The sequence below is a fragment of the Triticum aestivum genome, chromosome 2D (genome assembly GCF_018294505.1).
Source record: "Triticum aestivum cultivar Chinese Spring chromosome 2D, IWGSC CS RefSeq v2.1, whole genome shotgun sequence".
Lineage (NCBI taxonomy): Eukaryota > Viridiplantae > Streptophyta > Magnoliopsida > Poales > Poaceae > Triticum > Triticum aestivum.
The window spans coordinates 12,162,290-12,234,378 of NC_057799.1; the positions used below are offsets into that span (position 1 = coordinate 12,162,290).

General features: G+C 44.2%; 1 protein-coding gene and 1 long non-coding RNA gene across 2 annotated transcripts; both read right to left on the reverse strand.

Moving 5' to 3' along the window:
* Nucleotides 1–30,499: 30,499 nt before the first annotated feature.
* Nucleotides 30,500–32,623, reverse strand: LOC123048252 (zealexin A1 synthase). Its single transcript, XM_044471389.1, has 2 exons — nucleotides 31,720–32,623; nucleotides 30,500–31,275 (listed from the first exon to the last, which is right to left on the reverse strand). The coding sequence occupies exons 1-2, from the start codon at nucleotides 32,608–32,610 to the stop codon at nucleotides 30,646–30,648; spliced, it is 1,521 nt and encodes a 506-aa protein (XP_044327324.1). The 5' UTR covers nucleotides 32,611–32,623; the 3' UTR covers nucleotides 30,500–30,645.
* Nucleotides 32,624–47,283: 14,660 nt separating this feature from the next.
* On the reverse strand, nucleotides 47,284–48,517 carry LOC123048253 (uncharacterized). Its single transcript, XR_006423259.1, has 3 exons — nucleotides 48,372–48,517; nucleotides 47,966–48,116; nucleotides 47,284–47,711 (listed from the first exon to the last, which is right to left on the reverse strand). It is a non-coding gene; the product is annotated as an uncharacterized lncRNA (long non-coding RNA).
* Between the last annotated feature and the right edge of the window lie 23,572 nt (nucleotides 48,518–72,089).

Below are 72,089 nucleotides of genomic sequence, written 5' to 3' on the forward strand. Positions count from 1 at the left end.
AGTTCCATTTTTCTAAAAGTGTGCTCTACATGGACCATGTATGTGCCTGTTGAAACTGTCAATTCATAGTACAGTTTGCTTTATACTAATCACTTTTTTGTATTTGTGCAAACAGGGGTGCTCAGCTTGATTTCAATGGGAACTGCACAAAATGTTCATGAATACATCGAATCATTCATTTCCACCACAAGAAAGGAGGTGCCGATAAGTTCAAGGCGTTGCAACATATAAGGGCGAAATCATACAAGCTACGCGCGAATTTGGTTGATTTTGGTGGAACTGCACAAAAAGAACAGCTGGTTTATTTAGCACGAGGTGCCATGTCAATGTCCGAACTGATGGCAAACCCTGCCCATTCCACAATCGTAGGCATTTGATATTTTGGAATGGGACAACCTTGTCAAATTTTGCTCATTGATTTTAGCAAGACATGCGTTTGATATTTTCGAATGGGACGCCCTTTGCTGTCAGCAGCGTCGATCAATTTTTTCTTTATTCTTTAGTTGTGAAGTAAATATTGCCTCTGACATGTGAGTCGCTGAGATGCATAATCATCGATTGTTTTGAATGTTCTCTATGAATTGCCAGGCCTGTGTGTTTGATTGCAATGTACAGAAACGCTAAAAAGCTGCTCAAACTCTTTGTACTCCTTCTGTTCCTTTTTACTTCGCACATTGTGAAAGTGCATACTTTTTTGTATAAGATTGGTCAAAGTAGAGATACTTTGACTGCAGACAAAACTTGTATGCACGACTAGAAAGGACCGGAGGGAGTACATGTGAAACTGCTGCAAACGAGGTGATCACCCTGGGAATAATGCTAGTACGTATTGTTTTGCATGTTCATCCAATGCCAGTGATACAGGAATTCGAACTAATCGAAATAAATTCATTCATACACGGTCGGATTTCATATAAACATGCCGGATTTCATTACATTTCATACATTCTTCAACTAAAAAGGGGTGCGCTGGAGGTATAATTAATTAACCGAAGCTACCCACCTGTGTCCCGCTGAGCCGAACAGAAGCTTCAGTGACTTAACTGCAGGTGCAGTTGCGTAACTGACATGTGGCCTGTTGGGCCCACGTGTCAGTCAGCCAACTGCACCAGCAGTTAAGTAGAAGCAGCGTTCTTCTCCAGCGCAGCTCTCCGACTCCACGTCGCCGCCAAGAAGCTAACCGGCCGTCAATGGTCAACCCGCCTAGCTTGGCTTCAACCGGAGGGTAGCAGCGGTGGCCTTACTTGGACCCGAGCGGCGGCGACCTACCGTGTTCTACTCTTCCTCGTTTTCTGTGTGGCGCGGCCTCGTTGGCAGCGGGGCGGGGCCTCGGCGGAGCCGGCGATGTCCTCTGTCTCGTTGCCGGCGGGCGGCGCCTCAGCGGAGCGGTGGAAATCCTCCCCCACGTTGCCGGCAGGGTGGGGCCTCGGCTGAGCCGGCGATGTCCTCTGCCTCGTTGTTGGCGGGGCGGGGCCTCGGCGGAGCCGGCGGTGTCCTCTGCCTCGTTGTTGGCGCCGCGGGGCCTCGGCGGAGCAGGGCCTCGTCGACGCCAGCGGAGCGGGGACTCGTCGGAGCCGGCATTGTCCTCTGCCTCGTCCTCGGTCTCGCCAAACAGCGCCTCGCCCGCTTCATCGCCCTCTTTGCTAGCCTCTTTGTAGGCGGCCGCAGCCTCCGCCACCCGCATGCGGTACCGCCAGCGCTCGAGGCGGCCCTTGCGGGCGGAGCGGTACGAGTCGAGCAGCGCCTCCTGCTCCGCCCGCTCCGCGGCGATCTGCTCCTCCGCCTGCAGGTGCTCCTGGAGGAGATGGTGGTTGTAGGCGGCGTCGGCCTGCGCCTCCCGGAACTGCTCCTCACGCATCTGCCTCACCCTGTCCATATATTGGGCACGGGCCTCGCCGATGGTCATGGTGCAATGCACCGGCGAGGATGGCGCGGAGGAGGGGGTTGGCGCCGGATCGTCGACTACCATGTTCTCCATTGGGACGTCGTCGTCCTCCGGCTGCCTGCCGGCCAGCCGGTCGGCAGCAATGGCTGCCATCTCCTTGTGGTCCGTCGTCCGCCCGTCCCGAAGAGCGCTGGAGCGCGAGGAAGCCATGGTGGGCAGTAGTGGTGTGGACAGGAGAAAGGGAACGGATGCGGATGACTGCGGCTATGGCCGGCGCAGCAGTTTATATAGCAATGGTGGGCGGGCGGAGGGACGGACGTGTGGCGCCGGAGTAGCCGCCTCGGCAACCGCGTATCATTAATGTGGGCGGCAGATGGACGGACGGACGGCACTTGTGTCGTTTGAAGGCGGAGCAATCGCCTGCACCGGGAAGCGGGGCGGGCGGCGCTGACTGTTTCGGGCGGAAAGCGCGCGCGGGCGAGGAGATGACTTTACTTGGAGAGGATGACAATGGGGACCCACCAGGTCCATAGCCTCACGTACGCAAGTGCCTCCTTATTATATATATATAACTATAATTTATTTTGCTTCCTCCTGGTTTCCTGACATCACGGTCCCACACCATTGTCAACCTATGTAGTAGTCAATAAACGAGAGAATTGCACAAGAAGCGGCCGACAGCTGGGACCAAGCAGCTCGAGCAGTATTTGTGTTTTTGAGGTGTGAGCACTGCAGAGTTTTTCGATGTTTAGCCCAGATATTAATTTTTCTCCTCTGAACAACAACGAAAACATCGCTGCAGGTATTAACTGGGCGGGCTGTGGCCCGTCTAGCCCAGGCCAGATATCCAGCCCAGATATTAATTTTTTTCAAGCTGAAAATGGCTAGCCCAGCTATACTTTTTTTAGGAATACCCAGGCAAGGTCAAGTTGTTATTCTCCGCCCCGCTGGGCTGCAAATCTTTCCTAGGAGGGATGCATTAGGCTTAACAAGAAAATGGGCTTTAAGAAATAATAAATGGGATGTAATTATAAAAACTGGGCAGTAACTATAAAAAATGCACCAAACACGTGATTACTTTATAAAATATTATTTTTGGATATTGAAAATTTTAATTTCATTAATTGTTGCGAGCGCAATGTTTCGTTGGATTTTTACGTAATATAAATTTATATTGAAATTGTATTTAATCTGACTAGAAATTTCGGGATAAAAATATTTCGGATCCCATCAAAATGTGGGAAATTTTATTGAATTCTGTTTTGAACGGTTGGTTGAAATGGGCTGTACTTTTAACAAACTGTAAATGGGCTGTAGTAAATTCCATTAGAATTCAAAAATGGGCTACACATTCTTACAAATCTCAAATGGGCTATAAGTTCTCTGCCACACACTTCTGGCCTTACTAAGTTGACGCGTCCCCTAAAAAAACAGAGTTGACGCGTATGCAAGGCTTTGTCAACTTATAGTCAACACACGGTTCTAGCAGCAGTGGCCGTTGGATGTCCATCCAACGGATGCCGTGCTTCTTCTTCAATCTCGGATATTCTAGCTTCACCCGCCCAAAAAATGATTCCTCCCCCTGACATCTGGGGCGCACCGTTTCGGAAGCTGACCTGTGGGCCTACTAAGTTGACGTACCAAGGGCTTTGTCAACTTAGTCAATATAAACGATTCTAGCTGCAGTGACCGTACGATGTCCATCCAACGGCCGTCGTGCTTCTTCAACCTCTGGTCTTCTTGCTCCAGCCGCCCAAAGCAGCGCCGGTCGTGCCGCCTGCTCCTGCCTCCCGTGGCCGGCTGTGCTGCCGCGGAGGCCTCACCGCCCCCTACTACTCCCACCGCTGGCCAGGCCATCCCTCCACTCACCCACACCCCCTGTTATTCTGCGGCGACGGCAGCGCAGCCGAACCAGTGAACCCTCGTACTCCTCTCCGCGTGTGCATCCACTGCCGCGTCTTCCCCGGCTCCGCGTCGTCCCCTTCCTAGGCCTCGCCGTCGTCCACCGCCCTGGTGCTCTCGGCGCGGCGTGGTCAACGTGGTCAAGGAACGACTTCCATCGGACGTGGACTGTACGTGGAGAGGCTGACAGCTGGGTCCACGGCAGCCGCAAGGAAGTGCCTCCTTATTACGCGCAAAATAATTATTCCTCCACCTGACAGCGGGGACCCACCGGACGGGCCACCGTATTTTGCGAAAAAAATGATTCGCCCCCTGACTGCTGGGACCCACGAGCTACATCTTCGCACGCAAGGAAGTGCGTCCGGAAAAAAACGATTAGCCCCCCTGACTACTGGGACCCACCAGCTACATCTTCGCACGCAAGGAAGTGCGTCCGAAAAAAACGATTCGCCCCCCGACTGCTGGGACCCACCAGCTACACCTTCGCACGCAAGGAAGTGCGTCCGGGCAAAAAAAAACGATTCGCCCCCCTGACTGCTGGGACCCAGCAGCTACACCTTCGCACGCAAGGAAGTGCGTCCGGGCAAAAAAAACAAAACGATTCGCCCCCCTGGCTGCTGGGACCCACCAGGTACATCTTCGCAGGCAAGGAAGTGCCTGACAGTTGGGACCCACCTGGTCGAAGCGTACGTAGCGTTGTCATTCTGGTCGCGAACGTGTACGTACATACTGGTCGATGTAGAGGCGCGCACGTGTCGTAGTAGAGGCGCGCACGTACAGCGGCCAGGGTGCAAGAAAGAAAATACGGCCACGTATGTGTAAATACGGGCAGGGTCTCGAACGCCTACTTGCGCATACGTACGGCCAGGGCTCGTGTACATGGCTGGGTCGGAACGGAGAAACAGCGTCGTCGTCGTGTTCATGGGGAGGCAACGAAATGCGTCGTGTTCATGGGGAGGCAACGGAATGCGTCGTGTTCATCGGGAGGCAACTGAATGCGTCGTGTTCATCGGGAGGCAACGGAACGCGTGGGAGCCAACCGGCTGGGTCGGAACGGAATGCGTGGTCGTGTTCATCAGGAGGGCTTGGACGGAACAGGCGATGGAAACGAGGCCTGGCGTACCGCAGTACGGAGGAAACAGACCTCCTATGTTCGGAACGGGGTCCTGTTGATCGGGAGGGGTGTCGCGTACCGCAAAACGGAGGAAACGGACCTCCTACGGTCGAAACGGGGTCCTGTTGATCGGGAGGGTGTGGCGTACCGCAAAACGGACGAAACGGACCTCCTACGGTCGAAACGGGGGTCCTGTTGATCGGGAGGGGTGTGGCGTACCGCAAAACGGACGAAACGGACCTCCTACGGTCGAAACGGGGGTCCTGTTCATCGGGAGGGGTGTGGCGTACCGCAAAACGGGACTCCACGGGATACTGTTCATCTCCACCGTCGACCTCCTCCAGCCTCCACGGGCTACCGTCGACCTCCTCCAGCCTCCACGGGCTCCTGTTCATCCAGCCTCCACCGCGCGCTACTCCACCGGCTACTGTTCAACCACCCCTCCACGGGCACCCCTCCACCGTCTACTGTTCATCCAGCCCTCCCACACCACGGGGTCCTGTTCAACCACCCCTCCACGGGCACCCCTCCACCGTCTACTGTTCATCCAGCCCTCCACCACACCACGGGGTCCTGTTCATCCAGAGGCAATGCCACCGCTCACTGTTCATCCAACCCCCCCTCCCACAACGCTCACTGTTCATCCAATCGATCGGCTTCAGTTAGCAGTAGTAGCGAAGGAATCGCTCGATCGGGTTCAGTTAACAGCCATCGATCGATCGCTCGGGTTCAGTAACGCGTAGCCTGCAGTGCAATCGCTCGGGTTCAGTTAGAGCCCAACGCCTCGCTCGGGTTCAGTTAGAGCCAACGCCTCGCACACACGCGCGTACGTGTACGAGAGAAACGCGCATCGCTCGGCCCCCGACCTCCCACCGTAACCGGGAACTCCCCGAAATTTTCCTCCCCCTCGCTTCTACCACGGTTTTTTCCATCATGGCCGGCCCAAAGAATGTCATGCAGCTGCGTCTCCGGCCCGCCCAGGACGAAAAGCCCATTTTCTGTCATGATTTTTTGTCATAGAAGTAGGAGCCCACCACATCTATGATGATACCGAGTTTTGTCACAATTATCGTCATAGAAGTGTCATATGTATGACATAAATTTTTTTCGTTCGGCCCAAAATGTCACGGATGTGTCTTTTTTTTTGTAGTGGAGTTAATCTTCCGGATGATAGTGTTATTGACAGAGTTCTTCAATCACTGCCACCAAGCTATAAAGGCTTCGTGATGAACTATAATATGCAAGGGATGGAAAAGACAATTCCCGAGCTCTTCGCAATGCTTAAGGCTGCGGAGGTAGAAATCAAGAAGGAGCATCAAGTGTTGATGGTTAACAAGACCACTAGTTTCAAGAAAAAGGGCAAAGGGAAGAAGGGGAACTTCAAGAAGAATGGCAAGCAAGTTGCTACTCCCGGGAAGAAGCCCAAGTCTGGACCTAAGTCTGAAACTGAGTGCTTCTACTGCAAAGGGACTGGTCACTGGAAGCGGAACTGCCCCAAGTATTTGGCGGATAAGAAGGGTGGTAAAGTGAAAGGTATATTGATATACATGTTATTGATGTGTACCGTACTAATGCTCGTAGTAGCTTGTGAGTATTTGATACTGGTTCTGTTGCTCATATTTGCAACTCGAAACAGGGGCTACGGATTAAGCGAAGATTGGCTAAGGACGAGGTGACGATGCGCGTCGGAAATGGTTCCAAGGTCGATGTGATCGCCGTCGGCACGCTACCTCTACATCGACCTTCGAGATTAGTTTTAGACCTGAATAATTGTTATTTGGTGCCAGCGTTAAGCATGAACATTATATCTGGATCTTGTTTGATGTGAGACAGTTATTCATTTAAATCAGAGAATAATGGTTGTTCTATTTATATGAGTAATACCTTTTATGGTCATGCACCCTTGATGAGTGGTCTATTTTTATTGAATCTCGATCGTAGTGATACACATATTCATAATATTGAAGCCAAAAGATGCAAAGTTAATAATGATGGTGCAACTTATTTGTGGCACTGCCATTTAGGTCATATTGGTGTAAAGCACATGAAGAAACTCCATGCAGATGGGCTTTTGGAATCACTTGATTATGAATCACTTGATGGTTGCGAACCATGCCTCATGGGCAAGATGACTAAGACTCAATTCTCCGGAACAATGGAGCGAGTCACTGACTTATTGGAAATAGTACATACTGTTGTATGCAGTCCGATGAGTGTTGAGGCTCGCGAGGGGTATCGTTATTTGCTGACCTTCACAGATGTTTGAGCAGATATGGGTATATCTACTTAATGAAACATAAGTCTGAGACATTTTAAAATTTCAAAGAATTTTAGAGTGATGTAGAAATCATCGTAACAAGAAAATAAAGTTTCTACGATCTGATCGCGGAGGCGAATATTTGAGTTACGAGTTTGGTCTTCATTTGAAATAATGTGGAATAGTTTCACAACTCACGCCACCTGGAACACCACAGCGTAATGGTGTGTCCGAACATCGTAATCGTACTTTATCAGATATGGTGCGATCTATGATGTCTCTTACCGATTTACCACTATCGTTTGGGGGTCATGCTTTAGAGACGGCTTGATACGTCTCCAACGTATCTATAATTTTTGATTGTTCCATGCTATTATATATTCTGTTTTGGATCTTTAACGGGCTTTACTATACACTTTTATATTATTTTTGGGACTAACCTATTAACCCAAGGCCCAGTGCAAATTGCATTTTTTTTCACTACGGGAAACAGGTAATTTGCCGTCAGGAGGCGTCTTTGCCGTCAGCTTTTCGTCGGGAAGACGGCAACGAGTGGGTTTGCCGTCATCAGTAGACGACAAAGAAAAACTGACGGTAAAAAAAACTTTGCTGTCTGTGAAAATAAATACAGACGGCAAAAAGCTCGCTTTGCCGTCTGCAGCAAAAATCACAGGCGGCAAAGAAACTTTGCCGTCTTTATTTGTTTTGGTAGATGGCAAAGATTTTTTACCGTCTGTGTTTTTTGGCAGATGGCAAAGTGATCTTTTTGCCGTCTTCTCTCTAGCCTCCACCTCCCCGATCGAGCAGTAGCACCCCACCGGCCAGCGCCCTCATCTCTCCTGCTCCCTGCTCCTCCCCCGAGCTGCCACTGGCCGCAGGGCAACGCCCGCCCGCCCGTAAGGCGCCCCGAGCAGCCGAACGCTGATCCCAGTGCTCGCCCGTCCCCAAACAGGTGCACGCCGCGGCCAGTGCCCTCCCGCTCGTCCATCCGCCGCCGCGCCCAGCATCCTCCGGCCGCTGCCCTCCCGCCCGCCCTCCCGCCCGTCCGCCGCCGCGCCCAGCATCCTCCTGCCGCCGCCTCGCACCACATCTCCTCCGGTCGCGCACCCGAGCCCGTCCACACTCCGAGCTCCTCCTCACCCGCTGGTCGTGCTCTTCGCCTCGCGAGCTCCGCCGCCAGAGCAGCCGGGCGCTCCACCTCGTGAGCTCCGTCGGTCAAGCACCGCCATCCCCGACCTCCCTCGCTGCCTCGTCGTGGCGTCGGAGCGAGTCAGCTCCCGAGCGCGGCTAGGCCGGAGCGACATGGCTGAGCAGGTCTTGGAGACGGCGCAGCGAGCAGAGCACGGCAGAGCAGTGCGGCCAGCGTTGAGGCCGGGCAGCGGGGCGAACAGAGCACTACAGGGGAGAAGAAGGACCCGATTGATTTTTAGATTTAATTTTTAGGGTCCTTTGTGTTAATTTCCAGGACTATTCTGTAGCTTTAGTTTTTTGGGTCATGTTTACATTATGTACTGACAGCACTGTCATGCAATGAAAGCAATAAACATGGCCGAGCCTTTGCCTGTTAAAAGAAGAAGAAACATGGGCAGTGCACTGCGTGCGTTGACCGCATTCCTTGGGAACAACACTGATGTGTTTTTTTATTTGATCCTTTTCTTTGCCGTCTGTGTATATGAGGCTGACGGCAAAGACAAAAATAGCTGACGGTAAAGATATAGTCTGGCTGACGGCAAAAGTACTTTTCTTTGCCATCTGTGATTTATAAGGATGACGGTAAAGTAGATTTGGCTGACGGCAAAGTCTTTGCCGTCTGTTTGATGAAAAGCAGACGACAAAGTATTCTTTGCCGTCTGACTTTGCCGTCTGCTTCCTGACGGCAAACTCTTTGCCGTCTGGATTTAGGCCTATCCACAGACGGCAAATTACCTGTTTCCTGTAGTGTTTTCCTATTTCAGTGTTTCACAGAAATGGAATATCAAACGGAATGAAACCTTCGGGAGCGTGATTTTTGGAACAAACGTGATCCAAAGGACTTGGAGTGGACGTCAAAAAACAACCGAGGAGGCCACGAGGCAGGGAGGCGCGCATGCCCCCTGGGCACGACCCCACCCTCGTGGGCCCCTCGTGGCTCTCCTGACCGACTTCCTTCGCCTATATATACTCTTATAACCCAAAAACATCCAGGAGCACCACGAAACCCTATTTCCACCGCCGCAACCTTCTGTACCCGTGAGATCCCATCTTGGGGCCTTTTCCGGCGCTCCGCCGAAGGGGGCATTGATCACAGAGGGCTTCTACATCAAGACCATAGCCTCTCCGATGATGTGTGAGTAGTTTACCTCAGACCTTCGGGTCCATAGTTATTAGCTACATGGCTTCTTCTCTCTCTTTGGATCTCAATACAGAGTTCTCCTCGATCTTCTTGGAGATCTATTCGATGTAATTCTTTTTGCGGTGTGTTTATCGAGATCCGATGAATTGTGGGTTTATGATCAAGATTATCTATGAACAATATTTGAATCTCCTCTGAATTCTTTTATGTATGATTTGATATCTTTGCAAGTCTCTTCGAATTATCAGTTTGGTTTGGCCTACTAACTTGATCTTTCTTGCAATAGGAGAAGTGCTTAGCTTTGGGTTCAATCATGCGGTGCTCGATCCCAGTGACAGAAGGGGAAACGACACATATTGTATTGTTGCCATCGAGGATAAAAAGATGGGGTTTATATCATATTGCTTGAGTTTATCCCTCTACATCATGTCATCTTGCCTAATGCGTTACTCTGTTCTTATGAACTTAATACTCTAGATGCATGCTAGATAGCAGTCGATGTGTGGAATAATAGTAGTAGATGCAGAATCGTTTCGGTCTACTTGTCGCGGACATGATGCATATATACATGATCATGCCTAGATATTCTCATAACTATGCTCAATTATATCAATTGCTCGATAGTATTTGTTCACCCACCGTAATACTTATGCTATCTTGAGAGAAGCCACTAGTGAAACCTATGGCCCCCGGGTCTATTCTTTATCATATAAGTTTCCGATCTACTTTTATTTTGCGTTCTTTACTTTCAATCTTTATCATAAAAATACCAGAAATATTATCTTATCATCTCTATCAGATCTCACTTTTGCAAGTGGCCGTGAAGGGATTGACAACCCCTTTATCGCGTTGGTTGCAAGGTTCTTATTTGTTTGTGTAGGTACGAGGGACTCGCGCGTGGTCTCCTACTGGAGTGATACCTTGGTTCTCAAAAACTGAGGGAAATACTTACGGTACTTTGCTGCATCACCCTTTCCTCTTCAAGGGAAAACCAACGCAGTGCTCAAGAGGTAGCAAAAAGGATTTCTGGCGCCGTTGCCGGGGAGTCTACGCACAACCCATCACAAACTCTTATCCCTCGCATTACATTATTTGCCATTTGCCTCTTTACCGTTCGCCTCTTTTTCGCTTCCTTCTTGTTTGCTTGTGTGTTCGATTGTTTGCTTCTCATGATGGCTCAAGATAATACTAAATTGTGTGACTTTTCCAATACCAACAACAATGATTTTCTTAGCACTCCGATTGCTCCTCTTACCGATGCTGAATCTTGTGAAATCAATGCTGCCTTGTTGAATCTTGTTATGAAAGATCAATTCGCCGGCCTTCCTAGTGAAGATGCCGCTACTCATCTAAACAACTTTGTTGATTTGTGTGATATGCAAAATAAGAAAGATGTGGATAATGATATTGTTAAATTGAAGCTATTTCCTTTTTTGCTTAGAGATCGTGCTAAAACTTGGTTTTCGTCTTTGCCTAAAAATAGTATTGATTCATGGAATAAGTGCAAAGATGCTTTTATCTCTAAGTATTTTCCTCCCGCTAAGATCATCTCTCTTAGAAATGATATTATGAATTTTAAGCAACTTGATCATGAACATGTTGCACAAGCTTGGGAGAGGATGAAATCAATGATACATAATTGCCCTACACATGGTTTGAATTTATGGATGATTATACAAAAATTTTATGCCGGATTGAATTTTGCTTCTAGAAATCTTTTAGATTCGGCCGCGGGAGGCACTTTTATGGAAATCACTTTAGGAGACGCTACCAAACTCTTAGATAATATTATGGTTAATTATTCTCAATGGCACACCGAAAGATCTACTAGTAAAAAGTTCATGCAATTGAAGAAATTAATGTTTTGAGTGGAAAGATGGATGAACTCATGAAATTGTTTGCTAATAAGAGTGTTTCTTCCGATCCTAATGATATGCCTTTGTCCACTTTGATTGAGAATAATAATGAATCTATGGATGTGAATTTTGTTGGTAGGAACAATTTTGGTAACAACGCTTATAGAGGAAACTTTAATCCTAGGCCGTTCCCTAGTAATTCCTCTAATAATTATGGTAATTCCTACAACAATTCTTATGGAAATTTTAATAAGTTGCCCTCTGATTTTGAGACTAGTGTTAAGGAGTTTATGAATTCACAAAAGAATTTCAATGCTTTGCTTGAAGAAAAATTACTTAAGGTTGATGAGTTGGCTAGGAACGTGGATAGAATTTCTCTTGATGTTGATTCTTTGAAACTTAGATCTATTCCACCTAAGCATGATATCCATGAGTCTCTCAAAGCCATGAGAATTTCCATTGATGAGTGCAACGAAAGAACCGCTAGGATGCGTGCTAAAAAGGATTGCTTTGTGAAAGCGTGTTCATCTAGTTTTCATGATAATAAAGATGAAGATCTAAAAGTGATAGATGTGTCTCCTATCAAATATTTGTTTTGCAATATGAATCTTGATAATGATGGGACTGGAGATGAGTCAACTTTAGTTAAAAGGCGTCCCAATGATTCGGAGTTTTTAGATCTTGATGCAAAAATTGGTAAAAGTGGGATTGAAGAGGTCAAAACTTAGATAGCAATGAACCCACTATTTTGGATTTCAAGGAATTTAATTATGATAATTTTTTAATAGATTGTATTTCCTTGTTGCAATCCGTGCTAAATTCTCCTCATGCTTATAGTCAAAATAAAGCTTTTACCGAACATATCGTTGATGCTTTAATGCAATCTTATGAAGAAAAGCTTGAATTAGAAGTTTCCATCCCTAGAAAACTTTATGATGAGTGGTAACCTACTATTAGAATTAAAATTAAAGATCATGAATGCTATGCTTTTTATTCACCACATGATATGTGTTTTGCTTGGAGCGTCTTGTATGATTTGAGTCTTTGCTTTTTAGTTTACCACAATCATCCTTGCTGAACACACCTTTTGGGAGAGACTCACATGATTCGGAATTTATTAGAATACTCTATGTGCTTCACTTATATCTTTTGAGCTAGATAGTTTTGCTCTATTACTTCACTTATATCTTTTAGAGCAAGGTGGTGGTTTTATTTTTTAGAAATTATTTATCTCTCATGCTTCACTTATATTATTTTGAGAGTTCCTTAGAACAACATGGTAATTTGCTTTGGTTATAAAATTAGTCCTAATATGATAGGTATCCAAGATTAGTATAATAAAAGCTTTCACATAAAGTGCATTGAATACTAAGAGAAGTTTGATACTTGATGATTGTTTTGAGATATGGAGGTAGTGATATTAAAGTTGTGCTAGTTGAGTAGTTGTGAATTTGAGAAATACTTGTGTTGAAGTTTGCTAGTCCCGTAGCATGCACGTATGGTAACCGTTGTGTAACAAATTTGAAACATGAGGCGTTCTTTGATTGTCATCCTTATGAGTGGCGGTCGGGGACGAGCGATGGTCTTTTCCTACCAATCTATCCCCCTAGGAGCATGCGTGTAGTGCTTGGTTTTTGATGACTTGTAGATTTTTGCAATAACTATGTGAGTTCTTTATGACTAATGCTGATTCCATGGATTGTACGCACTCTCACCCTTCCATCATTGCTAGCCTCTTCGGTACCGTGCATTGCTCTTTCTCACCTTGAGAGTTGGTGCAAACTTCGCCGGTGCATCCAAACCCCGTGATATTATACACTCTATCACACATAAACCTCCATATATCTTCCTCAAAACAGCCACCATACCTACCTATTATGGCATTTCCATAGCCATTCAGAGATATATTGCCATGCAACTTTCCACCGTTCCGTTTATTATGACATGCTTCATCATTGTCATATTGCCTTGCATGATCATGTAGTTGACATCGTATTTGTGGCAAAGCCACCATGCATAATTTATCATACATGTCACTCTTGATTCATTGCCCATCCCGGTACACCGCAGGAGGCATTCATATAGAGTCATACATTGTTCTAGTATCGAGTTGTAATCATTGAGTTGTAAATAAATATAAGTGTGATGATCATCATTAATAGAGCATTGTCCCAAATAAAAAAAAGAGAAGAAAGGCCAAAAAAAGAGAGGCCCCAAAAAAAGAGAAAAAAAAGAAAATAAAAAGGGACAATGCTACTATCCTTTTCCACACTTGTGCTTCAAAGTAGCACCATGATCTTTATGATAGAGAGTCTCTTGTTTTTTCACTTTCATATACTAGTGGGAATTTTTCATTATAGAACTTGGCTTGTATATTCCAACAATGGGCTTCCTCAAATGCCCTAGGTCTTCACGAGCAAGCAAGTTGGATGCACACCCACTTAGTTTCTTTTGTTGAGCTTTGATACGTCTCCAACGTATCTATAATTTATGAAGTATTCATGCTATTATATTATCTGTTTTGGATGTTTATGGGCTTTACTAAACACTTTTATATTATTTTTGGGACTAACCTATTAACCGGAGGCCCAACCCAAATTGCTGTTTTCTTGCCTATTTCAGTGTTTCGAAGAAAAGGAATATCAAACGGAGTCCAAACGGAATGAAACCTTCGGGAGAGTTATTTTTGGAACGGAAGCAATCCAGGAGACCTGGAGTAGACGTCAGGGAAGCTTCGAGGAAGCCACGAGGTAGGGAGGCGTGCCCCCACCCTCGTGGGCCCCTCGTGGCTCCCCTGACCGACTTCTTTCCCCTATATATGTCCATATACCCTAAAAACATCAAGGAGCAGAATAGATTGGGAGTTCCGCCGCCGCAACCCTTTGTAGCCACCAAAAACCAATCGGGACCCTGTTCCGGCACCCTGCCGGAGGGGGGGATACCTCACCGGTGGCCATCTTCATCATCCCGACGATCTCCATGACGAGGAGGGAGTAGTTCACCCTCGGGGCTGAGAGTATGTACCAGTAGCTATGTGTTTGATCTCTCTCTCTCTCTCTCTCTCTCTCTCTCTCTCTCTCTCTCTCTCGTGTTCTTGACTCGGCATGATCTTGATGTATCGCGAGCTTTGCTATTATAGTTGGATCTTATGATGTTTCTCCCCCTCTACTCTCTTGTAATGGATTGAGTTTTCCCTTCGAAGTTATCTTATCAGATTGAGTCTTTAACGATTTGAGAACACTTAATGTATGTCTTGCATGTGCTTATCTGTGGTGACAATGTGATATTCACGTGATCTACTTGATGTATGTTTTGGTGATCAACTTGCGGGTTCAGTGACCTTGTGAACTTATGCATAGGGGTTGGCACACGTTTTCATCTTGACTCTCCGGTAGAAACTTTGGGGCACTCTTTGAAGTTCTTTGTGTTGATTGAATAGATGAATCTGAGATTGTGTGATGCATATCGTATAATCATACCCACGGATACTCGAGGTGACATTGGAGTATCTAGGTGACATTAGGGTTTTGGTTGATTTGTGTCTTAAGGTGTTATTCTAGTACGAACTCTATGATAGACAGAACGGAAAGAATAACTTCATGTTATTTTACTACGGACTCTTGAATAGATCGATCAGAAAGGATAACTTTGAGGTGGTTTCGTACCCTAAAATAATCTCTTCGTTTGTTCTCCGCTATTAGTGAGTTTGGAGTGACTCTTTGTTGCATGTTGAGGGATAGTTATATGATCCAATTATGTTATTATTGTTGAGAGAACTTGCACTAGTGAAAGTATGAACCTTGAGCCTTGTCTCCTAGCATTGCAATACCATTTACGCTCACTTTTACCACTTGTTACCTTGCTGTTTTTATATTTTCAGATTACAAAAACCTATATCTACCATCCATATTGCACTTGTATCACCATCTCTTCGCCGGACTAGTGTACCTATACAATTTACCATTGTATTGGGTGTGTTGGGGACACAATAGACTCTTTGTTATTTGGTTGCAGGGTTGGTTGAGAGAGACCATCTTCATCCTACGCCTCCCACGGATTGATAAACCTTAGGTCATCCACTTGAGGGAAATTTGCTACTGTCCTACAAACCTCTGCACTTGGAGGCCCAACAACGTCTACAAGAAGAAGGTTGTGTAGTAGACATCAACTCTTTGTTGGCGCCGTTGCCGGGGAGGTGAGTGCTTGAAGGTATATCTTTAGATCTTGCAATCGAATCTTTTAGTTTCTTGTTTTATCACTAGTTTAGTCTATAAAAGAAAACTACAAAAAAAATGGAATTGAGGGTGCCTCATATGCTTCATCTTTTTAATGTCTTCCATGAAAATAAGGATTCTGATAATTGTGCCAAAATGTTAGAAGAAGAATGCATTAGAATGTTTGGCACTAAATATTTGAATGATGAGCATTGCAATGTTGTTAGTATGAATTCCTTGAATATCCATGATGCTACTGATATGCAAAGCCACAAGCTTGGGGAAGCTATGTTTGATGATATGTTTAGTCCCCCAAGTTTTGATGAGCAAATTTATTATGATGAAAGCATGCCTCCAATTTATGATGATTATTGTGATGACACGTATGCTATAAAGAATAAAGATAACCATGAAACTAGTCATCATGATTTTAATTTTCAATTGGATTATGCTTCACATGATAGTTATTTTGTTGAGTTTGCCCCCACTACTATTGAGAATAAATTTGCTTATGTGGAGAGTAGTAAAATTTCTATGCAAGTAGATCATGAAAAGAATGCTTTATGTGCTGGTTATATGGTTGAATTCATTCATGATGCTACTGAAAATTATTATGAGAGAGGATCATATGCTTCTACATATTGCAATAATATCAAGTTTCCTCTCTATGTGCTTAAAGTTTCAAAGTTATGCTTGTTTTGCCTTCCTGTGCTAGTTGATTATTGTTCCCATAAGTTGTTTGCTCACAAAATCCCTATGCATAGGAAGTGGGTTAGACTTAAATGTGCTAATCATATTCTTCATGATGCTCTCTTTATGTTTCAATTCTTATCTTTTATGTGAGCATCATTGAAACCATCATGCCTAGCTAGGGGCGTTAAACGTTAGCGCTTGTTGGGAGGCAACCCAACTTTATATTTGTTCCTTGCTTTTTGTTCCTGTTTAGTAATAAATAAATCATCTAGCCTCTGGTTAGATGTGGTTTTATGTTTTAATTAGTGTTTGTGCCAAGTAAGACCTATAGGATCTTCTTGGATGATAATTATTTGATCTTGCTGAAAAAGACAGAAACTTTCTGCTCACGAAAACAATTGTTAAAAATCACCAGAAAGTGATAAAATACTGATTCCAATTAAAGTAGATCAATAATCAAATTGTCTAGGTCTTCCTATTTTGGCATATTTTTCTGAGTTCCAGAAGTTTATGTTTGATACAGATTACTACAGACTGTTCTGTTTTTGACAGATTCTGTTTTCATTGTGTTGTTTGCTTATTTTAATGAATCTATGAGTACTATTGGAGGGTATGAACCATAGAGAAGTTGGAATACAGTATATATTACACCAATATGAATTTATAATGAGTTCACAACAGTACCTAAGTGGTGATTTATTTTCTTATACTAACAGAGCTTACGAGTTTTCTGTTAAGTTTTGTGTTGTGAAGTTTTCAAGTTTTGGGTAAAGATTCGATGGACTATGGAATAAGGAGTGGAAAGAGCCTAAGTTTGGAGATGCCCAAGGCACCCCAAGGCAATATTCAAGCACAACCAAGAGCCTAAGCTTGGGGATGCCCCGGAAGGCATCCCCTCTTTCGTCTTCGTTCATCGGTAACTTCACTTGGAGCTATATTTTTATTCACCACATGATATGTGTTTTGCTTGGAGCGTCAATTTATTTCATTAGGATTTACTTACTGTTATTTAGAACAATGTTTTGCATCTTCTATTTCAATAAATGTGGCATTGATAGCCTTTACTATGCCTATTTTACAAGTCTACATGTTGCTGTTTGAAAACAGAAAGTTTACCGCTGTTGCAAAAATTCCCTAGAAAATTCAGAATGTGGTAAAATGTTGAAACCTTTTGAATAATAAGCTCTGATAAATTTAATACAGTGGGAATTTTCTTTCATAATTTTTGGAGCTAGGGAAGTATGGATCTTGCTGCATTCTTTACAGACTGTCCTGTTTAGGCAGATTGCTGTTATGTTTGCATTGTTTGCACATGTTTGCTTGTTTAATGATTCTATTTGAGGATAGGACTATTAAATATGCAGAGGCATTTAGTATGCAGTGTTGAATAATAATTTTTGTGATTTGCTACAGTAGAGTATGATAAGGTTTTTGCATTGGTTTATACTAACTTATCTCACGAGTCATTGTTGAGTTTTGTGTGGATGAAGCTTTTGAGATTTAGGGAGACCGTGATATGAAGAATTAAGGAGACACAAAAGCTTAAGCTTGGGGATGCCTAAGGCATCCCAAGATAATATTTCAAGAAGTCTCAAGCGTCTAAGCTTGGGGATGCCCCGGTTGGCATCCCACCTTCCTTCTTCAACAACTATCGGTTAGTTTCGGTTGATCCTAAGTTTTTGCTTCTTCACATGATGTTTGCTATTCTTAGAATGTCATTTTATTTTGTTTTGCTTGATATTTGAATAAAATATCAAGATCAGAAATTATTAAATGGGAGAGTCTTCACATAGCTAAATAATTATTTAACTACTCATTGATCTTCACTTATATCTTTTTGGAGTAGTTTGTCATTTACTCGTGTGCTTCACTTATATCCTATGAGAAATAGTTGAATGATTTGAATATCATCAATATTAAATTATATATGTTTCATATGCTTATCCCATGGGGAGTAATGACTTCACATATAAGAAGTATAGGTGGTAAATTTATTGAAGGTTAGCAAACATTGTATTGGTCACTTGAACAATTAATGAAAGAATATTGAGGGAAGAGAGATTTCACATATAAATATACTATCTTGGACATCTTTTGTAATTGTGAGCACTCATTAAAATATGACATGTTAAAAGGTTGATGTTGGACAAGCAAGACAACGTAATGGGTTATGCTTTCTTATATCTGAAATAAAGTATATTGTCATGGATCATTCAACATGCTGAGCTTGCCTTTCCCCCTCTTGCTAGCCAAATTCTTTGCACCAAGTAGAGATACTACTTGTGCTTCCGAATACCCCTTAAACTAGTTTTGCCATGAGAGTCCACCATACCTACCTATGGATTGAGTAAGATCCTTCAAGTAAGTTGTCATCGGAGCATGCAATAAAAATTGCTCTCTAAATATGTATGATCTATTAGTGCAAAGAAAATAAGCTTTATACGAACTTGTGATAGGGAAGAAATAAAAGCGACGGACTGCATAATAAAGGTCTCTATCACAAGGGGCAATATAAAGTGACGTTATTTTGCATTAAGATTTTGTGCATCCAACCTTAAAAGCTCATGACAACCTCTGCTTCCCTCTGCGAAGGGCCTATCTTTTATTCTTGTATTATTCCTTATGCAAGAGTCTTGGTGATCTTCACCTTTCCTTTTTACATTTTATCCTTTGGCAATCACATTGTGTTGGAAAGATCCTGATATATATATATCCAATTGGATGTAAGGCATCATGAACTATTATTGTTGACATTACCCTTGAGGTAAAAGGTTGGGAGGCGAATCTGTAAGCCCCTATCTTTCTCTGTGTCTGATTAAAACTTTGAACCCATAAATATCACATGAGTGTTAGCAATTGTGAAAGACTAAATGATAGTTGAGTATATGAAGTTTGCTGAATCAAAGCTCTGACATAGACCCCTCCTGAAAATAAGATGAAATGTAATTGTTTGATGACTAATAACATGGTTTGTTAGTTTTCAAGAGAGTTTATGATCTATACTTTAACATGTGAATAGCTTGTTACTTGATCATGAAATTTTTTATGAGTTGAGCTACTGTTATGATATATAATGATGCTAGAAAAGGTGATTGAAATTATTATTTATCAAACTTGTGCACCTACTAGCATTCACACTTCATAAATTATTTCTTTTATCATTTACCTACTCGAGGACGAGCAGGAATTAAGCTTGGGGATGCTGATACGTCTCCAACGTATCTATAATTTATGAAGTATTCATGCTATTATATTATCTGTTTTGGATGTTTATGGGCTTTACTAAACACTTTTATATTATTTTTGGGACTAACCTATTAACCGGAGGCCCAGCCCAAATTGTTGTTTTCTTGCCTATTTCAGTGTTTCGAAGAAAAGGAATATCAAACGGAGTCCAAACGGAATGAAACCTTCGAGGGAGTTATTTTTGGAATGGAAGCAATCCAGGAGACTTGGAGTAGACGTCAGGGAAGCTTCGAGGAAGCCACGAGGTAGGGAGGTACGCCCTACCCCCTGGGCGCGCCCCCACCCTCGTGGGCCCCTCATGGCTCCCCTGACCGACTTCTTTCCTCTATATATGTCCATATACCCTAAAAACATAGAGGAGCAGAATAGATCGGGAGTTTCGCCGCCGCAAGCCTCTGTAGCCACCAAAAACCAATCGAGACCCTGTTCCGGCACCCTGCCGGAGGGGGGATCCCTCACCGGTGGCCATCTTCATCATCCCGGCGATCTCCGTGACGAGGGGGAGTAGTTCACTCTCGGGGCTGAGGGTGTGTACCAGTAGCTATGTGTTTGATCTCTCTCTCTCTCTCGTGTTCTTGACTCGGCACGATCTTGATGTATCGCGAGCTTTGCTATTGTAGTTGGATCTTATGATGTTTCTACCCCTCTACTCTCTTGTAGTGGATTGAGTTTTCCCTTCGAAGTTATCTTATCGGATTGAGTCTTTAAGGATATGAGAACACTTGATGTATGTCTTGCATGTGCTTATCTGTGGTGACAATGGGATATTCACGTGATCTACTTGATGTATGTTTTGGTGATCAACTTGCGGGTTCAGTGACATTGTGAACTTATGCATAGGGTTGGCACACGTTTTCGTCTTGACTCTCCGGTAGAAACTTTGGGGCACTCTTTGAAGTTCTTTGTGTTGGTTGAATAGATGAATCTGAGATTGTGTGATGCATATCGTATAATCATACCCACGGATACTCGAGGTGACATTGGAGTATCTAGGTGACATTAGGGTTTTGGTTGATTTGTGTCTTAAGGTGTTATTCTAGTATGAACTCTATGATAGACAGAACGGAAAGAATAGCTTCATGTTATTTTACTACGGACTCTTGAATAGATCGATCAGAAAGGATAACTTTGAGGTGGTTTCATACCCTACAATAATCTCTTCGTTTGTTCTCCGCTATTAGTGACTTTGGAGTGACTCTTTGTTGCATGTTGAGGGATAGTTCTATGATCCAATTATGTTATTATTGTTGAGAGAACTTGCACTAGTGAAAGTATGAACCTTGGGCCTTGTCTCCTAGCATTGCAATACCGTTTACACTCACTTTTACCACTTGTTACCTTGCTGTTTTTATATTTTCAGATTACAAAAACCTATATCTACCATCCATATTGCACTTGTATCACCATCTCTTCGCCGAACTAGTGCACCTATACAATTTACCATTGTATTGGGTGTGTTGGGGACACAAAAGACTCTTTGTTATTTGGTTGCAGGGTTGTTTGAGAGAGACCATCTTCATCCTACGCCTCCGACGGATTGATAAACCTTAGGTCATCCACTTGAGGGAAATTTGCTACTGTCCTACAAACCTCTACACTTGGAGGCCCAACTACGTCTACAAGAAGAAGGTTGTGTAGTAGACATCAAGCTTTCATACATTTATAGATCTAGTGCATCTGTTGCATGGGAATCCCTACTCCTTGCATTGACATCAATTGATGGGCATCTCCCTAGCCCATTGATTCGCCGCGTCAATGTGATACTTTCTCCATTTTTGTCTTCTCCACATAACCCCCATCATCATACTCTATTCCACCCATAGTGCTATATCCATGGCTCACGCTCATGTATTGCGTGAAAATTGAAATTTTTTTGAGATTACTAAAGTATGAAACAATTTCTTGGCTTGTCATCGGGGTTGTGCATGATGAGAGCATTCTTGTGTGACGAAAATGGAGCATGACCAAACTATATGATTTTGTAGGGATGAACTTTCTTTGGCCATGTTATTTTGAGAAGACATAATTGCTTAGTTAGTATGCTTGAAGTATTATTATTTTTATGTCAATATTAAACTTTTATCTTGAATCTTTTGGATCTGAACATTCATGCCACAATAAAGAAAATTACATTGAAGAATATGCTAGGAAGCATTCCACATCAAAAATTCTGTTTTTATCATTTACCTACTCGAGGACGAGCAGGAATTAAGCTTGGGGATGCTTGATACGTCTCCAACGTATCTATAATTTTTGATTATTCCATGCTATTATATATTCTGTTTTGGATGTTTAATGGGCTTTACTATACAGTTTTATATTATTTTTGGAACTAACCTATTAACCCAAGGCCCAGTGCAAATTGTTGTTTTTTTTTGCCTATTTCAGTGTTTCGCAGAAAAGGAATATCAAACGGAATCCAAATGGAATGAAACCTTCGGGAGCGTGATTTTTGGAACAAACGTGATCCAGAGGACTTGGAGTGGACATCAAGAAACAACCGAGGAGGGCACGAGGCAGGGAGGCGCGCCTGCCCCCCTGGGCACGCCCCCACCCTTGTGGGCCCCTCGTGGCTCTCCTGACCGACTTCCTTCGCCTATATATACTCTTATGCCCCAAAGACATCCAGGAGCACCACGAAACCCTATTTCCACCGCCGCAACCTACTGTACCCGTGAGATCCCATCTCAGGGCCTTTTCCGGCGCTCCGCCGGAGGGGGTATTGATCACGGAGGGCTTCTACATCAACACCATAGCCTCTCCGATGATGTGTGAGTAGTTTACCTCAGACCTTCGGGTCCATATTTATTAGCTAGATGGCTTTTTCTTTCTCTTTGGATCTCAATACAAAGTTCTCATCGATCTTCTTGGAGATCTATTCGATGTAACTCTTTTTGCAGTGTGCTTGTCGAGATCCGATGAATTGTGGGTTTATGATCAAGATTATCTATGAACAATATTTGAATCTTCTCTAAATTCTTTTATGTATGATTTGATATCTTTGCAAGTCTCTTCGAATTATCAGTTTGGTTTGGCCTACTAGATTGATCTTTCTTGCAATAGGAGAAGTGCTTAGCTTTGGGTTCAATCATGCGGTGCTCGATCCCAGTGATAGAAGGGGAAACGACACGTATTGTATTGTTGCCATCGAGGATTAAAAAATGGGGTATATATCATATTGCTTGAGTTTATCCGTCTACATCATGTCATCTTGCCTAATGCGTTACTCTGTTCTTATGAACTTAATACTCTAGATGCATACTGGATAGCGGTCGATGTGTGGAGTAATAGTAGTAGATGCAGAATCGTTTCGGTCTACTTGTCGCGGACGTGATGCCTATATACATGATCATGCCTAGATATTCTCATAACTATGCTCAATTCTATCAATTGCTCGACAGTAATTTATTCACCCGCCGTAATACTTATGCTATCTTGAGAGAAGCCACTAGTGAAACCTATGGCCCCCGGGTCTATTCTTTATCATATAAGTTTCCGATCTACTTTTATTTTGCGTTCTTTACTTTCAATCTTTATCATAAAAATACCAAAAATATTATCTTATCATCTCTATCAGATCTCACTTTTGCAAGTGGCATTGAAGGGATTGACAACCCCTTTATCGCGTTGGTTGCAAGGTTCTTATTTGTTTGTGTAGGTACAAGGGACTCGCGCGTGGTCTCCTACTGGATTGATACCTTGGTTCTTGAAAACTGAGGGAAATATTTACGCTACTTTGCTGCATCACCCTTTCCTCTTCAAGGGAAAACCAACGCAGTGCTCAAGAGGTAGCACGGCCGTATTCACGTTAAGTAGGGACCATCTAAATCCATTGAGACGACACCATATGAACTGTGGTTTGGCAAGAAACCTAAGTTGTCGTTTCTTAAAGTTTGGGGCTACAATGCTTATGTGATAAAGCTTCAACCTGATAAGCTCGAGCCCAAATCGGAGAAGTGCGTCTTCATAGGATACCCAAAAGAAACTGTTGGGTACACCTTCTATCAGAGATCCGAAGGCAAGATCTTTGTTGCTAAGAATGGATCCTTTCTAGAGAAGGAGTTTCTCTCGAAAGAAGTGAGTGGGAGGAAAGTAGAACTTGCTGAGGTAGTTGTACCTTCTCTCTAATTGGAAAGTGGTTCATCACAGAAATCAGTTCCAGTGATGCATACACCAATTAGTGAGGAAGCTAATGATGATGATCATGAAACTTCAGATCAAGTTACCACCTAACCTCGTAGGTCAACCAGAGTATGTTCCGCACTAGAGTGGTACGGTAATCCTGTTCTGGAAGTCATGTTACTAGACCATGACGAACCTAAGAACTACGAGGAAGCGATGATGAGCCCAGATTCCGCAAAATGGCTTGATGCCATGAAATCTAAGATGGGATCCATGTATGAGAACAAAGTGTGGACTTTGGTTGACTTGCCCGATGATCGGCAAGCCATAGAAAATAAATGGATCTTCAAAAAGAAGACTGACGCTGACGGTGATGTTACTGTCTACAAAGCTCGACTTGTTGCGAAAGGTTTTCGACAAGTTCAAGGAGTTGACTACGATGAGACCTTCTCACCCGTAGCGATGGTTAAGTTTGTCCGAATCATGTTAGAAATTGCCGCATTTCATGATTATGAAATTTGGCAAATGGATGTCAAAACTACATTCCTTAATGGATTTCTTAAAGAAGAGTTGTATATGATGCAACCAGAAGGTTTTGTCGATCCTAAAGGTGCTAACAAAGTGTGCAAGCTCCAGCGATCCATTTATGGACTGGTGCAAGCCTCTCGGAGTTGGAATATACGCTTTGATAATGTGATCAAAGCATATGGTTTTATACAGACTTCTGGAGAAGCCTGTATTTACAAGAAAGTGAGTGGGAGTTCTGTAGCATTTGCAATATTATATGTGGATGGCATATTGTTGATTGGAAATGATATAGAATTTCTGGATAGCATAAAAGGATACTTGAATAATAATTTTTCAATGAAATACCTCGGTGAAGCTGCTTATATATGGGGCATCAAGATCTATAGAGATAGATCAAGACGCTTAATTGGACTTTCACAAAGCACATACCTTGATAAAGTTTTGAAGAAGTTCAAAATGGATCAGTCAAAGATAGAGTTTTTGCCTGTGTTACAAGGTGTGAAATTAAGTCAGACTCAATGCCTGACCACTGCAGAAGATAGAGAGAAAATGAAAGTCATTCCTTATGCCTCAGCCATAGGTTCTATCATGTATGCAATGCTGTGTACCAGACCTGATGTGTGCCTTGCTATAAGTTTAGCAAGGAGGTACCAAAGTAATCCAGGAGTGGATCACTGGACAGCGGTCAAGAACATCCTGAAATACCTGAAAAGGACTAAGGATATGTTTCTCGTTTATGGAGGGGACAAAGAGCTTGTCGGAAATGGTTACGTCGATGCTACCTTTGACACTGATCCGGATGACTCTAAGTCACAAACCGGGCACGTATTTATATTGAATGGTGGAGCTGTCAGTTGGTGCAGTTCCAAGCAGAGCGTCGTGGCGGGATCTACGTGTGAAGCGGAGTACATAGCTGCTCCGGAAGCAGCAAATGAAGGAGTCTGGATGAAGGAGTTCATATCCGATCTAGGTGTACCGCCATGGCATCATAGGCGCGCACCGCTAACTCCGGGGTGTCCCAATGGCCAAGCTCGTGGACGGCATTGTTCTTCCTAATGGTGGCATAGTACTTATTTCCCTTCGGTCGCACACCACAAAACTTTGGAGCCATCTGTGACGGTGCATATATAACTAACAAGTTAGTATAAAATGGCATATTAACGATTACCTGCAAAACCTACAATCTACAATCTAATAAAATGTACCCTACAACTACACTAATATCATACTCTGCAACTACGCTAAATTCTATCACTACAAGTACACTACATAGAACTGCAACAAAATTACACTAGCTAAAATCATATACTATAATTAATCTTACACTAAAATTTTACATTACTCTTACACACAAAATTCTACATTATTCTTACACTGAAAATTCTACAATATTAATTCTTACACAAATTCTACATTATTCTTACACTAAAAATTCTACACTACAACTACACAAAATTCTTACACTACGAATTCTACAGTACTACTATTACACTAAGAATTCTAGACTACGACTACAAAAAAATCTACACTACGAATTTTACACTACTAATATTACAATAAGAATTATACACTAAACTATACATAAAAAATATACACTATGAATTCTACACTACTACTGTTACACTAAGAATTCTAAACTATTAGGACTATTACACTACATATTCTACACTACACTATGTAGCTAGAACTCACCGACGGCGGCTGGAGACGGCGAGGGCGCATTGTGGGATGGAGACGACGGGGGCGGCGGGGCCGAGATGGAGGAGACGGTGACGGTGACGGGGGCGCGGCCGGCGAGGTGGAGGCGGAGGCGACACCGATGGGGATGGCGGCGGTTCAGGCGGAGGCGATGGCGACGGGGGCAACGCGGTGGAGGCGGAGGCGATGGCGACGTGGGCGGCGGCGGTGGAGGCGGCGCTTTGGGGAGGGTAGGATAGAATAATGAGAGGTGTGTGTGTGGGGGGGGATTAATTTTAATCCGAGGGCAGCGGGGTAATTGCTAGCGACGCCATTGCTATTATTTTTAATTTTTTATTAGTTTTTCCTTCTTACTTTTATGCGTTACACACATTATTTTTTATTCATATACATGTTTTGTTTACTATTTTATTGTTCTATTTTCCTACTATGTATTATATTGTTAATTTTATATTTTATTTCATTAATTATTGTGTGTAAATATGTGAACATACAAGACCAATAATTAGAACACAACATGGATCCCACGAGAAAAAATGCTGCCACCGATCCAGCTGGGATAACAAGGCTAAATATAACAACAGCTAAAAGCGCATATCGAAGCATCTTGAATTTTTGGATTTGGCCGCGCATCACATCAGTCTTGAGCTGCATCTCATCTATCTGTTGTCTTAGTGATCCAATGGAGTACTCGAGCAACTCGCTCACGTACTTCTGCACGAGATCAACCCATATCCATGTGTGGCAATATTTTGTCGCTAACGCCTGTGGATCACAATATACTCACACATATTCATGTGAGCGACACTAAGTAGACGATATATATAGAGTTGAATTGTGCAAATTAATTAGCAGAAATAAATCAACATGTATTTTCTATGTTACGGCGTACCTTTGCACGGTTAGCGGAGATGTAGAACTCTCGCTTTGGATTCCATTCCATGTGCGACATATGCTTATCAGCAGGGCGTCGAGAGCCGCAAAGCAGCACCGGTGCCCTCGCTCGATTCCCGGCAGCTTCGGTGCCGGTGGCATAGCTGCCGGATTGAACAGACGTCGCGCTGCAGTGAGATGATTCGCCGGACATGGCCGGCTGCGTTGACCGTGGCGAGCTCATGTCGTAGCCACCAACGGAGACAGAAGAGAGCTCGGCCAAGGCGGTGGAGTCCCAAACCTTCGACACCCCCCCCCCCCCCCGACGTGGGCTCGCACGCGGGGCTCGTGCCGATTCAACAAGCTCCGGTGGGTCCATTGTCACGAAAGCAGCTAACTAAGAAGGAGTAGAATTTTGTGGAGAATGGAAGTGAATGTATTTGAGAAACTAGGGCTACCAACACTTCTATATATAGGCAGAACTTAGTGCTGGCGTTCCAAACGGTGGCACGATAGCACTAGGTTAAGTATTTATGGCGTTTTTTTAAATTGCCGCCAGCAGTACCTTGCAACTGGTCACGATAGATGGGCCCACATAGTAGTGACGTTAGCGGAAATATCCACACCAGCACTACCAAATTATAGATGGCATGCTAGTAAAATAGTGTTGTCGTTCATGGAAAATGACTCGCCACCAACGGAAGTTGTGGCTAGCCGTTTTTTCACTAGTGCGCAGCGCTCTGCTGGTGTCCCTCCGTGCCCTCGGTTTGTGGAAGGCTTTTTCCTGCGTGTTCAACTTCTATATGCATATAGTTGCTCACCGTTGAGGTAGCCGCGGAGCGCTCTGCTCTCGCGTCCCTCCGCGCGTGCTCTGCCAGCAGTTGGGGCTAGCTCACGATCATGTTGGGGGCCCAATATGCATGCGGTTGTGCCACGCACGTCGCCATGATGCAGTTACGTGCAACATGATGGAGTTACACGTTGCAAAAACTACCATCCGGGCGTGATGATATTCCAGGCCGTTCGGCTTCCCCATTAATTCCCTTGGCCATTATAACCTTAGTCTCCTCTACCTTTCGATCGCGCCCCAAAACACAACAAGCACACCCATGACGATACACAGAGAGAGGATATCTAGCGGCGCTCCAATGGAGATCGGCGTGCATCAAGTGGAGACCCACGCGAGGGAGACAGATCTCTCTGTGGTGTACACCATCGACCCGGCCCTGGTGGAGGTCTACGTCAACACCGTGGAGAAGTTGCTTGCTCGAGACAAGTACAAAGTGGTCAGCATCGACCTCCAGTACACCGACGGTCATTTCCGGATAAATCAGAAGGTTGTCGTCGCTCAGTTGTGCGTGTGCCATCATGTCCTCATCTACCACTACTGCATGGCCACAGAGCCTTGGGACCATTTTGTTAGGTTTGTCAACATCACCGAATACAAGTTTGCTAGGATGGAAACCACCGATGATGTAAAAGCGCTCAAGGTTACGGGCTTGCCCTCCAAGAACCTTGTCGAAATCCATGGCCACCACATGGTATGAGGCAGCACGAAGAAGGACTCCCTGGTTGAGCTAGCCTTGGCCATCATCGACCCCTACTACGAAAAGATGAAGCAGGATGCCAAGAGAATAAATCCGGTATCCTGGCACGGGGCTTGGATGTCGAAACTGGATGAACTTCACCTCAAGTTCACGGCCAAGAACGTGTACACATGCTACAAGATGCACATGCGGATCGTTGACATGAGGGAGTGCCTCCTTCCTGTAATCGACAAGTCTGGATCGAGCCACCAGCAGAGCAGTGGCGGCTAGCGTCACAACAATAAGTAGATGATGATCACATGATCGTTTATCCTATTTAATTATATACATGTAACAGTTTATATTGGTGTGTGCAAATGTCATGTGTGTACAAGCGACCTATGTAATTGGATATTTAATTTGGTTATGCAATCATGTCCTTATAAGTATATATGTTGTTGTTCTGTATGCAATCACATCGCACACGGACCATACTAGGAAAACCATCGGTGATGAATTCATCAATCACTGTCAAATGTATACCAGGAAGCGTTTGCCCACAACACACACGACTTCTTGGCAGCAATCATCTGTGTTATTATCGGTCTTCGCACACTTTTCTGATTACGGACCTATTTTTTCACGTATCACATACGCCTTGTTAAGTTGAAACGTTTGTGTTCTCTTGGCTCAACGCAAACAGTTCATCCGAGTCAACCATATGCCCTCTATCGCACACACCTTGATCTGGCTAACCATTTCTGTTGTGTTGCCTAATCACAAACAATTCATCCGAGTGAACTGTATGCCATATATCGCACACACCTTCATCTGGCTCCTCGTTTCGAGTGAACTGTATGCCACGTATCGCACACGCAACCATAAACTGAATCGTGTTTGATGTCTTCGACATCGCAAACAGTTTGTATCATCTTTAACGGTTTACTTACAAAACCGTTTGCGATTAATTCATTGCACACAATTCGTCGAAGGGTTTTTGATTGTAGTGCCATGATAGCAGCATCCTGTAGTAGTGCTTAGATTTTCTCATGGACCTCGCTGCCACGAGAGGGTAGGACAAAAGATGTCTTGCAAGTTCTTATTATAAGAACGTATGACTATTTACGGAATACATGCCCTCACTGGATTGATGAATTAGAGCTATTGTGTATCGCTCTAGTTTGTGACTGTTATATAATGAATCTCATCCAACAGAAATATCCATCACTGATCCAATGCCTATGCTTTTTCTCATATTGACCTTCTCTAAGTTACTAGTGTTGCTGCTGCTGCAATCACTACAAAACTGCTACTGTTCATGTTCCTGTTACTATTGATACTATCATACTACTGTGCTACTAAATGTTTTTCTGCATATATATAATTGCCCAGGTGTGGTTGAATTGACAACTAAACTGCTAAGACTCATAAATATTCTTTGACTCCCCTAGTGTCGAATCAATAAATTTGGGTGAAATACTACCCTCGAAGACTATCGCGATCCCCAATATTTGTGGGTTATCAAGGAGCCCTGCCTGATCGCTCGGACGGTCAATGAGTTCTAAGACCGGTACGGGATTGTTACATGATCTCATGGTCGAGACGCCTTATTTTACATGAGGTCAAAGATGAGTTAATGCGGCCAGAGTGAGAGAGATAAGTTTTTTTGTGTGGGTCCCACATGTAAGGAGGTGCCCAGTGAATAGTCAACGTGCTGTTGTAATGGACCTTTCTATAGAAAATTATACTCGGGCATTCATGCTGTTGGCAAAATTGTGATGACGGACATGATGCAGGTAAGTAGATGGAGTTGCCAACAGATGTGGCGATGAGTTCACCGGTTTCTGAGATGTCAAGCCGATGTGTAATGTGTTGTTGCCTGTCGTGCCGACCAATAGTTTGTGTTGTATGTCGTCGTGTAGATGGATAATCTCAAAGAATAATCATAAAAGCAATAGTTTGTGTTAAGAAAGTTGGTAGTAATAACTAAAAAATTGCAAACATCAGAAGCAAGAAATTTCTATGGCTATTCAAATGAATGCAATAGGTAATTAAGATATTCCCCCCACATTTCCTCGGGCCACTTTGGTAGTTAGAATAGTTATACCCAAAAGAAAGAGTTGCATTGGTCGACTACTTAATAAATATTCAATGGAAGCTTGACAAAGAAGAAACACTTAACATATAATCACTAATTATAGCATCCCCATAATTGGACACAAGAGGTGATACATAGTAGCTGCTAACCTGATATCATGCATTCACAGCTTTGAAATTTCATTTTGGCCCATAATCGCATCCTATTTTTTCAAATTATCCCATGAGCTCCTCTTATTCTAATGTAAACATAAAGGTACAATATGCGACCAATATGGGCATCCATGTCTGCTGAGGTGGATCTATATATGTGTTGCTTTGGAGCATACATGTGGAATAGCCTTGAGCCATAGGTCAGACCTTTTACGTACAGTGACCCCGAATTTCTCAGACATATCCAGTGACACTGAGCTGGCTCCGCCGGGAAGCGTCCAATTAAAGTGATACAGAAAGTTTGCCAAAGTAATCTCCAAAATTGACGAAGCGAAGCCTACTCCAGGGCATTTCCTTCGCCCACCTCCGAATGGGGTGAATTCAAAATATGTCCCATTATAATCAATATTCTTGTTCACAAACCTCTCCGGATTAAACTCTTCAGGATTGTCCCAATATTGAGGATCCCGGTGAGTTGCGAAGACATTGATGAATACATTGGTATCTTTAGGGACGTCATAACCCATAATATTGCAGTTCTCTCTAGTCCTGCGGGGGATTAAAGGACCAGGTGCATGCAATCTAAGAACCTCCTTGATGACCATCCGCAAGTAGTGGAGTTCTGCAAGATCGCTATTGCCAATGATAGCTCGACCCTCACCTAGTACCTCTCGAACCTCTAAGTGCGCCTTAGCCAGAACATTAGGGTGTCTTATGAGTTCTGACATAGCCCACACCAAAGTGGTTGCTGTAGTCTCTGTGGCACCTCCAAACATGTCCTGGAAATGACGATTTTATGTTATATATGTATAATTATTATGTATCATCTACAAAAAAGTTTATATTCTTAGAAAATAATGCTGCATTTGATATGAATAATTATTTAAAACAGAATCTATTATGTATTGACATTAAACTTTTCTGTACTCTCATACCTGTTGCCAATATGTGTGTTCGCTATTTGTCTAATTAACTGAACAGTGTACCTACTACGAACGGTTTTCTGGTCCCATATCCCATATAACATGGTTAATTTCTTGTACTTTATAAATAGAAAGAGCACCCCGAGCCCTCCTGAAAACCTTGATGGATGATGCAAATAAAGCCTATTATTTTCGGAGTAACCTAGCAAGGATTTTAACTTGTCTCTATATGATATGTGGACATCACATAGTGCATCCATGGACAAATGGTTAGGGAGGGACTAAGAGGAAAATACTCACAAACATGACGGTGACTATAATCTCTGTGGTTAGAGGGTAGGCCAGCGAATCCTCCTCCAGCAGCCTGAGCAACACGTTCAGCATTTCTTCATCGTCGCTGTAGGCGCCATGACGGGAAGCTCGCGCTGCCTTGCGCTTCTCAAAGATGTCGGCGATGATGCTCTGGATGAGATCACAGCTCCTCTTTGTACGGCGCTCGGCAGTGCTGAACCACTGCACCAGCCAAGACGACGGGAAGAGGTCCACGAGGCAGAAGCCTCCTATCAGATCCATGAGTTTGCCTATCTCGTGGAGGTACTCCTCCTGCCGTGCGAACTTGCCACCAAACACCGCCCGTGTCACAATGTCGTTGCTGAGCACCGACACCATCTCACTGACGTTGACGGTTGCGCCGGCAGCTGTTGCTGTATTGATGGAGCGGATGAGGTTTCCCACCTCCTCGGCCCTGATCCCCTCCATGCGCTTCACCTGCTTGGTGCTGAGGAGCTCCGTGATACATACCTTGCGCATCTGACGCCAGTGCTCACCATAGGGGGCGAACAAGATGCCCTTACCGCCGAAGCCCACGATGTCCTGCAACCTGGAGCTACTATGGTTCGACAGGGCGACATCATTCGCCTTGAACACCTGGGCCACCGCCTCGGCGCTGGAGATCACCACGAGGGGGACCTCGCCTAGCTTGAGGAGCATCACTGGCCCATGCCGGCGACCCAGATCAGTAAGGGCACGGTGTGGGAAGGCGCTTAGGATGTGGTGGAGGCTACCGATGACCGGGAGAGTCCATGGCCCAGGAGGAGGCAGGTGCTTCATGGACTTGCTCCTGCAACCAGAAAACCAAAGGGCAAGTAGCGTGGATAGGGCTATCAAACATAAGGTGAGCCACCACTCCATGGCAGGCAGCTTATTTGCGAGCGATCAGCTCGTGCGTTGTCAGCTTAGTAAGTGATAGACAAGATGGCAAAGCATATATATAATACTAGCCCGGGTAGGTATTGACAGAACATGAGTGGATGCCTTAGCCGTCGCTGTGCGCGGGCAGGTCACCTGTCACGTTTTCAGCACATCTTCCCCTCACGTGTGGATAGAAGAAATATATGGTTGCCTGATGGACCATCTTATCTCAGAGATTGACATTCATGCACCTCATAAGAAAAAAGTGACAAAGATAGCGACAGACACATTCACCAAGATACGGGCTCATCACATCGGTATTCACAGGAAACCGTTACATTAGAGTACACCAGTAGAAAAAGAGCCATTTGTCCCGGTTATTGAACCGGGATTAAGTGTCGTTACTAATGCCCTAGGCCTTTAGTCCCGGTTCTTACATGAACCGGGATAGATGGGCCTCCACGTGGCCCGTGCGGCGAGCCCAGGCAGGAGGCCCTTTGGTCCCGGTTGGTGGCACCAACCGGGATCAATACGCGTCCAAGCGTCAGCAGCTGGCAGGAGCTGAGGTTTTTGTTTTTTTAAAGGGGGTGGTTTTGGGGTTTTGGGGGGTTAATTTAGGTGTTTCATATATTGTGTTATCTAGCTAATTAATAGAGAGAAGTGTGCTCTCTTATCTCCGTGCTTGGTCGACGTACGCTACATATTATACGTATAGAGAGGACTCGACACGCTAGCTAGTAAGCAAATGAAGGAAACAGAAGATCGTCATGAACATATGCATACAGAGAGAAGTGATATCGACCACCTCTCCTTCTCCGAGAGATTGGTCGAACAACAAGTTCTCGTATATCTATCCGACACTACTGGCTACATATATACAATATAATTATCTCTTACAATATAATCTCCTAATTATATATGAATTCAAGGTCCACACAGTATTGTCCGTCTTTATCGATGACGTGCTCAAGCCAACTCCTCTTGAATTGCTCGCATATGATCTGCTGGTAGGAGTTCATCCCGCATCTGAAAGATCTAATTTGAAGAAGGGGGTCAATACATATATATATATGAATAAATGAAACTCAACACAAATGATGGTAATAAAATAAAATTGTGAATATTATTGCTTACGCACTTCATATTGTTTGTCAGAGTTGCCCCGCTCACAGGTCGTGTGGCAGATGGACTCGCAAACGTAGTATCCACAGTAATCATTTCCTTGTTCCTGCCACAACCACATTACAAGAAATAGAGGTCAATCAAACTGATAAGCAAGCATGCTAAATGGTATTCATGAAACTAGTGCTTGAATCACTAGGAGATGCACGGAACATGCTACTATAGTACTTACTTTCGGGTGTTTAAATTGCAGCTTCTTCGGCAGTCCCGAAGTTTTTGAGGTGAATTTTTTCCAAACCCTGCGAGACAAAAAAACAATTACTTGATATCAGGAAATGAACAAAGTTGCCGATATGGTGCGATAATGATCGATTTAACTTACTTCTCTAGAATTTCAGTCATGTCTGCATACTCCTTAGGATCTTTTCGTCTCGAGTCTAAGACGGTTACTAGTCCCTGGTCAAGCTTAATCTCTAGGAGAATATAGTGAAAGCTGCGCACGCATGCATAACTCATCAATTACATTACTATAACCTCGACTAATAAGGGAAACCGAATATGCACAAGACAGTAACACTCACTTGAAGCTGTAAGAAAAGAGTATTATAGCTTTGTTTTGATTTAATACAAATGATTGTAGCAACTTGGCCTCGGTATCTCTGGCCTGAAATTTAACCATATATGCATCTATGAGATTTGTGTTAATGAACCCAATATCACAGATTTGTCTTTTCTTCATTTCGGCGATCTTCAATCTGCATAAAATAGGGAGGATAATTAAAAATACATGCAATGAAAGAGCTGACCTATATATAGAGACTTAATTACAGAAGTAGTATTACTTACAGACAGTAGCAAGTGACCGTTAATTTATCGAGGGCCTTTTGATTGAAAAAATGGAAGAACTCCTCAAATGGAACATGCAACAGATCAATTCCAACGAGGTCATGCTCCTCTTTAACTCCCAGCGTCAAAATATTCGTCCCCGCAGACTCTCTGCAGGTTTTCATGTACCAACCATGGAATCTTCGCATCATCGTTGTTAGAGATCTTTCATCTTTGACGAGAGGCTTCCCGTACTCGTATCTGTGTTCGTCCACCTCCAAGAAATCATAATGTCCATCGCCGGGCAGGTAATCTCCAAGATTGTTATAACCGGGCACCATCCCCGGATCATTAGCGACGATATCACTAGACACCTGGAGCGGGGGGCACGATTGGTTCGCTTGTTCGCCGAGCTGGGCAATTTTTTTCCCAGCTCGTCGTTCTGCTAACCGTTTATCACTGACAGTACTTCCCGACCGCTCTGCTTTGATAAATGACTTTTCAAGAATGCGCTCATAGTTGCCTTTCGGCGGAGACTTCGGTGATTTCTCCAGGGCATCCAAAGTGGCTTCGCTTTCACCGGATCTATCTTCTCCTCCGGAGGTGGATGTTTCTTTGCTTTCACCCCTTCAAAGAAGTACGTCACTTCGGCTCGCACGATCTTCGTGGTTTCCTCCTCGGTCCTCTCGTATGGTAACTTCTCTGGAGTCTTCAGAGAAGGACCGAATCTGCATTGCCTCCCGCCTCTGGCTGTACTGCTAGATGCCGGAGCAGACGGAGCGGCTGCGGCTGTCTTCTTTCGTGCTTGCTTATGAGGCAGAGGAGAAGGACTACGATGCGCCGGAGCAGCCGGAGCGGCGGCGGGTCTCTTCCGCCCTTGCTGGCGAGGCGGAGAAGGAGGAGGCTGGTGGCTGCTCGGGCGCGCCGGCGTAGGCGGAGAAGGAGGCGGAGTGCCGCCACGCGGCGGAGAAGGAGGCTGAGTGCCCTGATCACTCGCCGGAGGAGGAGGCGGAGGAGGAGGCGGAGTGCCCTGACTAGCGGGAGGAGGATGAGGAGGCGGAGGCGTCCAGTTTGGAAGGTTGATGAGCTCCTTCCGCCATAGGCATGGAGTCTTCAGAGAAGAACCCAGCCGAGTCTCCCCTTCACCGGTAGGGTGGTCAAGCTCGAGGTCCTCAAATCCGTCCGTTATTTCATCCACCATCACCCTAGCATATCCTTCTGGAATCGGCCGAAATTGGTAGGTTGTGCCAGGTTCAGTAGGTAAAACAGAGCCAACAGCCGCCTTGACTTTGAATTTCATCCATTGCGTCATAAGGTGGCAATGTTGAGAATCCGTGATAGCATCCACGGGGTAGCTAGCAGGAGCCGTGAATACAGGCTCCAGCTGAAGCTGCTCGGTGGAAGCCACGCTGCTTCTCCATTGAGATGGCGGGGTAGCTTCAGGGGAAGCTTCGGCAGGTCGTTTGCTGCGATTTGCTTCTCATTCCTCCATCGCTTGTACCCTTGCGTGCAGCTCCTGCAGTTGGGTATGCTCCACTTTCTTCCTCCTCTCTTGGCATTTGTAACCCCCTGCGTCCGGAAACCCAGCCTTCCACGGAACGGAGCTTGGCGTGCCTCGTGTCCGTCCAGGGTGCTCAGGATTCCCAAGGGCCATTGTGAGCTCGTCGTTCTCTCTGTCTGGAACGAACGTCTCTTGCTGCGCTGCCTCGATATACTCCTGAAGCCTCGTGACGGGTATTCTCAGTTGCTCATCTGTCCAAACGCACTTCCCTGATACAGGGTCCAAGGATCCGCCAACCCCGAAGAACCAAGTCCGGCAACGGTCTGGCCAGTTCAATGTCTCTGGTTCGACCCCTTTATCAATCAGGTCATTCTCAGCCTTGGCCCACAAAGGCCGGGCTTTGAGGTAGACACCTAACCCCGTGCGATGGTGATGCTTCTTCTTCATAGCATTTTTCTTGTTTGTCACTGACATCTTCTTACTCTTGTCCGATGTCTTGTGGGCCACAAATGCGGGCCAGTGATCTCTGATCTTCTCATACCGGCCTTTGAATTCTGGTGTCTTTTCTTTGTCGACAAACGATGTTTTCAGCTCATTCTTCCACCTCCTGAATAGTTCTGCCATCTTCTTGAGAGCATGAGACTTGATCAATTGCTCTTTAACTGGCTTCTCCGGATCCTCCTCTGGCGGTAGGGTGAAATTTGCCTTAAGCGCGGTCCAAAGATCATCTCTCTGCATATCGGAGACATAAGACACCTCAGGGTCTTCATTCTTAGGCTTTAACCATTGGTGGATACTGATCAGGATCTTGTCCCTAACAAGAACCCCGCACTGAGCAGCAAATGCTTCCTTTGTCCGGATGGGTTCAATCGGCATGCCATCGCGCGCGATTGCTGTGATCTCAAACCTTTCATCCGAGCGCAACTTTTTCTTCGGGCCTCGTCTCTTTACCGAAGTTGTGCTCGATCTGGAGGGCTAGAAAAAAGAAGAAAGACAAGAGTTAATTAATATGTGTACATATACCAAAACAATGAATGCATCAATTAGCTCAGCACAGGCTTAACTAATATATATACCTGGCCGGACTCGGTTCGGTCACCGAAGCCATCATCACGGTCTCCTTCTTGCACCGGTATTGGGTCACCGGAGCCGTCATCACGGTCTCCTTCTTGCATCGGCATTGGGTCACCGGAGCCATCATAATCATCGCCTGCTTCTTCACCTTGTCCTTCTAGACCATCGGTCTCATTGAGAAACGACAAGATGACATCACTTCCTTGTGCGATTATGTCCCCCAACACCGCTTCTGTTGCTTCGTCTCGGGGGTGCTCCATAGTTTCTGCAAATATTTACAACATGGCAATTATTATTCAAACATGACAGATGGATATATTAGTGGCAAACGTAGAACTAGCTAGCTAATCACAGTAAGGAATCATATTAGTGGCCTAGACATTGCTTCTCTAGGGTTTGGGGTGGCCTCGGCAACGCTTCAAGGGTTTGGGGTGGCCTCGACAATGCTTCAAGGGGTATGGGGTGGCCTCGACGATAACGCTCTTTTAACTTGGTAAATTTGGGTGGCCTCGAGAGAGTTTGTCGGGTAGGGGCGCGGCGGGAGGGGGTAGGAGACCGACATCGTTTTTTCTAGGGTTTGGGTGTCCTCGAGAGTTTTGGTCGAGCGAGAGGGCTGGGGGGGGGGGGGTACATTGACCCCCCCTCGTGTTATCGGGGAGGGGGTATATCGAACCCCCCCTCGCGTTGAAGTTATCGGGAGGGGGTTATTTTGACAACGACATACATGGGAAAATAATGTTATCGGGGAGGGGGTATATCGACCCCCCCCCCCCCCGTGTTGAAGTTATCGGGAGGGGGTTATATCGACAACGACGACATACATACATGGGAAAATAATGTTATCGGGGAGGGGGTATATCGACCCCCCCTCGTGTTGAAGTTATCGGGAGGGGGTATATCGACAACGACATACCCGATAAAAAATAAGAAAACGAAGAAGAAATAAAAAGAGGAGAAGATCGAAGAAAAAAGAAGAAGAAAAAAAAGAAAAAAAAAAGAGGTTTCTTCTTCTCCTCTTCTTTTTTCCTCTTCTTATTTGTTTCTCCTCTCCTTCCTCTCCTCTTCTTCTCCTTTCTTCCTCTTCTTATTTTCCTTTTTCCTCTCCTTTTTCTTCTTCTTCCTTCTTCCTAGCTAGATATATAAAACTTTTCTAAAAATGTAACTTTTGCATATATATAAAACTTTTCTAAAAATATGCATATATATAACTTTTTCCTCTTCTTCTTCTTGCTTCTTCCTTTCTCTTCCTTCTTCCTAAATATATAAAACTTTTCTAAAAATGAAACTAACCTAAAATGTACTAAATCAGAGAACATATATAGATAAAACTTTTCTAAAAATCTAACTTTTGCATATATGAACATATATACACAGAGAACATACATACATATATACATTTTTATAAAAAAGCAAAAAACAAATCATCATATATATGAACAAAAATCTGAAAAAAACATGACATATAATCATATATACACACATACATATACTCACACATATACATATAATCTGGAAAAAAAACATCATATGAATGTGGGAAAAAAATAGGGAGGAAGGGGGCGACGCCGGCCTGACCAAGGATAGGTGCGGCGTGGTCGGGGCAGGGGCAGAGGCACGGCGTCGGGGTAGAGGGCGGCGACGGCGGCGTGGTCGGGGCAGGGGCGACAGTGGCGTGGTCGATCAGGGCAGGGCGAGGGCACGGCGTGGTCGGGGCAGGGGCGACGGCGGCGTGGTCGGGGCGGGGCGACGGCGGCGTGGTCGGGACGGGCCGACGGCGGCGTGGTCGGGGCAGGGCAGCGTCGACGGGGCTGAGGGCGGCGACGGCGTCGACGGGCGAGCTCGGGCAGCCTGGCGGCGTCGTCGGGGCGGGGCAACTGCAGAGATGAGTGTGAAAAACGCAAAGTGTTTTCTTATATACCAAGGGCATTGGTACCGGTTCGTGGCACCAACCGGTACCAATTCCACCTTTAGTCCCCGTTGGTGCCACCAACCGGGACCAAAGGCGTTGCACAGGCGTGGTGGTGGTAGTTTAGTCCCACCTCGCTAGTTGAGAGGGGCGCGCAGTGGCTTATAAGCCCCACTGCCGCACCCCTCTCGAGCTCCTCTCCATCGCAGGCTGACGGGCCTAATTGTGACTGCTATGCCTGATGGGCCTACTGGGCCTTCTGCGGGCCTGAATCCTGGCCCATTGATGGGTTTCTAGTCGTATTCAGGTTGTGGTGGCCCAGTAGGTGGCAATTTTTTTCCCAGTTATTTTGTTTTCTTTTTTGCTTTATTTATTTTGTTTTATTTCTACTTACAACAAAATACTTTTTATTTTATTTTATTTTGTTTCTAATTACTTATTTATTTTATTTTATGATAATTCTTTTTGCTATTAAAGTTTCTAACAAAAAAAGTTCTTTATGAAAAATATTTTTTCTTTTAAGGATTTTGAACAGAAAATACTTTGATAATTTTAGTTGCATCAGTTTTATATAATTTTAGTATCAATAATACTAGAGGTTGCTTATAATGTTTTGAACAGAAAATACTTTGATAATTTTAGTATCATAAATTTCATTTATGTTATTAAAGTTTATTTTATTTTATTTTATTTTGTTTCTACTTATATATTTTATTTTAGTTTATATTATTTTGTTTCTAATTACGGAAACTCGTCTGTTACAAAGGGAATTCATTTTTTTGAACTTATTTGAACTCCATAGTTTTTGTATGTTCAAAATGCACCATTCAAAGCCACATCATCAATTTTCAACCCTTTCTGACTTCATTTGTTATTTTTCATGCATTTACTGATTATTTTGAGCTATAAGACCCTGAAATTGAAAAGCATTTCAAATAAACTCTGAAAAGGTTGAAAGTTGGCATGGTATCATCATTTCACCCACATAGTATGTGCAAGAAAGTAGAGAGGGTTACGGCAAAAACTGGATGCAGTTCGTGTACAAAACGGACAATCTCTTTCGAAGTATCAGGGTTTCATACGGAAACTCGTCTGTTACAAAGGGATTTCATTTTTTGAACTTATTTGAACTCCATAGTTTTTCTGTGCTCAAAATGCACCATTCAAAGCCACATCATCAATTTTCAACCCTTTCTGACTTCATTTGTTATTTTTCATGCATTTACTGATTATTTTGAGCTATAAGACCCTGAAATTGAAAAGCATTTCAAATGAACTCTGAAAAGGTTGAAAGTTGGCATGGTATCATCATTTGACCCACATAGCATGTGCAAGAAAGTAGAGAGGGTTACGGCAAAAACTGGATGCACTTCGTGTACAAAACGGACAATCTCTTTCGAAGTATCAGGGTTTCATACGGAAACTCGTCTGTTACAAAGGGATTTCATTTTTTTGAACTTATTTGAACTCCATAGTTTTTCTGTGCTCAAAATGCACCATTCAAAGCCACATCATCCATTTTCAACCCTTTCTGACTTCATTTGTTATTTTTCATGCATTTACTGATTATATTGAGCTATAAGACCCTGAAATTGAAGGCAACATATAGCTCTCATGAATAGTTAAGTGACCAAATTAATAGAAGTTCATCATCACATTAAAACCAAAGTACATACATAGTTCTCATTGAACAACATATAGCTCTCCAGAGCATCTAATTAAACCATGCATTGAAATTATGTAAAACATTTCAATGCAACAACAAATGCGATCATAATCGCAACCAAGGTAACAGTTGATCCAACTGCATAATGATACCAAGCCTCGGTACGAATGGCATATTTTCTATTTTTTCTAATCTTCAACCGCATTGCATCCATCTTGATCTTGTGATCATCGACGACATCCGGAACATGCAACTCCAATATCATCTTCTCCTCCTCATTTTTTTTCCTTCAAGTAATTGTTTTCTTTTTCAACTAAATTTAACCTCTCGACTATAGGGTCGGTTGGAATTTCCGATTCAACCACCTTCTAGATAAATAAAATCCATGTCACGTTGGTCGGCATAATTGTTATAAACAATAAATGAACCAAATAGTTATAAAAATATAATATATACCACATCCGAATCACAGACAGGACGAGGGCCGACGGGGGCGGATACCAAAACCATCGCACTATATAATAACAAGGAATAATAAAAGTAAGAAAATTAGACAAGTATCTATCTGAAGTAAGAATTTCTTTCTTTCAGAAAGAAGATAAGAACAAGAGGCTCACGACGGTGGTGCCGGCGACGAGATCAGCGCGGGCGATCGACGGCGGTGAAGACGGGGACGGGACGTGACGGACCGCTAAACCTGGACAAAGCTCAGGGAAAATGGAGCTCGGAGGTCGAGTTTCGAGAGGAGAAAGATTAACTAGTGTGGCTCAGACATTTTATCGAACACCTCATGTGCATATATAGGAGGTGAGCTAGAGCACCCAAATGCCCTCCCCCTCGCCGGCCAGAAAAAACAGAGCACTGTGGAGTGCTCTGCTGTGGCGATGGGGTATATATAGGCAGCTCATTTGTCCCGGTTCGTGGCTGAAACCGGGACTAAAGCCCAGCCATCTGTCCCGGTTCAAGCCAAGAACCGGGACCAATGGTTGTGGGCCAGGAGCGACGCCCATTGCTCCCGGTTCGTGCATAGAACCGGGACAAATGGGTCCACACGAACCGGGACCAATGCCCATGAGGCCCCGGCCGGCCCCCTGGGCTCACGAACCAGGTCGAATGCCCCCATGGGTCCCGGTTCGTGGTCGAACCGGGACTAATGGGCTGGCCAGGCCCGAACAAAAAGCCTGTTTTCTACTAGTGGTACAAAGTAAATAAAGAGATACTAGATGATCCACACTTAAAGAAAAAACCTACTATGTTTTCTTGGTCATGTCATTGTCATTGCCATTGCTCAGTATCCATTTCTCTAATCATGCTCAAGGTTATGCGCTCAATGGGGCGAGTGGGATCCGAAGACCAATAACTGGAGCATCATCACACGAGGTATGCTCAATGTGTCGTGTGTTACATGAACACGATTGGTTCCCATACCCGTGTGCTATGATTGATACAGTCATCGAAGTTTCTTCCTGATTACTTGTCTACGAAGTTGTTCAACGGTTAAATTCGAACATATTATTCTTCAATTGCAGAATTACTTAATTTATAAGATAAAATGTCAGAATTACATTTACATATGTAAAATGTGGAAGACTAAAACTAAAACAACTAACATAGGGAGAAAAATAAAGGCTGTTGTGATAACTTTCTATTGGACGTCACATTGCTCGAGAGACGATTGATGGTGGGCTATGAAAGACGATGTCATGTTTGCCTTGTTATTTAAACCCTCACGACTACTTGTATGGCATCACAAACCAAACAAAAACATCATGTCGTATGTCCTTTCAACTTTAGATGATATAGCCATTTATTTGCCACGATAGACATACCACGGGCGGCCTCACATACTGCTAGTGTGCCTAACACGCTCAGTTGTGACTAATACGCTCTGGCATACAATGTTAGTGGGCACAACGGTGTGACGACTATCCGAAGTTCGTGTCTGGCTGGTGCCACAACGGCCAGGGGAGCGACCACCATTGAACATTGATAGTCAAAGACGACAAGCTGTTTGGCCTCACTACATGTTAGTCGTTTTTGTAACAACAGTACATACGCAAGCGTTCATACATATGCGTATACACTCATCCCTATCAACGCATACATGCATACCGTATCCTTATAAGCACCTCCGAAAGACTGAACCAGCATGTCATCTTGAAATTTATGAAGGCACCGCAGGCGCCTCATCGTCAACGGGAACGTCTCCTCCCACTGAAAGCGCATCGCCGGAAATGCTGAAATAAATTCAGTAATAATGCGAGCACCAGGACTTGAACCTTGATGGGCTGGGGATACCACTGTCCCTCTAACCATCCAACTACAGGTTGGTTCGACATGTTAGTCGTTTCTAGAAGGCCCAGATGAGCAAATATTTTTTTCTTGCAGGGTAATGGATACGCTTAAATCATAAATAAGGTCATTTATAGGCTAATAAATACACAAAAAAACCTCGAAAGGATGGGACAGAGCGGGATAGTTGACCTGATATCGACTTCGTTACTTTCCCAGCAGGTGCATGCATGCACGTGCATGGCATTCCGACGGCTGGTGCATGGACGGAACTTGCGGATACGAGTGGGATATGTAGCCGCCCGAGAAAAGAAAAAAAAATGTCCGAGACCATACCCCGAGTCGGTAACGGCAATTCCAAAGCAGAGACCCTCAAACCTTCATGTCCGGATTACAGTGTTCGGATTCCGGTATACTAAAGAAACATGTTGAGGTTTTGCTGGTGTCCAGAAATGTATTTTACCAATCATATGCATGGTCCCCCTCTTCTCTCTCTTCTCCGAACACCGCAGATGCATGGTATCCCTCTCCTCTCTCCCGTCCCTACTAGACACGAAACCACAAATATCCTACCATATGTATGGTCTCCACCTACTTTATTCCTCCCAACCGGATTGCTTTGTGATTAGCATTGAATGACTCCCTTTGGCATCACGTCCGTGGATAACGCCCGAACATACCAGACACATTTGTATGTCAGTTTTGGAGATGCCGTAACTTACGACCTTGGTCCCCGTATGTCGCGGTCGCCGTTCAACGACAGTTGTGTTGCACATGTGTGCTAGGGGCTTGTTGGGTGCGGGTTTGATGATTTTTTCCCTCGCATGGATATAAATCTAGTACCTTGATATGTACCCGACATGTGGTACTCCCAATGTTTTTTTTGGCAAGTTTAATGATGCGAGGATGGCAACTTTCTTTTAGCTGAGGAGGAAGTTGGCTACCTTAAGAGATTCATAGTTACTCCACATGAGGATGGCAGTTTTAGTTGTCAAGCATGGCAAATTTCATGCTTCAGTTTATTCTTGACAGAAACTTGCCATGTGTCGCTTTAATTTTGCATCCTTACGTGGTTAAAATTTCAATTGAAAAACGTCAGGGTTGAAGTGTCATGCACCTGACATGTGGCACTTACCATTTGGGTAAATCTATGGTTCCCTTATGAACCATTGTATCTCGGAGATTTACATTCATGCACCTTACAAGAAAAAAGTGACGAAGACAACAACTCGTCATATTGGCAAATATTAATGGCTCATCACACTGCCAATGATGATCGGCATTCATAGGGAAATAGTTACGACATGGTATTACCTCCATCAGGGTTTATTCATCCACTTCGTATTTGGTGTCAAAATAGGATCATATATTTGACTAGCAAAATATAAGTGATATGTCATCAAAAGTATATTGTTAGATTTGTATTTCAATGTAGTTTTCCATGATACTATTTTCGCTAGCCACATATATGGTCGAACTCTAACACAAAATACTATGACGACTAAATAATCGAGATGGGTTAGGGCATCTCCGATGGAAACCCATAAATTTCCTCCCATATCCGTCCGCGGACACGGATGCGGAAGGACGCCATCCAATCATAGCTGCGTACATTTTTACAACAGTTCAAACGGACAAAATTGTTCAAACACGACGAGATTTCATATCAACAGGGCTGGATTTCATATAAACATGACGGATTTCATTACATTTACGTCAATTAAGTGGACCTCGTCATGCGAGGTATAATTACCTAATCTAAATGGTCGTCGGCGCCTGTTTCTTGTGTCCGACAATAAACCAAGAGAACCGAAGGTTCACGTTTTCTAGCTCCGCCTCGGCGCTCTCCAGCTCTACCTCCGTAACCTCCGCCTCCGGAGCCACGGGAAGCGAAATTGTCTGTCTCACTGTTGCCGCCAAGTGGCTAATCGACAATGATATTCAACCCACCAATCTTGGCTTCAACGGGAGGGAAGAGCGGTGGCCTTCCTGGAACCCGAGCGGCGACGACCTACCATGCACTATATTTCCTGGCCTCTTGCTCCGCCTTGTCCGTGTCCGGCGCGATAGCCGTCCTGGCGGCGAGCTGCTCCTCCGCCTGCAGATGATCCTGGAGGAGGTGGTGGTTGTAGGCGGCATCGGCCTGCGCCTCCCAGAACTGCTCCTCTCGGTCCTCCCGCACCATGTCCATGTAATGGGCACGGGCCTTGCTCATGGTCGTGGTGAAATGCACCGGCTAGGGTGGCGCGGAGGAGGAGGAGGGTTGCGCGGATGAGGATGGTGGCACTGACTCATCGTCGTCGGCTGTGTCGTCCGGCTGTCTGCTAGCCTGCCAGCCGGCAGCAATGTCCGCCATCTCCTTCTTCTGGTCTGGCGTTAGCCTGTCCCGGAGAGCTTTGGTGGGGGAGGAATCCATGGTGGAAGTGGTGTGGATAGGGAAGATACCACAGGTAGGCCCTCATGTACTGCTCCACCGTCCTTGGATCGGCCTCTTCCGGGCATGTGCTCCGGTGCTCCAGGAGCCAGGCCAGCGGTATGCCGGATGTCCGGTTACCCTTAGCGGAGGAGCAGTCGCCGATGAGGGCCCTAAGCATGTCCTGCTAGTTCTTCCTGTCCACTCGTGCAGTGAGAGCACGGGCGCCCTCGATCGGTAGGCCGTAATCATCCCCCAATCCTGGAGGGTCACCATCATCTCTCCACATGGAAGATGGAAACTATGTGTCTCTGGCCGCCACCGATTGATCAAAGCTGTGAGAGCTGAGTGGAGCATCGGCGGCTTACGCTTGAACTGCAGGACGAAACCCAACAGTCGGGCTCTACTGTAGTACGGCGCGTAGCGCTCGTCGTACTACATCTTAACGGTTGTCCCGTGACCCCTCATCCGCATTGGTGGGAGCATCTGTCGAAATGAAGACCCAAATAATTAGTAACTTATTTTCATCAATTTGAAAGATTTGGTTCAAGCATGGTAATTACCACTCCATTCTCAATGAAACGGGCACGATGACCCTTGTCGAATGCAGGGTCAAAATTATGGTATACTTAGTGCCGATGTTGTCCGGAAGAGGTGGCCTCCTAAATAAAATTAATGCATAAACATAAGCATAAGCATAAAAAAAATAAAACATCCACATGATGATATACTTAATGCACAAACATAAGCATTATAAGCATAAGCATAAGCATAAAAAAGTATAACGTCCACTTGATTAATGAATTCATATAAATTTCTCCAACAACATCCACTATACATCATGCATCACATCATATCAACGTGCATCATAGCAAACCAAACATACGAGTTAACCATCCAGCATGCATCATACCATCTTCTTTTCAAAAACGAAAAACATGAACTAGGGTTCATCTTAAGCATATTTCCTCAAACAACATCCACTTTACATCATGCATCATATCAAAACAAATTCCTCCAACATGCATCGTATCAAAACAAATTCCTCAAAAAAAAAAATGAACTAGGGTTCATCTTCTCACTACCATTCCAACCAGTGATTAGAGTTCACTAGTCGCCAACCCGTGCATTCGCACGGCCAGTTATTTAGTATTACATTGTAATCTATATAACATAAAGCTATGTGTTGTGTACATTTACACTGGGATGTGCCATCTAATTTCTTTCAAATAAGTCATATAGTATTTTCAACATGGGGATTCATAGGCGAATTTATGTATTCCACAAAGGAGTTAGTTGGATAACTTGATATTAGATCTTTATATGATTTTATCCTTTATATCTTTGAGAAAGTTTGATATCACTTTTATGTCATTTCAAAAGCATGCAGAGCAGTCTAATATATATTGCTTACTTTCTTAGGTCTACTCTGGTATATGTATATGCTTGGGATTTTTATATGTGTACTATCTCAAAGTATTATCCCTTTTACATATTATAGTCATCTCTTCCAAACATTAAATTACATGAACTATGGAATTCGAAGTTAATATGTTTTCATTATCAATAGAAACTATTTTTCCTGTAAACACACTCATTAGAATTAAAACAATAAGAAGAATATTTTCAGATATTTGATATCCTTAAAATTCCGTGTTGAATGTTGCGAGTTAAAAAACCAGGCAATGATAGAACCAATAAGTTGAGATTAAACAAACTGACAACTTGATAGGATTCGAATTTGAAGAAAGCCACAACATCGAAAGAGCTTTGGTTCAATAGCAATGAACCTTACATGTAACGGATTTCTATTACATGCACATGAATCACATGGAATATGTATAAACTGAAAAGTTGGGTCGTACATCATGGCCTTAGGTGACAAATTTACTTCCATCTCCGCATGTACTACATGGAAAAATATTTTTCGATTATTGAAGAAACAAACCATGCATGATCGCTTAGTTAATACGGAAACCTTAAGAGCGCCCAGTCATTCCAATCATGAATTTTATAGCAGTCCGTAATTTAAATGCAAATAAAAATCTTGAATATTGGGTGATCATTGATTTTCTACAACCATTGATAGTTGCAGGCATACATTGTGAAAAATAATTCCAATCCGAGAAACTGTTCTATAGACAATTCCTTATTTAATAGTCAAAGCAGGCTTTCTATAGCACAAAATCATAATTTTCATATCCAATATTAAGTACGAACATGGACCATATCAAGCTTGATCCTTATCCACGGGGTAGCCAGAGTAAAAGCCATGTCCGACCCATTGCACATATATGCTGACCTGTATTATAGAGGGGTCTGAAATTAATGACGCACTGGAAAGAGCCAATATAAGAAAAAAAAATGTGCGACTTGAACAGCCTCAACATGGCCGACCCCTCTCTGGTGACCATTACAATGGGTGTTTTGCTCACACAATACATCATACACATAGTGAGCAGGTCCAGGGATAGATGAAGGAGAGTGATAATTAGAACTGCCCAAAGGACAGGGGCATACTGCAAAGACGTACATTGTTGTGCTGGGAGGTCTAACCTTGCTGGAGGTTTAATCCGTCCACGTCGGAGCCATGGATGGGGAAGTTCATCCATCGCACGACAGAGTTCTGGTACTTGGAGAATCTCAACACCTGAATCAATCGTGGAGTTTTTTTCCTTTGGAGGGAGAGAGGAAGCAGACCCAGTTTCTAAGGATGAGGCATATAAGGCGTTAATAGAAAGGACTTCCAGATGCTACATGCTTAACATCACGGCATGAATCTTTGTGGATGGAATTAATCTTATCATATTAGTAAAGAAACAAAATCATGTCCACTGGGAGCACCACTGATATGATCATCCAAATATATTGGGATATGAAAAAGGAAGATCTAGCCACTTCAAGCTTGATGACACCCAGAGACGGATCTATTTCGAGTACACGCAGATGAGGGCCCGAGTACCTACGAAATCTGCAGCCATGTAGCGGATCGTTCCTTCTGCCTCGCCATGCGCCTTTGGCCGATGGCAATCAATCTTCAGTTCATTATCAATGGAGCTCGCAAGTTTAGGACCACATCGAGAGGAGCCGATGGAGTTGAGGAGATTTTTTCTATGAGAGTTTGAGAGAGATACGTGAGGGATTCTTTTTTTAGATGGAGATATGTGAGATATTGAGAGAGTTGGACTGGGGAAGAGAGAAACGTACGTGAGAGTTTTCTGTCATTGGAGAGAGATGCGTGAGAGATTGGGAGAGATATTGTACTCGTATTCTTTTTCTTGTTGGAGGGATACATGAGAGGTCCTCAAAAACTAAAAGATTGACAGAGATTCTACGCAAAAAAAATATTGGGAGAGATTTTTCTAGAGATATGTAAGAAAAGTAAGTATTTTTTTGAGATAGAGATATATGAAAGATTGAGAGAGTTTTTGGGTTGTGGGAGAGATATGTGAGAGTTTTTTTTCTTGTTTGAGAGATACGTGAGATATATGTGGGATTGGATTACGTGCTAGTTTTTTAGGTATTTTTTCCCCAGGATTTTAAGGATTAATCCACACATTTATAACTCGGTCCCATCTTATATTTTTTGCCCACGATTTAAAGGTTTAATCTACACCGTTATAACTCGGTCCCATCAGATTAACGGCTCCTAATTTCTGATTTAGATATTTTTCCCAGGAGTTTAAGGATTAATCTACACCGTTATAACTCGGTCCCATCAGATTAATGGCTCCTAATTTCTGATTAACATGGTAATTTCTTGGGAGTCACAAATATATATATATATATATATATATATATATATATATATATATATATATATATATAGGTATAGATAGATAGATAGATAGATATCCAACACAATAGAACATCTAGAATCAACCTAAAACAATCCTAGGGTACAAAAAAATTAATTCTAGGTCAAAAATAGTGGTGATTTGAATCAAATAATGCGACGAATCGGAAGCTATTTGACTAAAACTAATTGGAGGGATCGGAGGAGCTTATTTTTCTTGTTTTGGGGCCATTTCGATCCGTAAAAACGGTGAAAAAATGAAGAAGATCCGAGGGGGGAGTGGAGAAGATGAGAGAGGGGGCAAGAGAAGAACTGGGCGGCTGGATGGGGGGAGATTGGGGTGGGGCGGCCGGCCCGCAGCTTATAAGTGTCCAGACTCCTGTTCTTACCTCCAAATTTCTGGCGGTACGCTAGGTAATCCTACTGCCGAGCCCCCTTACGGCAGGAAAAATGGTCAAATGTGAAAAAAAGTTTGAACCGGAGTCAAATCCGGCTAAAGATACCAAAAATGGTCAAAACACGAAATTTTGCCCCGGTTGTGGCTGGTGGGTGTAGAAAACACTGTATGTAACGCTACGACTGATCTGGACTTCCGAAATACAGGACAAAGAAATCTCGGAAGGATGGGACAAGATGGGTTATTTGACCTGATCACGACGGCATTACTTTCACAGCAGGTGCATGCGTGCACGTCCTTGGCAATCGGGTCCAGCCGTCCAGGGATGGGAGTGGCCGCCTGGGAAAAGAAAAAAAGGCTGAGACCGTGCTTCCGGTCGCCACCTCGCGGTCGCTGTTCGACGACAGCTGCGCTGCACATCTTGTCTAAGGGCTTGTCGGGTTGCCTCAGACAAGATTACTCCCAGCTAAAGCAATACGTACTCTACCATCTAGCTTCCACTTGCAGCGCGTGCGCGGAGACCTCAGATGCCGAAGAGCATGCGTAGAAGAATGCAGAACTGGCTCCAAGGTTTTCCCTATCATCACGTGTGACTTGTCCGAGGCACAAATGACAATGACAGGTCCTATGACAATGGCTTATAGTGACAGAGGGAGCTGCGTCGTACAATTGACAATGTTGGTGCAACATCACCGTCAGTTGAAGGAAAATCGCAGGATGCCGACCACATTACTATGAAAGAGAAATAATAAATAGTCTGGAAGAATCAAATATGTAGTCTTCCTTTTTTTTCCAGATAAATATATAGTCTTCCAGCCGATCTCTCTGCTCCAGTCCTGTGTACCCTGCCTGTCCTGGAAGCCTACAAATTCTCCGAGGATTTCAACTTTGTTAAAAAAATTATTCTGTATATTCTAAGCTGGTAGGCCTAGCAAATTTATTCTAGCAATCAATCAAAGCTGTTAGCCATAATCCCATTGCAGGTTTAGTAATGTTTACTGTTCTGTTTTAGCAAAATAAATGGCCAAGTTATTGTGCTTGTTCATGATTTGGTCGAGATCAACTATGGTAGTTAGTTAGCTGGATAGGCGCGCCTTTATCTACACATGGGATGACATGACACGATAATTGCCGCGCGCGCACGCACCTTACTTATGTCAAGCCTCATGGGATGGCACGGCCGATAGGCTTCGCTTAGGCGTTTTTTTTTTACTTTCTCTAAGTGATGTGTAAATAAATGAGAAAGAAGACAAGCAAAAAGCTGAACGCTGCAAAAAAATCACTCTCTCCGGCCTTCAGTTGTGATCACCGCTCCTCTATGGCACCAACAAGTAGTATCAGAGCCTCAAGGTAGGTCTGGGAGGCCATGGCCAATGATCAGCAACACTCCAGCGCGGCAGAGGCAGCGGCTGTAGCGCGGCTTGCGCCCCCTTCCTTGGAGGCCAGTAATGCGCAGGCAGAGCAGGACGATGCGTAGCAGGGAGATGCGGGTCATGCAGCACATGGTGTCGGAGCACGTCGGCTCTACGTCGTACCCACCCAGACTAACTACACCGAGAGGACGATCTTGATGCGCACCAAGATGCAGGCATACGGGATTTGAGATCCTGTCGAGCATGCCGTCAGATCCGACCGGGAGGAGTGAAATGCCCCGATGGCGATTCTACAGTCCATCCCACGTGGATGTCGCGTGTGATCACCGTGAAGGACAACACCAAGGATGCAAGGAGCATCGTGCACCATGCGTGTTGGTGTCGAGCGTGTCCAGGAGGCCAAGGCACATAATCACTAGTGCAGAAAAGCCTAGCTAAGGCATGGCAAAAACTACCTTGCTGGCGTAGAAGGCCGACGCCACCAATATGGCACCGTTGTTAAATTTTACAGGTGGCATTGAAGCCTATGCCAGTAGTATTTTGTGTACTGATGGTGTCATATGTCTCCGACGTCAGAAATACATTCATAGTATCTATGGCGTTGTATGTTTGCCAACGCCAGCATTTTGATTTTTAACTAACAAAAGGTGGCCGGTGTACCCCAGCTGTACCCCGCATCCCAGTCCTCTAGGAAGCCCAGATACATCCATAGGGTGCTATCCCCCGAGCAGTCTGGAAACACGACCTTCGTCAGAAGGTACCAACATAAGGCCCTTGTGTACTACTCCACGGTCCGCCCATGAGCATCTTTCGGGCATACATACCAGTTTTCCCGGAGCCAATTCAGTCGCACACCAGATGTTCCGTTCCCTTTCATGGGAGGGCAGTCACCAATGAGGGCGATCACCCTCTCTTGCCAGTTGGTCCTCTGCACTCGCCCAGTGAGAGCAGATCGGTAGGGCCCTGGTCATGCCGAAGTCCTCGAGAATCACCGTCATCTCACCACATGGGCGATGAAAACTATGCGTCTCGGGATGCCACCGTTCGATCAATGCCGTGAGAGCCAAGTGGACGAGCGTCGGCGACTTTCGTTTGAACTGAAGCCCGAAACCCAGCAGCCATGCTCTCCGAATCTACGACGTGTACCGCTCGTCGTACTGCATCTCAATGGCGTTGGTGTGGCCCCTCATCCGCAATGGGGGTAGCATCTATCAAAATGTAAACAGAAGGAGTTAGTAAGTTCATTTCTCACAATAACCAATACAACAACTTGATCATAGACATTACCACTTCGTTCTCCACAAAACGGGCGCGGTGACCATTGTTGAAAGCATGATCAAGCATGGTGTACTTCACGCCGATTTCGGGTGCAAGGACAGGGGGCCCAAAACAAATGGAATGAATCAAGTTCTAATATAAATGAAATCATTTTCATCAATTATCACATATTGAACTAACCGTCATATCATATTCAACCAATATAATTGATCAATGCAAATGTATCATATTCAATCAATATCATTAATTCAATGACATTCAACCATCATTCGTTCATTTTTTATTCAACATTTATAATTTTTTTAAATACGCATATGCATAATTCACAAAAATCTGTCATACTCAAACAGTGTACTATATGCATATGATTCATTCATTCAACAACATCCATCATATGTAGCCTACTAGTTTCAATACCTCCAACGTCAACCATATGACCATTCATTAAAAAAATTGAATCTCCAACTAATTTGGTGATGAACTATGGTTCATATGGAAACTACACAGAATCTCTCCAACTAGTTACTAGAGTTCATATTCAACCCCATACATCATATAGAATCAAGCTAAGCAAAACTAAAATCAACCAAAACTAAAATCTAGTAGGAAAATAGGGTTTATTTGCACCAAATAATGCATGGAATCAAAAGCGTTTTGACTAACACTAATTGGAGGGGTTGAGAGAGCTTATATTTTCTCGTTTCGGAGCCATCTCGATCTGCAAAAACAGTGGACTAACGAAGAAGATCGGAGGGGGAGTGGATCGGATGAGAGAGGCGCCTCCCTCTCTGTTCTTGCAGCCACGCGGGAGAGAAGATGGGACCGGGGTTTGTGGGTGGGCACCGCGTCCCAAGCCCTAGGTCTATAACTGTTGAGCATCTACTGCCATGGTTTCCGGTGGTAGGGTTGCATGGTCTACTGCCCGATTCCCTAATGTTAGGGTGGACGACAGGAGATGGCCGCCATTGGCTCGGGCTGACGTGGATGAGTGGGCTACCACCAACGATTCTCGCGATAGCCTATTATACCTTACCGCCGAGGTCTCTGGCGGTAGCCAAAATGGTCAAATCTCGAAATTATTTCGTACCAGGGTCAGATCCAGCTTAACTATTCGCAAAAGGTCAAAACATGAAAATTAGCCACCACATTACTATGAAAGAATAATAGTAAATAGTCAGCCCTACTGGAATTTCCATACACGCCGAGTGTCGGGCATTTTGCCCAAAGCCAATGCATGCATACTCGGCAAACACATTTACGCCGAGAATTTTACTCGATAGACATAGGTTCACTGCAACTTTATGATTTTGCCGAGAGGAAGACACACATCAAAGAAGCCACAATCGAAAAATGCAACAAACACTAAGAGCACCACATAGAAAAGACATGCCACATGGCATGTTCGTTTGCATCTGACAGTTTGGTGACATGTTGTTATCTTTACCAAGAGCCATCATGTAATGCTCGGAAAACCACCTGTCACCGAAACATTATGTCCTGATAGGTGTATGATGACCCACAAGTATAGGGGATAAATTGTAGCTCTTTACGATAAGTAAGAGTGTCGAACCCAACAAGAAGCAGAAGGAAATGACAAGTGGTTTTCAGCAAGGTAATGTCTGCAAGTGCTGAAATTGTAAGTAACGAAGTAGTTTGATAGCAAGATAATTTGTAACGAGCAACTAACGATAATAGTAACAAAAGTGCAGCAAGATAGCCCAATCCTTTTGAGGCAAAGAACAGGACAAAACGGTCTCTTATAGTAAGCAAAGCGTTCTTGAGGGTACACGGGAATTTCATCTAGTCACTTTCATCATGTTGATTCGATTCGTGTTCGCTACTTTGAAAATTTGATATGTGGGTGGACCGGTGCTTAGGTGCTGTTCTTACTTGAACAAATATCCTACTTATGATTAACCCCCTCGCAAGCATCCGCAACTACGAGAAAAGTATTAAGAATAAATTCTAATCATAACATTAAACTTTTGGATCCAATCGGTCCCTTACGGAATAGCGCATAAACTAGGTTTTAAGCTTCTACCACTCTCGCAACCCATCATCTAATAACTACTCCAGAATGCATTCCCTTAGGCCCAAATATGGTGAAGTGTTATGTAGTCGACGTTCACATGACACCACTAAGGGAATCACAAAAGACATACTATCAAAATATCAAACACATATCAAGTTCACATGATTACTTGCAACATGATTTCTTCCGTGACCTCAAGAACAAAAGTAACTACTCACAAGTGATAATAATGCTCAAGATCAGAGGGGTATTAAATAGCATATTGGATCTGAACATATAATCTTCCACCAAATAAACCATATAGTAATCAACTACAAGATGTAATCAACACTACTAGTCACCCACAAGTACCAATCTATAGTTCCGGTACACATATTGAACACAAGAGATGAACTAGGGTTTGAGATGAGAGGGTGCTGTTGAAGATGTTGATGGATATTGACCTCCCAAGATGGGAGAGTTGTTGGTGATGATGATGACGATGATTTCCCCCTCCGGGAGGGAAGTTCTCCTGGCGGAATCGCTCCGCCAGAGGGCAAAAGTTCTCCTGCCCATGTTCCGCCTCGAGACTGCGGCGCTCCATCCCGGAAGTATTCTCCTTATTTTTTTAGGTCAAAATGACTTATATACAAGAAGATGGGCACCGGCGGTGGGCCTGGGTGAGCACAACTCACCAGGGCGCGCTTGGGCTCCCTGGCGCGCCCAGGTGGGTTGTGCCTACCTGGTGGGCCCCCTCTGGTACTTATTGGCTCCAATATTCCTCATATATTCCATAAAAATCTCTATAAAGTTTCAGCTTGTTTGGAGTTGTGCAGAATAGTTGGCCTGACGTAGCTTTTCCAAGTCCAGATTTCCAGCTGCCGGAATTCTCCCTCTTTGTCTGTACCTTGCATATTATGAGAGAAAAGGCATTAGAATTACTCCAAAAAGCATTATTATGCATAAAAACATCATAAATAACAGTAGGAAAACATGATGCACATGGACGTATCAACTCCCCCAAGATTAGACCTCGCTTGTCCTCACGCGAAAAATGAAATCGAAAAACATGTCCACATGCTTAGAAAGAGAGGTGTCGATAAAAACAAAATACGGATATAAAAGCATCATGTAGATTATTATAACAGGAACAATTTTAAACATAAGACTTTTATCATAGACTTCCCATGAATAAGTAACAATTCATCACCCTATCGAAGTATAAAGCATAAACTCTATTAGAAACAAACAAACTATGTTCTCAGTCAACTTTGCAACTACAATTCATCATCTATATTCCAAATATATTTTATCATGCGTTTCATGGTAGTTTTTTATTTTCCTAATTTTTATTATATTCCAAAACTGACAAAAAATATTTTTGCGGATTTTTCAGAGTCCGTTTACTTACCGTATCACGTACCTCCTCTTTTTCACGATTCTGCAATGTTTCAGAAGGTCTCTATTATGTGTTCTTCCGGTGTCATAGTTTGGATAATATTACTTTCAACATTAATGAGCGTACCTGAGATATAATGTTTTATTCGTTGCCCATAACAACCTTCGGGTTAGTGCCTTCGGCATTATTTATTTTAATAGCTCCAGACCGATAAACCTCCTCGATAACATAGGGTCCTTCTAATTTAGAGAGGATTTTTCCTACAAAGAATCTGAAACGGGAGTTATACAAAAGAATATATTCTCCAACTTTAAACTCACGCTTTTGGAATATTTTATCATGCCATATTTTAACTTTTTCTTTAAATAACTTGGCATTTTCATAAGCTTGGGTTCTCTATTCATCTAATGAGCTAATGTCAAATAACCTCTTTTCACCGGCAAGTTTGAAAATCACACACTACTGCAGGATGCTGCTAACGCGACACTACGATCGGAGACCCTTCACTACTAGGGAAAAGCCTAGCAGCAGCGCGGGTTCTAGGTATATCAGTAGCGCGGGGACCGGCGCTACTAATAAGGCGCTAGATCTAACCCATAGCAGCAGCGCGTGCGCGCCCGCGCTACTGCTATACAAGTGTAGCAGCAGCGTGCTGCATGGAAGCTCGCTACCGCTAATAGCTCTATCGCGCTTTGTCTGGACATGCTACTGCTACTGTCACACTGCTGCTAACTTTTCTCCACTCGCTACTGCTAATTTTAGTACTTTTTGATTTTTTTCTGCATATTTGTTTTGTATTTGAATAGGCTTTATACAAGAATCTTTAGCAGATACAAATATCATCATGATACACATACAAGTGGTTGCGAGACCAAAAATGTAATCATAGCATATACATACAAATAGTCTCATCATAATCATCATCCAACACTAAGTGGTATCTCGTCATCATATCGAAAATAGCGATACATGCAAGTCTCGAATACTTGCAACTACAACGTCATCCATCTAAACAATGGTATATGCGAGAAGAGCTATCACTATGAGTGAGAGCGGAACTATCCAGTACATGGGCGGCGGTTACGAGTCCTCTCTCGCGCTAGCGTGAACCTCAAGTAACTAGCTTCTCCTTCTTGTCTGCTTTTGAAGCCTTTATGGCTGGCGCCCGAGACCCCATTCACTTGCGCCTGACACTCAGGCCACTCGCTGTACACCCCCGGAACCTTCCCTTTGTACATGACATAGCACTGCCATCTCGCCATCAAGAAACTAGGTACCTATTAGAGATGCATCTTCATCAAGAGGATGCACAATCATATGCAACAAAATATACTAGAGCAACACGAAAAAGAAAGGGTTAGCAACTAGATGCAACATACAGTACGCAAACTAATTAACTAGAGGTACGCAGGTCATCGTACCCAAACTAACAAAGTAGCATTACACAAGTTTGGCAGGGACTGTGGACATCACAAAGTTTCATAGAGGGAATCCTGGACTAAGGGGTCCTCGGGCGTCCGGTCTATTATTCATGGGCCGGACTGATGGGCCGTGAAGACATGAAGGCTGAAGACCGTACCCGTGTCCGGACTGGACTCTCCTTGGCGTGGAAGGCAAGCTGGGCGATCAACTATGCAGATTCCTTTCTATGTAACCGACTCTATGTAACCCTAGATCCCTCCGGTGTCTATATAAACCGAAGGGCATAGTCCGGATAGGACACATTCATTACCATAGTCATATAGGCTAGACTTATAGGGTGTAGCCTTTACGATCTCATGGTAGATCAACTCTTGTAACACTCATATTCATCAAGATCAATCAAGCAGGAAGTAGGGTATTACCTCCATAGAGAGGGCCCGAACATGGGTAAACATCGTGCCCCCCGTCTCCTGTTACCATCGATCCTAGACGCACAGTTCGGGACCCCCTGACCGAGATCCGCCGGTTTTGTCACCGACATTGGTGCTTTCATTGAGAATTCCACTGTGTCGTCGCCAAAGGGTCCGATGGCCCCTTCGATCGTCTACAATGACGTGCCCAGGGAGAAACCTTCCTCCCTGGACAGATCTTCGTATTCGGCGGCTTCGTACTGCGGGCCAACTCGCTTGGCCATCTGGAGTAGATCGACAGCTACGTCCCTGGCCATCAGGTCAGATTTGGAAGCTCCAACTATGTCGCGGACATCCGTGGAGACTTGATCTTCGACGGATTTGTGACCGCGGCAACCGCTCCCCTTTGCCCCGATAAGCATGGCTTAAACCTACCATCGGGCCACATCCAGGAGATAGCTCCTGTAACAACTCTGGCCTTAGATCTGGAGCAGATCGAGTCATCCGAAGATAGGAAGCTCAACCCTATCACGGAGGCTACCGATTCCGCGGCGTTGGAGCCGCACAAAGATTCTACTTCATATGATATCTGCATCAACGGAACCCCGGACTCGTCTCCGGCGACATGTTCCGAACCCTGCGAGTCCGCGGATATCAAACTCGATCGGTTATCGATCTTCAAGTTCAGCGCCGCAGACGTCTTCCAACACTCGCCCATGGGTGACGTACTAAATTCACTAAAAAACCTATCCCTGGCAGGTGACTCGCCGCCGAACTATGTCCGGTTCGAACTTGCGGCGGATGATGGAGAATTTTGCTTCCCACCCACCACCCACTTCATAGCCACTGTCGAAGACCCGACCAACAGGCTTGACCCCGGCTCCGAAGACGTCGACGGTATGGACGATGATGAGGGGCAAGGCCATAACTCACTATCCACTAGACGCGGGACGGCCACTTACTGGTATGACGTGTGTATGGCAGACACACCCAACAACCCTCTCGACGATGACGAGGAGCATCCAGTTGAGGATAAACCTCCTGGTACATAGTCCGAACACCGGCGCCCCCGGCGCCGCTCTAAGCCACGTCACTCAAGAGAAAACAATGCTAGCACTGGAGAAGACAACACTCCGGACAATGAAGACCCTGTTGAGGTAGGATCCGAACAGGAGGAACAGGAAAGCGGGCAAGATAGCCCTGATGAACAGGCCATATATGGAGACTCGGAGGATAATAATTATTTTCCACTCTCCGAGGAAGAGGAGAGCCTCGGCAATGGGGATTTCATCGTGCCTGAGGAACCTCTCGAGCAGGAGCACTTTAAACGCCGGCTAATAGCCACTGCAAGGAGCCTAAGAAAGAAGCAGCTGCAACTTCAAGCGAGCCAAGATTTACTCAATGATACATGGACCAAGGTCCTGGCCGCCGAAGAACACGGCCTTAGCGGCCCAGAAAAAAGCCACCCCAAGTGTAGGTGGCTCCCTCAATACGATGGCGAGGCGCTGGAGCCCGCACCACCATCACACAATGCGGTAGGCCGACCACAGTTCGGTCCGGATAAAGCAGCAGCCCAAGCAGAACACCATACCACACCACCCGGCCGTCAAAGTAAGAACAAAACAGCCCGGGGGAACACTCGCAATATCCAACAAGACCTGGAGGGCAGAGCAGGACACGACAAACCCGACCACGCCCGGTACGAAAGCCGAAAACGAAATCCACCGGAGGTGCTTCACAGTGTGGCCCAACATAGAGGAGCCGCACACCCTCTCTGCTTCACTGACAAGGTAATGGAGCATGAATTTCCAGAGGGTTCAAACCTATTAACATGAAATCATACGATGGAACAACAGATCCCGCTGTATGGATTGAGGATTTCCTCCTCCATATTCATATGGCTCGCGGAGAGGACCTTCATGCCATTAAATACCTCCTCTCAAGCTCAAAGGGCCAGCGCGGTACTGGCTAAACAGTTTGCCAGAAAATTCTATTGGCAGCTGGGAAGATTTGGAAGACGCCTTTCGAGACAACTTCCAAGGAACATATGTCCGGCCACCAGATCCCGATGACTTAAGCCATATCGTCCAGCAGCCCAGCGAGTCAGCCATGGAGCTCTGGACTAGGTTCTAAGTCAAAAAGAACCAAATTATCGACTGTCCAGACGCGGAAGCCCTTGCGGCCTTAAAACATAGCGTCCGGGATGAATGGCTAGCACGTCACCTCGGCCAGGAAGGACCCAAATCCATGACGGCCCTTACCGCTCTAATGAATCGCTTTTGTGCGGGAGAAGACAACTGGCTCGCTCGTAAAAGCAACAACGCCAGTGACCCAGGCACTTCCGAAATCCGAGACGGCAACGGCAAGCTGCTACCTCTTGAGCACTGCGTTGGTTTTCCCTTGAAGAGGAAAGGGTGATGCAGCAAAGTAGCGTAAGTATTTCCCTCAGTTTTTGAGAACCAAGGTATCAATCCAGTAGGAGGCTACGCGCGAGTCCCTCGCACCTACACAAAACAAACAAATCCTCGCAACCAACGCGATAAGGGGTTGTCAATCCCTACACGGTCACTTACGAGAGTGAGATCTGATAGATATGATAGGATAATATTTTTGGTATTTTTATGATAAAGATGCAAAGTAAAATAAAAGCAACGGAAATAACCAAGTGTTGGAAGATTAATATGATTAAGATAGACCAGGGGGCCATAGGTTTCACTAGTGGCTTCTCTCATGAGCATAAGTATTTCACGATGGGTGAACAAATTACTGTTGAGCAATTGACGGAATTGAGCATAGTTATGAGAATATCTAGGTATAATCATGTATATAGGCATCACGTCCGAGACAAGTAGACCGACTCCTGCTTGCATGTACTACTATTACTCCACTCATCGACCGCTATCCAGCTTGCATCTAGAGTATTAAGTTCATAAAAACAGAGTAACGCCTTAAGCAAGATGACATGATGTAGAGGGATAAATTCAAGCAATATGATGAAAACCCCATCTTGTTATCCTCGATGGCAACAATACAATACGTGCCTTGCTGCCCCTACTGTCACTGGGAAAGGACACCGCAAGATTGAACCCAAAGCTAAGCACTTCTCGCATTGCAAGAAAGATCAATCTAGTAGGCCAAACCAAACTGATAATTCGAAGAGACTTGCAAAGATAACCAATCATACATAAAAGAATTCCGAGAAGATTCAAATATTGTTCATAGATAAACTTGATCATAAACCCACAATTCATCGGTCTCAACAAACACACAGCAAAAGAAGATTACATCGAATAGATCTCCACGAGAGAGGGGGAGAACATTGTATTGAGATCCAAAAAGAGAGAGAAAGGCATCTAGCTAATAACTATGGACCCGAAGGTCTGAGGTAAACTACTCACACTTCACCGGAGGGGCTATGGTGTTGATGTAGAAGCCCTCCGTAATCGATTCCCCTTCCGGCGGAGCTCCGAAACAGGCCCCAAGATGGGATCTCATGGGTACAGAAGGTTGCGGCGGTGGAATTAGTTTTTTGGCTCCATATCTGATCGTTTGGGGGTACGTAGGTATATAGGAGGAAGGAGTACGTCGGTGGAGCAACAGGGGGCCCACGAGGGTGGAGGGCGCACCCTGGGGGGGGGGGGGGTAGGCGCGCCCCCCTACCTCGTGGCTTCCTGGAAGCTTCTCTTACTTAGGGTCCAAGTCTCCTGGATCACGTTCGTTCCGAAAATCACGTTCCCGAAGGTTTCATTCCGTTTGGACTCCGTTTGATATTCTTTTTCTGCGAAACTCTGAAATAGGCGAAAAGCAGCAATTCTGCGCTGGGCCTTCGGTTAATAGGTTAGTCCCAAAAATAATATAAAAGTGAATAATAAAGCCCAATAATGTCCAAAACAGAAGATAATATGGCATGGAGCAATCAAAAAATTATAGATACATTGGAGACGTATCAAGCATCGCCAAGCTTAATTCCCGCTCGTCCTCGAGTAGGTAAATGATAAAAACAGAATTTTTGATGCGGAGTGCTACTTGGCATAATTTCAATGTAATTCTTCTTAATTGTGGTATGAATATTCAGATCCAAAAGATTCAAGATAAAAGTTCATATTGACATAAAAATAATAATACTTCAAGCATACTAACTAAGCAATTATGTCCTCTCAAAATAACATGGCCAAAGAAAGTTCATCCCTACAAAATTATATAGTTTAGTCATGCTCCATTTTCGTCACACAAGAATGCTCGCATCATGCACAACCCCGATGACAAGCCAAGCAATTGTTTCATACTTTAGTAATCTCAAACTTTATAAACCTTCACGCAATACATGAGCGCGAGCCATGGACATAGCACTATGGGTGGAATAGAATATGATGATGCGGGTTATGCGAGCCATCAACGAGGCTAATCAATGAGCTATGGAGATGCCCATCGATTGATGTTAATGCAAGGAGTAGGGATTGCCATGCAACGATGCACTAGAGCTATAAATATATGAAAGCTCAACAAAAGAAACTAAGTGGGTGTGCATCCAACTTGCTTGCTCACGAAGACCTAGGGCACTTGAGGAGGCCCATTGTTGGAGTATACAAGCCAATTTCAATAATGAAAAATTCCCACTAGTATATAAAAGTGAGAAAACAAGAGACTCTCTATCATGAAGATTATGGTGCTACTTTTAAGCACAAGTGTGGTAAAAGGATAGTAACATCGTCCCTTCTCTCTTTTTCTCTCATTTTTTTGGGCCTTCTCTTTTTTTATGGCCTTTCTCTTTTTTTTTATATATTCCTCAATAGGGACAATGCTCTAGAAAATTGATGATCATCACACTTCTATTTATTTACAACTCAATGATTACAACTCGATACTAGAACAAGGTATGACTCTATATGAATGCCTCCGGCGGTATACCGGGATATGCAATGAACCAAGAGTGACATGTATGAAAGAATTATGAACGGTGGCTTTGCCACAAATACCATGTCAACTACATGATCATGCAAAGCAATATGACAATGATGAACGTGTCATGATAAATGGAATGGTGGAAAGTTGCATGGCAATATATCTCAGAATGGCTTTGGAAATGCCATAATAGGTAGGTATGGTGGCTGTTTTGAGGAAGATATAAGGAGGTTTATGTGTGAAAGAGCGTATCATATCACGGGGTTTGGATGCACCGGCGAAGTTTGCACCAACTCTCAATGTGAGAAAGGGCAATGCACGGTACCGAAGAGGCTAGCAATGGTGGAAAGGTGAGAGTGTGTATAATCCATGGACTCAACATTAGTCATAAAGAACTCACATACTTATTGCAAAAATCTACAAGTCATCAAAAACCAAGCACTACGCGCATGCTCCTAGGGGGATAGATTGGTAGGAAAAGACCATCGCTCGTCCCCGACCGCCACTCATAAGGAGGACAATCAAAGAACACCTCATGTTTCAAATTTGTTACATAACGTTTACCATACGCGCATGCTACGGTACTTGCAAACTTCAACACAAGTATTTCTCAAATTCACAACTACTCAACTAGCACAACTTTGATATCACTACCTCCATGTCTCAAAACAATCATCAAGCATCAAACTTCTCTTAGTATTCAACACACTCATAAGAAAGTTTTTACTATTCTTGAATACCTAGCATATTAGGATTTTTTTAAAGAAAATTACCATGCTATTTAAGACTCTCAAAATAATCTAAGTGAAGTATGAGAGATCAATAGTTTCTATAAAACAAATACACCACCGTGCTCTAAAAGATATAAGTGAAGTACTAGAGCAAAAACTATATAACTCAAAAGATATAAGTGAAGCACATAGAGTATTCTAATAATTTCCGAATCATGTGTGTCTCTCTCAAAAGGTGTGTACAACAAGGATGATTGTAGTAAACTAAAAAGCAAAGACTCAAATCATACAAGATGCTCCAAGCAAAACACATATCATGTGGTGAAAATAAATATAGCTCCAAGTAAAGTTACCGATGGAAGTAGACGAAAGAGGGGATGCCTTCCGGGGCATCCCCAAGCTTTGGCTTTTAAGTGTCCTTAGATTATATTGGGGGTGCCATGGGCATCCCCAAGCTTAGGCTCTTGCCACTCCTTGTTCCATAATCCATCAAATATTTCACCCAAAACTTGAAAACTTCACAACACAAAACTCAACAGAAAATCTCGTGAGCTCTGTTAGCGAAAGAAAACAAAAGACCACTTCAAGTTACTGCAATGAACTCATTCTTTATTTATATTGGTGTTAAAGCTACTGTATTCCAACTTCTCTATGGTTTATAAACTATTTTACTAGGCATAGATTCATCAAAATAAGCAAACAACACATGAAAAACAGAATCTGTCAAAAACAGAACAGTCTGTAGTAATCTGTAACTAACACGAACTTATGGAACTCCAAAAAATCAGCCAAAATATGATGACCTATGCAATTTATTTATTGATTAGCAGCAATTGGAATCAATATTTTATCACGTTCTGGTGATGTTTAACAATTGTTTTCGTGAACAGAAAGTTTCTGGAATTTACTGCAAGATCAAATAACTATCATCCGAGAAGATCCTATAGGTTTAACTTGGCACAAACACTAATTAAAACATAAAAACACATCTAATCAGAGGCTAGAACAAATATTTATTCCTAAACAGAATCAAAAAGCAAAAAAAAACTAAAAATAAAATTGGGTTGCCTCCCAACAAGCGCTATCGTTTAACGCCCCTAGCTAGGCATAATAGCAAGTATAGATCTAGGTATTGCCATCTTTGGTAGGAAATCCATAAGTGGCTCTCATAATAGATTCATATGGTAATTTTATTTTCTTCCTAGGGAAGTGTTCCATGCCTTTCTTTAATGGAAATTGGAATCTAATATTCCCTTCCTTCATATCAATAATTCCACCAATCGTTCTAAGGAAAGGTCTACCAAGAATAATAGGACACGAAGGACTGCAATCTATATCGAGAACAATAAAATCTACAGGCACATAGTTCTTATTTGCAACAATAAGAACATCATTAATTCTTCCCATAGGTTTCTTAATGGTGGAATCATCAAAGTCACGGAAACCTAGCAAATCACACAAAGTTTTTGGAATCGTGGAAACACTAGCACCCAAATCACATAAAGCATAGAACTCATGATCCTTAATCTTAATTTTAATAGTAGGTTCCCACTCGTCATAAAGTTTTCTAGGGATAGAAACTTCCAACTCAAGTTTTTCTTCATAAGATTGCATCAAGGCATCAACGATATGTTTGGTAAAAGCTTTATTTTGACTATAAGCATGAGGAGAATTTAGCACGGATTGCAACAAGGAAATACAATCTATCAAAGAACAGCTATCATAATTAAATTCCTTGAAATCCAGAATAGTGGGTTTATTAATATCTAATGTTTTGATCTCTTCAATCCCACTTTTATCAATTTTAGCATCAAGGTCTAAAAACTCCGAATTTTTGGAACGCCTTCTAGGTAAAGGTGAATCATATTCAGTCTCATCATTATCAAGATTCATATTGCAAAACAAGGATTTAATAGGGGGCACATCAATAAGTTTTAGATCTTCATCTTTATTTTCATAGAAATTTGAAGAACACGCTTTTATAAAGCAATATTTCTTAGCACGCATCCTAGCGGTTCTTTCTTTGCACTCATCAATGTAAATTCTCATGGCTTTGAGAGACTCATTGATCATGCTTAGGAGGAATAGATCTAAGTTTGAAAGAATCAACATCAAGAGAAATTCTATCAACGTTCCTAGCCAATTCATCAACTTTAAGCAATTTCTCTTCAAGCAAAGCGTTGAAATTCTTTTGCAAATTCATAAATTCCTTAACACTAGTCTCAAATTCAGAGGGCATCTTATTAAAGTTTCCATAAGAATTGTTGTAGGAATTACCATAATTATTAGAGGAATTACTAGGATAAGGCCTAGGATTAAAGTTTCCTTTATACGCGTTGTTACCAAAATTATTCCTACCAACAAAATTCACATCCATAGATTCATTATTATTCTCAATCAAAGTAGACAAAGGCATATCATTAGGATCAGAAGAAACACTTTTAGTAGGAAATAATTTCATAAGTTCATCCATCTTTCCACTCAAAACATTAATTTCTTCTATCGCATGCACCTTTTTATTAGTAGATCTTTCAGTGTGCCATTGAGAATAATTAACCATAATATTATCGAGGAGTTTAGTAGCTTCTCCTAAAGTGATTTCCATAAAAGTGCCTCCCGCGGCCGAATCTAAAAGATTTCTAGAAGCAAAATTCAATCCGGCATAAATTTTTTGTATAATCATCCACAAATTCAAACCATGAGTAGGGCAATTACGTATCATTAATTTCATCGTCTCCCAAGCTTGTGCAACATGTTCATGATCAAGTTGCTTAAAATTGATAATATCGTTTCTAAGAGAGATGATCTTAGCGGGAGGAAAATACTTAGAGATAAAAGCATCTTTGCACTTATTCCAAGAATCAATACTATCTTTAGGCAAAGACGAAAACCAAGCTTTAGCATGATCTCTAAGCGAAAAAGGAAATAGCTTCAATTTAACAATATCATTGTCAACATCTTTCTTCTTTTGCATATCACACAAATCAACGAAGCTATTTAGATGAGTAGCGGCATCTTCACTAGGAAGGCCGGTGAATTGATCTTTCATGACAAGATTCAACAAAGCAGCATTGATTTCACAAGATTCAGTATCAGTAAGAGGAGCAATTGGAGTGCTAAGGAAATCATTATTGTTGGTATTGGTAATGTCACATAATTTGGTATTATCTTGAGCCATCGTGACAAGCAAGCAATCCAACACACGAGCAAACAGAAAGCAAGCGAAAAAGAGTCGAACGAAAAAGAGAGGGCGAATAAAACGGCAAGGGTGAAGTGGGGGAGAGGAAAATGAGAGGCAAATGGAAAATAATGTAATGCGGGAGATAAGGGTTTGTGATGGGTACTTGGTATGTTGACTTTTGTGTAGACCTCCCCGGCAACGGCGCCAGAAATCCTTCATGCTACCTCTTGAGCACTGCGTTGGTTTTCCCTTGAAGAGGAAAGGGTGATGCAGCAAAGTAGCGTAAGTATTTCCCTCAGTTTTTGAGAACCAAGGTATCAATCCAGTAGGAGGCTATACGCGAGTCCCTCGCACCTACACAAAACAAACAAATCCTCGCAACCAACGCGATAAGGGGTTGTCAATCCCTACACGGTCACTTACAAGAGTGAGATCTGATAGATATGATAGGATAATATTTTTGGTATTTTTATGATAAAGATGCAAAGTAAAATAAAAGCAACGGAAATAACTAAGTGTTGGAAGACTAATATGATGAAGATAGACCGGGGGGCCATAGGTTTCACTAGTGGCTTCTCTCATGAGCATAAGTATTTCACGGTGGGTGAACAAATTAATGTTGAGCAATTGACAGAATTGAGCATAGTTATGAGAATATCTCGGTATGATCATGTATATAGGCATCACGTCCGTGACAAGTAGACCGACTCCTGCCTCCAGCTACTACTATTACTCCACTCTCGACCGCTATCCAGCATGCATCTAGAGTATTAAGTTCACAAAAACAGAGTAACACCTTAAGCAAGATGACATGATGTAGAGGGATAAATTCATGCAATATGATAAAAACCCCATCTTGTTATCCTCGATGGCAACAATACAATACATGCCTTGCTGCCCCTACTATCACTGGGAAAGGACACCGCAAGACTGAACCCAAAGCTAAGCACTTCTCGCATTGCAAGAAAGATCAATTTAGTAGGCCAAACCAAACTGATAATTCGAACAGACTTGCAAAGATAACCATCGTACATAAAAGAATTCAGAGAAGATTCAAATATTGTTCATAGATAAACTTGATCATAAACCCACAATTCATCGGTCTCAACAAACACACCGCAAAAGAAGATTACATCGAATAGATCTCCACGAGAGAGGGGGAGAACATTGTATTGAGATCCAAAAAGAGAGAGAAAGGCATCTAGCTAATAACTATGGACCCGAAGGTGTGAGGTAAACTACTCACACTTCATCGGAGGAGCAATGGTGTTGATGTAGAAGCCCTCGGTGATCGATTCCCCTTCCGGCGGAGCTCCGGAACAGGCCCCAAGATGGGATCTCGTGGGTACAGAAGGTTGCGGTGGTGGAATTAGGTTTTTGGCTCCGTATCTAATTGTTTGGGGGTACGTAGGTATATATAGGAGGAAGGTGTACGTCGGTGTAGCAACAGGGGGCCCACGAGGGTGGAGGGCGCGCCCTGGGGGGGTAGGCACGCCCCCCTACCTCGTGGCTTCCTGGAAGCTTCTCTTACATAGGGTCCAAGTCTCCTTGATCATGTTCGTTCCGAAAATCACGTTCCCGAAGGTTTCATTCCGTTTGGACTCTGTTTGATATTCTTTTTCTGCGAAACTCTGAAATAGGCAAAAAACAGCAATTCTGGGCTGGGCCTCCGGTTAATAGGTTAGTCCCAAAAATAATATAAAAGTGAATAATAAAGCCCAGTAATGTCCAAAACAGAAGATAATATGGCATGGAGCAATCAAAAATTATAGATACGTTGGAGACGTATCACAAGCCACGACGAACCGAACACAACAGTCGAAATAATAGTGAAAGATCACATGACACAGCGGTCAACGCCGGATTTAACAATCCGAAACCCGGTCAACGGAAGAAGCCACTGAAGGCAAACCAAGACGGACCATCCACCCTTGACAGGGTATTGGACCGACCTTGCCAGATTCATGGCCACCCTGATAAGCCAACTAATCATACCAATAGAAACTTTTGGGTCTTCATGCAGGCAGGAAAGCTCAACGCCGAGCACAATGGGGAGGAGGCCGCCAGGCGATAAAGACGACGGAGCGGCTCACCAGCCAAACACCAGGGGCCAGAAACAGTTTCCCTCCAGAGTTCGACCACTCCCAGAACGAAAATAGCAGTTCGGCTTCCGCCACCCACCTCATATACCGGCAAGATTTACATCACTACACACTCAAGACACCATGGGCATCGACGGAAGCACAATACGGACAACCCTGCAAGTATTCCCGTAACATTTTTTATCTGTTTTCTTTTTTCTTTCTTTATTATCTCTTAAAAACAGGTGATGGAAAGGACTTCATATACAACGGACTCTATCGGAGTTCGGATCCGCACTCTCACCTAAGGGGCTGATTCCGTTAAGGATCCCCCTCCCTGAGGACGGGCGGCGCAGACGTGCGACAGGAGGTCCAAAATAACTTTTGTAGACCGCACTCTTTATTTTGAGCCTGTACTATGCCCTTTTTCCTCCGTTCCGGACCCCGAGCATGTTAAATAGCCGGGTTTGTGGTTTTTTATATATATGAATTTATCATTGGCATATTGCTCCGCTCCTAGTAAACTTTATCCGAACTAATCTTCCATACTCTTTCAACAATGAGTATGGCCTTGACGGCCGCTTTACAGATGCACCTCGGCATAACCTGCCAGGGGCTCTGTATGGGAACAAATGAGTTGCTAGTAAAAGTCCGAAAAGCTCTATAGCGTACTTCGGCGTCGCAAGTTTGGCCTTATATGCATCATCTCCGAATCATTGTCTTGGGTCAATAGTTGGGTTGCCCGGCTCCTGCGCTTGCTACCCGACGTTCCGCTCTATCGGCTAGGGTAGTAAAGGGAGAACTACTGCGATTGTGCCCTGGTCTAAACCGGATGAGCACCTCAGTAGAGAAAGCCGAAAACTGACTGTCATGATGCGGCAAGAGCTGGTCAACCACTTGACGACTTCTTGGAATCCTTAGCGATTCTCCGTGTGACACAAGGGATCTTTTTCAGATCAAATATGTAAGGCACCATACGCCGCATACATACTAGGGGCTATGTCGTAGTCCCACCGTAAAACTCCTATGGCTAAGTGAAAGTGTCAACGCCTTATAGTCTGATTGCCTGGTTCGCCGCATTATCATCTCCTTCATGGACCACGACGTTGGATAAAGAGTGATGAAATGCTTTTCCGAACACCCCCGTACTTCCTACGAGGGGGCTGAAGCCGACGACTGGAAAACTTTCAGATTATATTAAAACGGCCGCACAAGAGGAATTCAAGCTTTCGAGCAAAACATTAAGATAGACTAACTATAAAATTGTCTTCTACAATTTTCATACACCTCATTCGAACATTATGTCTTTCGAGCATGACCCTCTATCAAGTGGGCGGCCTCTAGGACGTCTTCAAAATAATGCTCCGGTTCCGGACGGTCCTTGCCTTTGGGTGGAATCTTCGTCGCCACATCGATGGCCTTCATCTTCCCCTAGAATGTTTTGACTTGGGCAAAAGCTACCCGTGCCCCCTTAATGCACGTTGACCGCTTCACAGCATCGATACGCAGTACCGCGTCAACAAGCCTTTGCACCAAACCGAAATAGCTATCGGGAACAGGCTCGGTTGGCCACAACCAGATTATGACATCCTTCATGGCAGCGCCGGATATCCTGTGGAGTTCGGCCCATTGAGACATCTGTTCATTGAGCAGCAGAGGACGTTTCGATGCGCCAAACTGTGACCAAAATAGCTTCTCCATTGCATGCCCATCCCGTGCTCGGTAATACTGTACTGCATTGGAAGAACTCTTCGGCAAGTCCAAGAACTTGTCCAGAGAACTCCACACTTGGTTAAGCTGAGCATAGTTCGGGTCACCGAACATAGTTTGCAGCAGAAAGGGCTTTCCAGCCGCAATCTCCCTCGCCTGCCGAACCTCCTCACGGGCTGCTCTGGATTCCGACCGCACTTCTTTCGCCTCTTGTAAGGCCTTGTCCAGTTCAGCCATTAAGGCTTTACTCTCCTTCTCTAGAAACTCACAGCGGCCAGTAGCATTCTTCAGTTCGAGCGTCATCGTGGATATCTTCTCCTCGTCTTGGCGCCATGCAGCTTGTTCAGCTTTTAGCTCAGTCGACGCCTTTTCGGCAGCCACATTGCTACATCGGGCCTGCTCCCTAGCCCGGGCTAGCTCCGCTCGAAGTGCTTGAACGGCGGCAGCACCATCTGCAGCCATGCATATTCTAGCACTCAGGTTTTAGCATCATGCTTATACCACAAAAATGTACGGGTATTGCCCCGAATACATACCTCGCGACTCGTCAAAGCGCATATTGATTAACGCAAGGTCATCCCCTGCTACATCAAGCTTCCGCTGGAGTTCGGCAATCTCCATAGTCCGGGAAGTAGCCAAGGTGGAAGCAACCTGTTTTCAATTTATCAGATTAAGTCCCGGAGTAATTCTTTTCGATCCTCCGATCGCTTCCAAGGGGAAGCCGACCCGAGTCTCAGGGGCTACTACCTACACACAGGTGCATCGTTGCAAGTAAAACATAGCTGAAAAACATTATATCTCAAACCTCGAAGCCTTTTAGCAGGCTCAGGAAGGCTTCATTCAATCCGCTCTTCGTGGACAGGATCTTTTCAACCACTGTACCCATCAAGGTACGTTGTTCCCCCAAAACAGAAACTTTTCGCAACATGTCTCGCAGCATATCCGGAGCCTCCGGGTATCCGGAAGCCGCTCTAGGAGCACAACCGTCCTTTGAAGGAATCCGCTCATCCGTCTCCGGAATCATCGTCGGCAGCGGGCTAGACGGTCCGGGCGGGATTCCCCTTCGGGTACTGCCTCTTTTATCCCCTGCACAGCTTGTTGATCAGGCAAAACTCTCCGCGACGACACCACAGAATCGTCCGCCTTACTAGGCGAGGGGGTTGGGGGAGGCGTCTCGCTCTCCATCATCTCTGGGAGGAGACCTCCCGAAGAAGTGGACTGCCCGGAAAAACTCTGTGTCGACCTGTAACTGAACCATCGTGAATAGAACTAGCGCTTAAGGAAGAGTAGGCATTACTTATAGCTTCCTTATTCGTAAACAAAGCAGATTCGGAATTGTTGCACGGACACATTACGTATATCTTCGGTAACGACAAAGGATCGGGACGCTGTCAAAGTACCCCGGATTCACATACGGCCTGGTCGGGGGCTTGTCCCCAGGATGGAGCTGTACAACAGCATCGCTTTCCAAACCCAAGCCGCTCGACGGTGGCACCTTGCCCCTCTTGGGAGACCGCCCCTCCGAGCCTTCGGAGGCGGCCCTTTTTCTCTCGCTCTACGAAGGGATACTGGGTCCTTTTTCGCCTCTGTCTTCAGGCGAGGAAAGGTCGATTTCTCCGGACTCAGTATCCGACTTACCTCCAGAACAGAGGTCATCTTGGGTATTTTTACTCTCCTCTTTACCCCCCTCGCCGGCACTTGATACGGTGTCGAGGACAGCATCCTGGTTAACATGGGAGTAGTTGAGTCTTCGGGTATGGGAGCTGGACACCTAATTCGTTCCACTTTCTTTATCTAGCCCTAAAAAGGATGATTCGGTCAGTATCTTACCATTGGGTATCTGATTATATGGTGTTCGGCGAGCGGGTATTCACAGGGGTGTCCGGCTGGTTGCAGTCTAAGCCGATATCTTCGGTGGTGTCCGGCCATTGTTTTCGTTTCCCGAGAAATAATCTCCACATTCCTTCGTGTGTAGTGCCGAAGAAGTGC

Bases quoted from the DNA above. Each gene is read 5' to 3' on its own strand.
- LOC123048252 (XM_044471389.1), bottom strand. From the start codon at position 32,610: ATGGAGTGGTGGCTCACCTTATGTTTGATAGCCCTATCCACGCTACTT. The intron at 31,276-31,719 runs GTGAGTATTTTC...CGTCATTTCCAG, and splicing joins TTATAGTCACCGTCATGTTT to GACATGTTTGGAGGTGCCAC.